The sequence below is a fragment of the Nicotiana tabacum genome, chromosome 18 (genome assembly GCF_000715075.1).
Source record: "Nicotiana tabacum cultivar K326 chromosome 18, ASM71507v2, whole genome shotgun sequence".
Lineage (NCBI taxonomy): Eukaryota > Viridiplantae > Streptophyta > Magnoliopsida > Solanales > Solanaceae > Nicotiana > Nicotiana tabacum.
Window position 1 is genome coordinate 44,740,741 of NC_134097.1, and position 72,089 is coordinate 44,812,829.

General features: G+C 39.1%; 1 protein-coding gene across 1 annotated transcript; it reads left to right on the plus strand.

The window, feature by feature from the left end:
- The first annotated feature begins 28,874 nt into the window (after nt 1–28,874).
- Nucleotides 28,875–47,662, plus strand: LOC107769769 (homogentisate phytyltransferase 1, chloroplastic-like). The gene is made up of 12 exons (XM_016589025.2): nt 28,875–29,265; nt 30,273–30,559; nt 30,966–31,049; nt 31,129–31,203; nt 31,785–31,868; nt 32,811–32,900; nt 39,147–39,248; nt 39,692–39,787; nt 44,777–44,848; nt 44,944–45,039; nt 46,115–46,219; nt 47,430–47,662. The coding sequence occupies exons 1-12, from the start codon at nt 29,190–29,192 to the stop codon at nt 47,469–47,471; spliced, it is 1,209 nt and encodes a 402-aa protein (XP_016444511.1). The 5' UTR covers nt 28,875–29,189; the 3' UTR covers nt 47,472–47,662.
- The last annotated feature ends 24,427 nt before the right edge of the window (nt 47,663–72,089 follow it).

Here is a 72,089-nt window from a genome sequence, read left to right on the forward strand (position 1 = left end):
TGGTGGAGAAACCTCCCATCGAGCAACCAAATCAACGAATGGAAAGAGAGAGTCACCAAGACTAGTGAGAAGCTAGAATACCTAGAGTATAGCCTGCTGGAATTGGAAGGAAAAGTGAGGAAAAGAGTCATCGACTGTCAAAATGCTGAGGAAGGCAAAGGAGAACGTCTGGCAATAGCATTTTTACTGGAAAATCTGCACGAGCTGGAGGACTTGATCAACGAGAACATTTAACCTGAAGAAGGTCCTTCTGGGACCAAGTAGTTAGGAGTCTTTCTTTTCGCTTTTAAGCCGATGGCCACTAGTGACATTTTACTTTCCGTTATTTAGTGTCATTTTGGATTCGTCTTATTTTTTATCAATAAAATGAGGAATTTAGCCTTATAAGTTCTCTAAATTAATTTGTCGTTAGGCCTACCTCGGGCGCAACGAGGTACCCAAATCAGGACACGATTTATATCCTTGCACAATGTGTTTAAATACTGCAACATTTTTTCTCATAATCCGCGCTAACTTGTTACCTTTTTGTTTTTATTTTATTTTTATTCCCCTCCCCAAAGGTTAGTTCGTGCATTCTGGCACCATCATCATACAGTACGAGATCCAAGGGCCCTCCTCCTCCGAGTCCTATCCGGAATAAGAACAAAAGTAGAATGGAAGATTCAAGTGCCAGAAAGGAAAGATCTGAGATTCCTCAAGGTACCCCGATTGCTAAGGAAACTGCTGCCCAACTTGAGCAGAAACTATTGAAGTTTCGAGAAGAACTAGATCAAGTTCGGAACTTGGCAAATTTATCATTCACTCTCACCGCTCCTGATGTCAACTTTCCAAATGCTCAAAATCCCGCACCTCCACAGAACACCCCAACATACAGATGCAACCCACTCATGCTCAACACTGCAACACATGCCATACTCCAAATAGCACTCCACTACTCATTCCTGAACCACTAAACACCACAAACGACCACCTCCAGAACACTCCCATCTACATAGATATTGTACCCCACTACACTCGACCAATCTCAAGTGCACCTGAGTCTGATGACAAGGACTCTCTTATTAGAAACTTGGCAGCAGAACTCAAGAAGTTAACCAGCCGAGTCCAGGGCATGGAAGGAAACAGAGGTATAGAGGGGCTGAATTATGAGGACCTCTGCATTCAGCCAGATGTTGAACTTCTGGAGGGGTACAAACCTCCCAAGTTCGAAATGTTCGATGGCACGGGAGATCCTAGAGTCCATTTGAGGACATATTATGATAAGCTAGTTGGAGTCGGAAGGGATGAGAAAATCCGTATGAAACTCTTCATGAGAAGTCTGAAGGGAGATGATTTATCCTGGTACATCAGCCATGAACCCAAGAAATGGACAAGCTGGGTAGGTATGGAATCAAATTTCATAGATAGGTTCTGATTCAATACAGAGAATGCACCGGATGTATTCTACATCTAGAATTTGAAGAAGAAGCCTACCAAGACATTCCGCAAGTATGCTACTCATTGGAGATCAGAGGTTGTTAAGGTCAGGCCAACCTTAGAAGAGGAACAAATGAACAGATTCTTCGTCCGAGCTCAGGATCGACAATATTATGATTATTCATGGCGATGGTAGCAACCCCATATACAGTCGCCAGACCATCCCAATGGTTGGAGGCAGAAGGAAAATAGGTGGAGAAACATACCACCACATTGAAAGGGTCAACGCTGTAGACAAGGATAAATGGTAGGATAACAAGATTGAAAGTATCTTGAATTGGTGTGGGTACGAACCTGGAAAGGGACTCGGCAAAAACCTCCAGGGAATCACCAAACCCATCAAGCTGAAGAAACATGGTACTACATTTGGTTTGGGTATGAATACACTTGGAAGGAGTTCAATGACGGGTCGCCACCATGGCGCGGTCCCTACTATCCACTAGAGAATCTGATACCTCGCCTGGAGCAGACTTTCCAGCCGGCAGATATCATATATGGATCAGAGGAAGATGAAGCATTAGCAGCCATGAAGAATATGTTCCTGGAGGACGATGATATGGACTGCTGTGTTATTTTTGAGGAGGAAGGGGAGGAAGGCCCTTCTATACAAGCTGTGAACCGAGGAGAACACCTCAGTAATTGTTCAATCAAAACCACCAGGGCCCGGAAAGCTTCGGGGTAGCAAGGCTAAACAAAAGCATCATGCATCACATTTTTACTTTTTACTAGCTGATTTTATTTCTGCATTGTCTTTAATTTTGAAAAGAGCTTTGATGTTCAAAACAATTATGAATTCAATCGAAGCATTTCAGTTTATTATATATCTCGCTCTTATTATTTTTTTTTCTATCATTCACTTTATTTTACACAGCATTACTATTACTTGCCTTGGCGATGAACCAACGATTGTGACTTGCAACGAGAGAACGCAACAAACGGATATGGATTCAGAAGAGGATGATATACCAAAAGAGGTCGTCAAAGAGGTTGAGAATTTTGAGAATAGACCTAAGTCTAACTTGGACGAAACTGAGGTTGTTAATCTGGGAGATACAGAGAATGTCAAAGAAACGTGCATCAGTGTTCACCTGTCACCATCAGAAAAGAAAGAGTACACGGAGTTCCTAAAGGAATATGAAGACATATTCGCCTGGTCATATGATGATATGACTGGTCTCAGCATATCCATTGTAGCTCACAAACTGCCAACAGATCCAACATGTCCGTCGGTAAAGCAGAAGCTTAGGAAATTTAAACCCGACATGAGTTTGAAAATCAAAGAAGAGGTTACCAAGCAAGTCAAAGACAAGGTTCTCAGGGTAGTAGAGTATCCGACATGGTTAGCCAACATCGTGCCAATGCCAAAAAAGGATGGGAAAGTTAGAGTTTGTGTTGACTACCGGGATATTAACTAGGCAAGTCCTAAAGACGACTTCCTCTTACCTAACATACACATTCTTATCGACAACTGCGCCAAGCATGAGTTGCAGTCTTTTATTGATTGTTTCGCTGGGTATCATTAGATATGGATGGATGAGGAAGATGCAGAGAAAACGGCTTTCATCACGCCATTGGGAATGTACTATTACAAAATGATGTCATTCGGTTTGAAGAATGATGGTGCCACCTATATGAGAGCCATGACTACCATCTTTCATGACATGATACACAAAGAGATCGAGGTATATGTGGATGACGTCATCATCAAATCCAAGAAATCCAGGGATCACATGGAAGGCCTAAGAAAGTTCTTCAACAGACTGAGGAGGTACAATCTGAAACTGAATCCCGCCAAGTGTGCATTCGGGGTTCCTGCTGGAAAATTATTGGGTTTCATCGTGAGTCGTCGAGGAATAGAATTGGATCTATCAAAGGTCAAAGATATCCAAGAATTTCCGCCACCAAAGAACAAGAAGGATGTGATGAGTTTCCTGGGAAGACTCAACTATATCAGCCGGTTCATAGCTCAATCCACGGTCATTTGTGAACCTATCTTCAAAATGTTGTAAAAGGATGTTGCTACCAAGTGGACTGAGGATTGTCAGAAAGCCTTCGACAGAATCAAGGAATACCTGTCAACGCCACCAGTCTTGGTTCCGCCTGAGCCAGGAAGACCCCTATTGCTTTACCTTGCGGTATTAGATGGAGCATTCGGTTGTGTTCTAGGACAACACGATGAAACAGGGAGAAAGGAGCAAGCCATCTACTATCTCAGTAAGAAGTTCACACCATACGAGGCCTGATATTCTCTTTTAGAATGCACTTGTTTTGCTCTTACTTGGGTCGCACAGAAGTTGAGGCATTACTTCTGTGCTTACACTACTTATCTCATATCCAGAATGGACCCTCTGAAGTATATCTTCCAGAAACCCATTCCCACTGGCAAGCTCACCAAGTGGCAAATCCTGCTAAGTGAATTCGACATTGTTTACGTGACCCAGAAAGCAATCAAAGGGCAAGCCTTGGCGGATCATCTCGACGAGAATCCGGTGGACTGAGAATACGAGCCCGTAAAAACATATTTTCCCCATGAAGAGGTATCTTTCATAGGAGAAGATATTGCAGAATCCTATGATGGTTGGAGGTTGTTTTTCGATGGAGCTGCAAATTTTAAGGGAGTTGGCATAGGAGCAGTCCTAGTATTAGAAACCGGTCAGCACTACCCGGTATGCGCCAAGCTCAGGTTCCCTTACACCAATAATATGGTCGAATGTGAAGCCTGCATCTTAGGGCTCAAAATGGCCAATGACATGAACGTTCAGGAGTTGCTAGTGATCGGGGATTCAGACTTGCTCATACATCAGGTTCGAGAAGAGTGGCCAACCAAGAACTCTAAGATACTTCCCTACTTGCATCACATACAGGAGTTGAGGAAAAGGTTCACAAAGACAGAATTTCAGCACGTCCCTAGAGTCCAGAACGAGTTTGCTGATGCATTAGCTACTTTATCGTCCATGATCCAGCATTCAGATACAAATTTCATCGATCCCATCCCAGCAAAGATTCATGATCAGCCAGCTTATTGTGCCCACATTGAGGAAGAAGCGGATGGAAAGCCATGGTTCCATGACATCAAGGAGTACTTGACAATAGGGGAATATCCAAAACTTGCCAATGCTACTCAGAAGCGCACACTTCGTAGGTTATCCAGCAACTTCTTTCATAGTGGAGGAATCCTGTACAGGAGGACTCCCGATTTGGGTTTACTAAGGTGTGTCGAAGCAAAAGAAGTATCCAGGCTATTAGACGAAGTGCATGCAAGGACCTGCGGGCCGCACATGAATGGCTTTGTCTTAGCAAAGAAGATACTTTGGGCAGGGTATTTTTGGATAACTATGAAAACAGACTGTATCTAGTATGTTCGCAAATGCCATCGCTGTCAGATACATGCAGATATGATAAAGGTGCCTCCAAACGAGCTTACTGCAACAAGCTCACCATGGCCATTCGCCGGTTGGGGAATGGATGTTATTGGACCTATTAAGCCTGCCCCATCAAATGGGCTCAGGTTCATCTTAGTGGCAATCGATTATTTTACCAAATGGGTCGAAGCATCATTATACAAGGCGATCACTAAGAAGGTTGTGGCAGATTTCGTCCGCGACCGCATTGTTTGTCGGTTCGGAATTCCGGAATCAATCATCACCGATAATGGTTCCAATCTCAACAGTGACTTGATGAAAGCAATGTGTGAAACATTCAAGATCAAACACAAGAACTCTACAGCCTACAGGCCTTAGATGAATGGAGTTGTGGAGGCAGCCAACAAGAATATCAAGAAGATACTAAGGAAGATGGTCGAAATGCACAAACAATGGCATGAGAAATTATCATTCGCCTTATTAGGATATCGCACCACAGTCGGCACATCGACCGGAGCAACTCCCTACATGCTGGTTTATGGTACAGAGGCGGTCATCCCCGCCAAAGTAGAAATTCACTCCTTAAGGATCATACAAGAAGCAGAGTTGGATGATGCAGAATGGGTAAAAGGTCGCTACGAGCAGTTAGCCCTTATAGATGGGAAAATGATGAATGTAGTTTGCCACGGTCAGTTGTATTAGAACAGAATGTCCAGAGCCTTCAATAAAAGAGCTAAGCCAAGGAAGTTTACACTAGGGCAGCTGGTGTTGAAGAAAATATTCCCACATCAAGATTAAGCCAAGGGGAAGTTCTCTCCCAATTGGCAGGGTCCGTACATGGTTCACCGGGTTCTGACCGGAGGAGCCCTTATTCTTGCAGAAATGGATGGAGAATTCTGGCCAAAGACGATCAATTCAGATGTAGTAAAATGATATTATATGTAACCACTTATGATTCCCTCTATGATGTAATTTGAACTACGCCTGACCTGATTCCCGTTTAAAAGGGGATACGTAGGCAGCCCTATGGGTTCGGTCACAATTTAATTAAAAATTCCATTTTTCCCCGCTATTGGAACTGGGGCAAAATTTTGAGGAGGACCCTCAAAATTCCAAAGTTGATTTTAGTCCATGCATCGCCAGAAGCGCCAGCCCAGTAAACTGGGGCAGAATTTTTGAGGAGGACCCTCAAAATTCCGAAGATGATTTTTTAGTCATTCAGCACAGCCGTCAGAAATGTCCGCTCAGCAAACTGGGGCAGAATTTTGAGGAGGACCCTCAAAATTCCGGAGCAAAAGAGGTTGCAATGTCTTGAACCACGTAGCAGTCGTTGGTTCATCTAAAGAAAACTATTTTCGATTATATACTTACGTTATATTTACTAAATCATGCATAACTATTATCTGAATTGCTGTTGTTCAGTGACGCTACCCCAATGACACACAACATCAAGAGGCCCGGGGAGGACGAACTAACCTTTTCCCCTTACAGAACTCACGATTTTTCTTTGGATGCAGGCACTCGACTTGCAGTATTGTTAAGTATATTTATGTATGCATACTTTCCCAAGAATGCAACTTCTCAGAATCATCACTTGCCCGCAATTGCTATCCGTACACAATCTCCCCAGCAGTCATATTGTCGTAATCGGCTATCAGCTAAGAGATCTTACTACTAATCGTCCTTTTACATTCTTGCACTGCATAAGGCTACTCTTCTGCCTTTTGAGATTAAGCTCTGTCTCCATCTGCATTTTGCTTAAGGCTACTTTTCTGCCTTCCGAGGTTAAGCTCTACATCCATCATCATTTGCATAAGGCTACTTATCTGCCTTTCGAGACTAAGCTCTGTTTCTCTGCATTGCATAAGGCCACTTTTCTGCCTTTCGAGGTTAAGCTCTACCTCCATCTACATTTTTGCATTGCATAAGGCTACCTTACCTACCTTTCGAGACTAAGCTCTATCTCCATCTGCATTTTGCATAAGGCTACTTTTCTGCCTTCCGAGGTTAAGCTCTACCTCCATCATCATCTGCATAAGGCTACTTATCTGCCTTTCGAGACTAAGCTCTGTCTCCATCTGCATTTTGCATAAGGCTACTTTTCTGCCTTCCGAGGTTAAGCTCTACCTCCATCATCATCTGCATAAGGCTACTTTTCTGCCTTTCGAGACTAAGCTCTGTCTCCCTCTGCATTTTGCATAAGGCTACTTTTCTGCCTTCCGAGGTTAAGCTCTACCTCCATCATTATCTGCATAAGGCTACTTTTCCGCCTTTTGAGACTAAGCCCTGTCTCCATTTTGCATAAGGCTACTTTTCTGCCTTCCGAGGTTATGCTCTACCTCCATCATCATCTGCATAAGGCTACTTATCTGCCTTTCGAGACTAAGCTCTGTCTCCATCTGCATTTTTGCATAAGGCTACTTTTCTGCCTTCCGAGGTTAAACTCTACCTCCATCATCATCTGCATAAGGCTACTTTTCTGCCTTTCGAGACTAAGTCATGTCTCCCTCTGCATAAGGCTACTCTATCTGCCTTCCGAGACTAAGCATTGTCTCCATCCTGCATGGCTGAAATATTGCCTCTTTACTTTTCTCGCACGGCTGCAACATCGCCACCTTCACTTAAATTCTGTACCGGCTGAAAGATCGTCACCTTTTGCATTTCATGGGCAGAAAGATCGCCATCATATTCAAAGGCATCATAGTTCGAAGGAACCATCTACATGGCCCGAGAACATCATTTCCTGGCCTGCGAATTTTTATTTACGCTCTTCATAGCCCGGGACGTCATGGTCCAAGGACGTCATCCTAACCGTCCAAAGACAGCATTCATGGTCTGATGGGAACTTGCATCACATTTAAATTTACGCACGATATACGCTCTTATTGCTTACTTGCAGGTACACCACCTGGCAACGGCCGTCTTAGCAGGAGCGATGCCGCTCCGGTTCCCGCAGTCTATTAGATTTCAACCACCTTTCGCAACATAAACATCATATCCGTTCCTTTCGAAAATCTTCATCGGCATATTCCGTCGATGGATCCAGAACTACATATGGCCTGATTCCTGTAAAACCAGAGATATGTAGGCAGCTCAGGAGCCAGAGCTCGGTCAAAACTTTTCAAATTGTTTCTCTCGGTCAAAATTGACCATCATATCTTTACCCGACAACTCTTCCATCCTTCCCGGGTAAAGAGGGGCAGCTGTTGATACCCAATTTTTCCCCTAAATATTTTTTATACTCAAAATAATTTCAAAATAGCATGTGTATGCATATATAAGCATGCCCAAGAGTTTTGGTATTTTTCCCTAATTTTTAAGATTTTTAAAATCAATTTATTGTCTATTTTAGCAGCGCAAAATCCAATAATTATTCCCAAAATTATCATTTTGGTGAATAATTTATTTCCATTCTCATAGTTACAGCAAAATATGATTAAGTAGATTTTTTGCACATTTTTACAAATTTATTTGGTATTTTTCAAAGTTGAATTGCATATAATTGCAATTATAGCCTATCTTACGATTAACAGCATTTACAATTGTAAAATCATTTCCAGCATTTTTCGATTAATATTTATATATTATTAATTAGTTCAGTACTTTTAATTTATTTTTAAAATCATTTTAGCTATTTTTTATAAAATAAAAAGTGGGAAATCGGCTATTTAACACATAGCCCATTATTATTTCAATTTTAGCCTCAAATTGATCCCCAATTCCGCCCAAATTGAAACAAACCAATCTCAATTTTTACCCGACCCCTTGACCTATTTTCATACCCGTCCGGCTTCCCCTTTATTCCTGGTCGTTGATCATTTTGATCAACGGTCATGATTCGTTCTTTCCTTTTTTAATTCCCTAACCCCTCTAACCCTAACCCCATTTGCACAATGACGCCGCCTCTGAATACCCTCATCTCTCTCAAACGCTATCGAATATTCCTGAAACCCTAATCGCCTCCACCATCTTCAATCTCCGACTCACCTAAATCCATGGTCTCTCAGAACATGGACGACCTATACTCACCTCCCCTTGCTCTTACATACCTGATACCTGAAGAATCGAGGCCAGACCTCGAAGGTTTGTACCCAGACCTCTGCCGATTCAAGGTTCCAGAGTCATCGCCGGCCTTGCCCCGACATACCATGGTGTTTTGAGCCTGGTTCTGACCTTTGCGACTCACATCGGTGACCTTTTCAAAGCTTTTTCTAGGGTCCTTCTGAAACCCTAACCCTTCGAGGTTTTCTCCAATTTTCTTTTAGATCTGTTGTGTATCTATTCTCTACTTGAGTGTTCAAACAATTTTCCTAACTTTTCTTTCAAAAATTACTTTCCAAAGCCTTTCTTTTACCATCTAGGGTTTTCTGAAAATGCTTAAGTGTTTATCTAACTTTCTTCTCCTTTTCTTTTGTGTGTATTTGCCTCTACTGTATTCTTATGTTTTCCTTCTACCACGTATGTTCCTATAACATGCTTTCTATATTCCGTTCTTGTATGTTCTGCTATTGTGTTTTCTACACTATGTTCTTGTATGATTTTCTACTATGTTCTACTATTTTCTTCTACCATGTTCTGGTATGTTTCACCTACTGTATTCTTCTATCGTGTTCTTAAGTGCTCTTACTATTTTTTCCTTCTACTGAACTTTGTTTAAGCCTCTTCTAAAAGGATGTTCTCAAGCATGCTTCCTTCTACTGTTCTTATCAGTCTTTTCTCTCTTTCATTACATCCTGCTTCTAGTATGAATCCACATACCCCACTCCCCTATGTGTGCTGAGTTAAGGTATAGCCTGGCAGCATCCAAATTGTTGTCCAGTGCTGAACCTGACCTTCAATAGGTCCTAACTCTCCAATTTTAAAGCTGACAGGCTGGTCAGGGGTGTGCCAGAATCCCAATTGTTGGGCATGACCACCAACCTGCCATGGCCTTCCCTAATTCCCCTCCATTGCACTTACACTTACTCCTAGCCTCTAAGTTCTGCCCCCTCCTATGAGCCTTGCTTTGGGATCTTGAGTTCCCTCTGAACTTGGACATTTGAGGGATGGCCCTTCCACACTGCACTATGATCCTGTAAATGATATTTGGGGTGTAAGCATTTCCTGGAGATCTTGAAGCTCCAAAGAACTTTGACATATCCCAAATAAAAGAAAGGCTTTGGAAATCTAATCTTTGGAAGTTGGTTTATTCCACATGTCACACTAGAGGTCTGAATTAGGTTCTCCGTAGTTGGAATTTTGATTTCTGATGTAATTTACTTTTATCTATTCTGGTTTGTATTAATCTTGTAATAAACATTTGGGGCCGGCTAGTGGAAAAGGGTGTGGAACTATGCATGCAAGGGGTAGATATCATGCCTATAGGGGTTATCATTTATAAAATTTTGCATCTCATCTAGAGATCATGCATATAGGGATTACTATTTTCTAAAGTTCTGCATTTTATAAATAAATGAAACTCTGCATTCTCGTATAGATACCATGCCCATAAGATTTTCTACATTCTCACATAGATGCCATGTCCATAAGATTTTCTACATTCTCATATAGATACCATGTTTATAGGATTTTCTGCATTCTCATATAGATACTATGTCTATAGGGTTTTCTGCAATTTCATAATAGATGCCATGCCTATAAGTCGATTCTAAAATTCTGCATCTTCATATAGACACCATGCCTATAGGACTTTCTGCATTCTGCATCCGTCATTAGGCAAACCTATTATAGGATTTAAATAACTAATCAATTGCATGTAGACAACCTGCCTATAGGATCCCTACATAAGCAATAACAGTGCTCAAATCAGTAACACCTAGAAAGCATGTCTATAGGAGTTGTTAACTAAACTTGAATCGCCAATTCGTCTAAAATCAGTAGCAATAACGCGTAAACACCTGCAGAACTTATGCTTTTGTAACTAACAAATCTTTTCTGCAATCAGGTTACTCTCTTTGTTTTTTCCTGAAATTGATAGATATAATGCCTATAGGTTTTGTTTAACGCCTAGGCAAGCCTTAGGGTAAAATTCTATAATTGCATCAGTCTTTGATAATTACAACCAGCAGGCAGGCCTAATTCGGACTTCTTATCTGAAAATATGTGATAAATCAGCCTGCCTTAATGTTTAAGTTTAATTCAGACCTAATTAGTACATGTAAGACATGCTAAACTATAGGATTTTCTCTGATTTAAGGAGGTTTATTTGAGCCATATCTGCTTACTTGCTTTCCCAATACTTGCTGTATATGTTTTGAATGTCGCCTTAGAATTTTGTCCTTTTTAGCAAAAGACCTAACTCCCTCCCCTTTAGGATTGGTAGTCCCATATGCCTCGGGGACTGATAGGATTGGGACGGGTAATAGCATGCAATAAGTAACGATACTATTCCGCGCTTTAATACCTTAACGGGGTGGGAAGGGTAGATATGGAGATGATGACCGATGCGCTAATATCACGTGCGACCCCTCTTTTGAGGAGTGATTGCTGGGTATTGCATTGAAGTGATCCATATTAATCATAAACCTAGGACCCCTTTCCCTTTACTTGCTTTATCTCTTTTGTAAAATTCTTTAAATCTTTTTAAATTGTGCCTTCTCTACTTACCTTCAAAAGTTTTCAACCTAATTGCAATGTTATATGCGAGTCCTTATTTGAGCCTTGATTGTTTACTTGTAAAGTCACAATTGTAACATGGTCGGGACCACACTAGTGGATCTTGAGGGGTGCCTAACACCTTCCCCTCGAGATAATTTCTAGCCCTTACCCGAACTCTGGTTTTCCAACTCAAACCTTTTTTAAAGTGTCCTAATGCACTATAATCATTAGGTGGCGACTCTCCAATTCCAAAGACCCAATTCTCGAAAGGGAATAGAGTTGTCCTCCCAATGTAGTATACCCGATTTCGACCCATTAGAAAAAGGGGGCATTGACAATTCAAATAAGTGCTATGATGACCAAAGCAAAGAGGTCCAATATGCCAACAACTATCAAGGGAATAGAGGTAACTCTTCAAATCAACAATGGTGTCCTCAAGGTAACTGGGGCAATCAACAACAAGGCAGAGGTAATTGGAATAACAACAACCAAAACAACAATTGGGGTAATCAAGGCAACCAAGGAAATTGGAATGGTAGTAACAATAATTGGGGCAACAACAACAATCAAGGAAGGTGGAACAATAGCAGGAACCAAGGCAACCGGGGGCAAGGTTTTCAAAGGCCCCCTATGTACCAACAAACGAATAATCCACCCCCCCTTTCCTTCTCAAGGTCCGAGTTCGTCTCGAAGTGATATGGGGAGAATTGAAAGCATGTTCGAGCAAATGATGAAAAAGAACCAAGATTTTGAGGCCCAATTAGCCTCGCATAACACATTTATCCAGAACTTGGAGGTGCAATTAGTTCAAATCTCTCAAGCATTGAACACTCGTCCCAAGGGTGCGCTACCAAGTGATACGGTGGTGAATCCAAAGGGTGGGAATAATAATCATGTGATGGCAGTTACAACAAGAAGTGGGAGAGGCAGTGATGTGAATGCCTCGATACAAAAGCAAGTTATGGATGAAGATGTTGAATTGCGGGATAATGATGTACCTTTGAGTGTTGATGATGTGGTTAATCAAAAATGTGAACAATGATGTGCGGATTGATATTAATGATGAGGCCGAGGTAGAGACTCAAGATGTCGTAAACCCGTCTAGGAAACACGTGATCGACATGCCCAAGCCGGTTGTACAATGAGCCAAGGCACCTTTGCCTAGGCCACCTCCACCTTATCCTCAGCGGTTAGCAAAGCAAAAGAGTGACAATCAATACAAAAAATTCATTGATATGATGAAGAGCCTCACAATCAATGTCCCTTTGGTTGAGGCACTTGAGCAAATGCCAGGGTATGCGAAGTTCATGAAAGATTTGGTTACAAAGAAGAGGTCGATGGAGTGTGAAACAATTAAGATGACTCATCAAGTGAGTGTCATAGTACATTCAATGGCACCCAAGCTTGAGGATCCCAGAGCTTTTACTATCCCTTGCACCATCGGAAGTGCGGATTTTGCAAAGGCCCTTTATGACTTGGGGGCTAGTATTAATTTGATGTCGTACTCGGTCTTCAAGACTTTGGGAATTGGGCAACCTCGACCTACCTCAATGAGACTTCAAATGGCGGATCGATCGATGAAGTGACCCTTGGGCATAATCGATGATGTTCTTATCCGTGTTGATAAATTCATATTGCTGGCTGACTTTGTCATATTAGATTGTGAGGTGGATTTTGAAGTGCCGATTATTCTTGGAAGACCTTTCCTATCTACGGGGAAGGCATTGGTTGATGTTGAAGCGGGTGAATTGACATTCCGAGTGGGAGATGAGAAGGTGGTGTTCCATGTTTGCAAATCGATGAGACAACCCAATAGCACGGAAGGTGTGTTCTTTTGTGGACATTGTCACAGCCGTGATAGTGGATGACACAAGTTCCATGATCAATGTTGAAGATCCTCTTGAGGTCGTGCTTCTTAACATGGATGTCAATGATGATTCTAGTATAGTGGAGTGCGTGAATGCATTACATGGCATGGGGTCATATTCTTATGAGCCTAGAAGGTTATCGTTATATCTTGAAAATCGCAAAACTCCACCAACAAAGCCATCGATTTAGGAGCCACCGGTGTTAGAGTTGAAGCCACTTCCTCCACACCTCAGGTATGAATTCTTAGGTTCAAATGCTACTTTACCTGTTATTCTTTCTTCTTGCCTTACTAACATGTAGGTTGAGGCCACCTTAGCGATTCTTTAAAAGAGAAAAAGGGCAATCGGATGGACTCTAGCTGATATTCGGGGTATAAGCCTCGCCTTTTGCATGCATAAAATCATATTGGAGGAGGATGCGAGGCCTTCACTTGAGCATCAAAGGAGACTAAATGAGGCTATGCAAGAAGAGGTAAAGAAAGAGGTTATCAAGTGGCTTGACGCAGGTGTGGTTTATCCTATTTCTGACAGTTCATGGACTTCTCCGGTGCAATGCGTACTGAAAAAGGGTGGAATGACTGTGGTGACCAACGACAACAATGAGCTTATTCTGACTCGGACAGTGACGGGTTGGAGAGTTTGCATGGATTACCGGAAGCTGAACAAGGTGACTAGAAAAGATCATTTTCCATTGTCATTCCTTGACCAAATGCTTGATCGTCTTGCGGGACGGGCTTTCTATTGTTTTTTGGATGGTTACTCGGGGTACAATCAAATCCTTATTGCCCCGGAGGACTAAGAGAAGACGACATTCACATGTCCAACTGGCATGATGGCTATTTTCACCGACATGGTGGAAGATATCTTGGAGGTCTTCATGGATGATTTTAGCGTGGTTGGGGATTCTTTTTAGGAGTGCTTGGTAAATTTAGATAGAGTGTTGGCTCGGTGTGAAGATACCAACCTTGTTCTAAACTGGGAAAAGTGTCATTTTATGGTAGAAGAAGGTATAGTGTTGGGTCACAAGATCTCGAAGAGAGGAATTGAAGTGGATAAGGCCAAGATCGAGGTTATTTCAAGGCTTCCTCCCCCTACTTCTGTCAAAGGGGTGAGGAGTTTTCTTGGGCATGCGGGATTCTAGCGGAGGTTCATCAAAGATTTTTATAAGGTAGTTAACCCGCTGTGCAAGTTGCTAGAGAAAGATGTCAAGTTTATTTTGATGAGAAATGCATGGAGGCTTTTGAGCTCCTTAAACAAAAATTGACAACTACCCCCATCATCACCGCACCAAATTGGAGCTTGCCATTCGAGCTCATGTGCGACGCGAGTGACATTGTGTTGGGGGCAGTTTTAGGCCAAAGGATCAACAAGATGTTCCATCCGGTGTACTACTCAAGCAAGACCATGAATGAGGCTCAAAGGAACTACACAGTCACCAAAAAGGAGTTGTTGGCTATTGTTTTTGCTATGGAAAAGTTCCATCCTTACCTTATGGGGGCCAAAGTTATTGTGCACACCGATCATACCGCCCTTAGGTATTTGATGACCAAGAAAGATTCAAAGGCAAGATTGATGAGATGGGTCCTTCTTCTTCAAGAGTTTGATTTAGAAATTGTTGACCGAAAGGGTAGTGAGAATCAAGTGGCGGACCATTTGTCCCGTTTGGAGGAGGAGGGGAGGCCTTGTGATGGCCTTGAGATCAATGATACATTTCCCAACGAGCAACTCCTTACGGTGTCAATGAGTGGAATGTCATGGTTCACCGATGTCGCAAATTATCTTGTTACCGGAATCATCCCGTGTGAGCTCTCTTCTAACCAAAGGAAGAAGCTCAAGTGGGATAGTTTGGATTATTATTGGGACGAGCCTTATTTGTTTAAGATTTGCACCGATGGTGTGATTCGACGATGTGTCCCGGAGGAGGAGCAATTAGATATTTTGGAAGCTTGCCATTCCTCACCCTATGGTGGCCATCATGGCGGGGCGAGGACGGCTTCTAAAGTGCTTAGTTGCGGATTTTAGTGGCCTACCTTGTTTAAAGATGCCGGTGAAGTGGTCAAAAGATGTGATAAGTTCCAACGAGCCGGTGGAATTTCAAAAAGGGATGAAATGCCCCTCAATACAATTCTAGAGGTAGATATTTTTTATGTTTGGGGCATCGACTTCATGGGGCCTTTCGTGTGCTCTTATGGAAACACTTACATCCTGGTGGCGGTAGATTATGTCTCTAAGTGGGTTGAACCCGTGGTTTTGCCCAACAATGAATCCCAGAGTGTTGTGGCATTTCTTAAAAAGAGTATCTTCACGAGGTTTGGCACTCCCCGTGCTATCATTAGTGACGGGGGATCTCACTTTTGCAACAAAGCTTTTGATTCATTGCTAGCCAAATATGGAGTTAATCACAAAGTAACCACCCCCTATCATCCTCAAGCTAGCGGTCAAGTGGAAGTCACCAACCGAGAAATTAAGAGTATCTTGTCTAAAACGGTCAATACAAATAGGACTGATTGGTCAAAAAAATTGGATGATGCTCTTTGGGCCTATCGGACAGCTTACAAGACTCTGATTGGTATGTCTCCGTACCGGTTGGTGTTTGGGAAAGCTTGCCATCTTTCGGTAGAATTGGAGCACAAGGCTATGTGGGCCTTGAGGAAGTTGAACTTAGAATGGGATATTGCTGCAAATCTGAGGGTTAAACAACTTAATGAGCTCGATGAGTTTAGATTCCATGCCTACTCCAGCTCGTCCTTGTACAAGGACAAAATGAAGTACCTTCATGATAAATATGCTCGGGGCAAGGAGTTCAAAATTGGAGATTTGGTTCTCTTGTTCAATTCCCGGTTATGTCTGTTTCCGGGTGAGCTCAAGTCAAAGTGGAGTGGGCCATTTGAAGTTGTGTTCGTAACCCCGTTTGGTGCTCTTGATCTAAAAAATAAAAATGGTAAAGTCTTCAGAGTCAATGGTCATCGGGTCAAGCATTATCTTGGAAGGTTCGATGGCAGCCACGTGGTGGTGATTCTCCATTTGAAGTGATTGGTGGTAATATGCGTCGTGCCGCGACATTAAATCAAGCGCTTCTTGGGAGGCAACCCATGTCTTTTATTTTTGTAGCTTAGGATTTTTGAGCTAACTGTTTATGAGATATTGCAGGGATTGTGTTGAAGCAGTGCAAAACAAAGTTTGAAAATAGCATAGTCTTTGAAGGCTCCAGCGCGGCCGCGGTGCACTTTGTGCGGTCCGTGCTGGCATAAGGAAAAGGGGGACTCTCTGAAGTTTCTTCACCGCGGCCGCAGTCAAGTTAATGTGGTCCGCGGTGGTCTAACGCAGCCGCGGTCCACGTTTGTGTGGTTCGCGTAGATTTCATGCTGAGGGGTCACACAATTAAACCCAGCGCGGTTCGCGGTCACATTTGTGCGGCCGCGCTGGTAGGTAAGTATGGGGCCTACTGGGATTTTATAAATAGAGACCAGGGGTCTCATTTTACACTTTTTGCAAATTGTTAGCCCAAACCCCTAATACTACTGTTCATTCCCCGTCCAAGACCGAGATTCTTGCTTGTGTGGATAGATTGCTTTCATTCTTCACAATCCTGGTACCATTTCATGCATTTGTGATTAATTACTCTCTTAGTTTTGTTCTAATTGCTTGCCAGTAGTCTATAATTTCTTTTTCTTCAAAATTTTCTTTGAATTGTTAGTCTAGGGTAGCTTCCATGTTAGTTTAACATAACTAAGGATTGGGTATCTGACTAGGGAAAAGTAGGGGTAAAAATTTGAGCAAAAATAGAACAAAGCATGCAACCCTAGCTTAGTCCCTGAACCTAACCCAATGTGGCCCGTGGTCGCCTTAGCGCGGCTTGCGGTGCCCTAACGCGGTCCGCGCTGCACTTCGATGCGGTCCGCGATGTTCGTATGTCTGAGGATCCTCTTGTGTCCAGCGCGGCCGCGGTAACTTTTGTGTGGTCTGCGTTGGACCACCGCGTCCGCGAACACATTTAGTGCGGACCGCGGTGTGAGATTCAGAGAAGACTACCTTCTGAGATTTTGGTCAAAGTGGCCCGCGGTCACCATAGCGCGGTCCGCGGTGCCTCCAACGCGGCCGCACTCCTGATAGTGCGGACCACGGTGCCTGGTTCTACGTAGTGTCTGCAACTTTCAGTTTACTGTCTGAAATTTCAAATCAATCACTTATTTCACTGCCTGTGCTTCAACTAACAATGTTAGATGTGTTTGCATGCAGACAATGGTAAAGCAGCGAGGAAGAGGTACTAAACAGCCCGACCGAGGTGACTCCTCCCGGGGAGGAAAAGGGAAACAAGTTCAACTCACTTCCCGACCTAAACTGAAAACAAGGAGACAAATTGTTATAGACGACCAATCGGGAAGTGAGTATGCACCCTCTCAGGACCTCTCTTCTGATTCAGGGCCAGCTATTGCAGTCCCAGCTTCACACACTGCCTAAGCCCCATAACGTATACCTTCTGAGTCGTCTGATGGCTCAGTAACAGGTAGTGGTGAATACTCCACCTCCCCCACAGCTTCAGTATCTGGGGAGAGTGTAGAAGGTGGGACTCACAGTGATAATGAGGTACCGGACAGTGGTGTGCCCCAGGTTGGGGGTGTTAAGAGAACTAGAAAACCTGAAGCTTGGGAGGATCGATTTGTCAGCCAGGTGGCGTTCCACAAATTTACGGAATGGTGGTCGTCACGGAAGTTGATTCTTGAGCGGAGCTTTATTGACAAAGACCTTCTTCCCCTAAACCCCAATGTGCATAGACAGTTTCAGGCTCCAGTGGGTTGGGAGTTCTTTAAAGATAATTGCTTAAAGGCGAATGAGCATATGGTCAAGGAGTTTTACAGCAATGTGGCTCATATCTTGAAAGGCACTAAAGTGACGAAAGTGAGAAACAAAAATGTGGTTTTCACTGGGAAGGCACTGAATGAGTATTTGGGGTTCAATGATGAAGATGAGTCCCTTTACAATGAGAAGTTAGCAATGGGCGAAGAGGTTCGTCCATGGTTAGCTTCATACCTGGCAATCCCGGGTACGGTTCTAGAATGGATACAAGCAGGGGCTAAAATACTTCGGAGAACTTTCAACTTCGAGTCTAGAGGGTGGTTGACCTTTGTATGCAGTCGGCTCGACCCGACTACTCATGATCAGATTATTCCACTTGCTCGGGCGGTGCTTGTTGCTTCTATTATGGCAGGTTATCCGATCAATGTGGGAAATGTGATGTCCCGTACCATTTCTGCAGTAGGGGTCGAGCATGATCGAAACTACCCTTTCCCTAGCACCCTCACTATGTATTTCCGGGACTTGGAAGTAGAGAAGAGACCGTTTGATGTCAAGGTCAAACCTATGGCCCCGTTCTCCTGGTACAGTTTCAAGAGGCCAGACAACCCCAAAGGCAAAAGTTACAAACCGCCTGCCTCTACCCCAGCTGGCCAGTCTGAGGAGCCAGTTGCGGTTGTATCGTCTGTTGAGCCACCCACAGAGCCTTCCACCATGCCTGATGTCACTACTGATGATGAGTTGCCTCCACGACCTTCCTCTTCTGCTGGCCCTAGTACTTCAACTGACACGGGGGTCCCTTCTTCCCGAACTCACCCTTTCACGGCCCAGTAGTTGAGCCGGACTCTAGCCAGTTTGAACAACTGGATGTCAGCTGCGATATCCAAGTTGTCAACATTGTCTGCTACAGTTGAGGCACATTCAGTACCTTCCACTACTCAGATTCCCCAGTCTATTGAGGATACACTGAAAAAGCTCCTGGAAAATTAGGAGAAGATTCTGAGGACACAGGACGCCTTGACTATGGCGGTGGATTCACATGGCAAGGCTCTGAGGGAGCTTGCCAAAGAGCACAAGAAGATGAGGAAGTCAAGGGCATCCAAGGAGTCGGTGAGAGTGCTACGGACTGATGTGGACAAGCTATTGGCAGAAAAGATGCCTTTAAACTTGTTATTCGGGGATCCAGCCCCAGCAGCAGCACCAGTGCCACAGTAGGAGCAGGAGCAGACATCCAGGCCCCCAAGAAAGAAGAGGAAGCTCCCGAGTTCAGTTGGTGCAGTTATTGAGCTAGCAGACCCACAGGAGATCCACTCCAGTGATGCATCTATCAGTCAGCCGGTTCAGGAGCAGGCCCCAGTCCCAGCAACAGGAGATCGGGAACCAGTCTGAGGTTCCCATACATACAGAGGACTTGGGGACCACTGGTGATCCCATGCAGATGGACCAGGCTTAGGGAGCTCCTATATCCTTTCTTGTGCTTTGATATTTATTTTGATAGTTGGCATTGAGGACAATGCCAACTTTTATTCGTGCGGGTGCGCCCTACTTTTATTTGGATGACTGTATATATAGATTCTTAGTTTACTTTTATTGATTTTGTTTCTTTTTCACTTTGGGCTGTATATAACTTTACATTTCTATATATATTCATCCTCTATTGTATATTCTACTCCCCTATTGTACATATTCATTCTATTTTTATTTTCGCAAAATTTTAGTTTTTAGCTTTGTAGTTAGGCTCATAGCCTCTTGTTTTGATTTTGGCATTTTTAATAAGCCCTTGGTTTTCTTAATGCCACGGTTCTTTCCAAGGGTGGAGTATTGTGCGAACCGGGTCGCTCTTCCCAATGATAGATGGCGTGACAATCTTCTTAAGGATTTGAGTTCATTTCTTTGATTTTGCTTTTGTTTTGATAATGTAGTTAAAGACACCTCAAGCAAAGCTTCACTTGGGCCTAGCATATTTTCCTTTGATCCCATGGTCAAAGATATAATGTTATGTTCAAGATGGTGAAAGTCATGGCTTTGAGACTCTTGCATTGACCAAACAATCATCATGTGGTCTTTTCGGACCATTGTGTGCTCGAATCATAACTAAGGTCGTTGTGGGCCCTCGACTCGATGTCTTTAGCAATCCCCTAGCGTGTGTGGTGAGGAATCGAAATATGAGTCCAAGTCCCGAGCCAATGGTCTAGAACTTGCCCTGAATGTTTGTTGAGGCGAAATCCTAGGTGAAATTTGACTTGAGAAGTAATTATAGGCTCTTCTTGATCCAAATGTTAAGTTGAACAATTCCATAGCCTACCAATGAGATGGTCCCTAGTTAACCCTTTTGAGCCTTAAACCTTTTTCTTTCAAGAACTAATACTACAAGCCTATACCCGTTCTAAATGATTACCCTCTCTTGGTACCCAAATCTTCCCTTGAGTAATGACAAATGTCTAAGTTTGGGGGGGAGACAAGAAAGGAATCAAAGTGGTACAAAATCAAAAGAAAAGAAAGGCAATGAAAAATCAAGAAAGTCCAATATGAACAAGAATAAAAAGGGATTCAAGGAAAACAAAAGTGAAAAAGGTATGGAAAAAGTAGAAAAAGGAGAAATGTTTTGAATTGCATAAGAAAGAGTGACAATGTGTCTCTCTAACCCCTTGTAAAGAAGTAAAATACTAAAAAGAGTCAAGAGAGTTGTGCCAAAATGAATCAAAAGAAGTGCTTAAGGGAAGATTGAACCCACTTGAATAAAAATATGTCCTACCCTTACCCAAAAGCCTTCACAATGACTCCACAAAAACCCTATTTGATCTTGAGTTGAAGGGAGCCTACATTAGTGGATACTTACATAAGGGGCAAGCATATGGTACTTAGAGCCGGACTTGTGACCTTCTTCTTGAGAGAGATGAGTGAAATTCCATTAACCACGGTTTGTGTGTCAATACTTAAAAGGTGAGGTTCGCTTAGGGAGAGTTGAGGATGTGGGAGTTTGGGTTCCACAATGACCAAAGTAAGTGAGAAAAGCTATTTGATGAAATGTGTCAACTCTTGATGCTTTTATGTCACACTTGATCCATAGTTTTCAAAGTTCTAACTGTGTTAATGATGCATTCGTATTGAGGGCAATTGTTAGTCCCAATTGATGCTTGTTGAGGCTATTTTAGGATAGCTGGAATTACTTGGATGTTCTTTTAAGGGGTGAGTCTTATTTTGTTTGCTTGAGGACAAGCAAAGGTTTATGTTTGGGGGAGTTGATAAGTTAGGATTTTAACGTGTTTATGCACCTACTTGCCTATGCTTTGAGTATAAATTGATACAAAAATAGTCCTAAAATGCTCACAAGTTGTGCTTGATTGCAGGTTTGATCGACAAAGTGACGAAATGTCAACGATCGGCTCAAAAAGGAGTGAAACCTGCTCAAGTGTCAAAGACCAAGAGAAGTGAAGAAAAAGGGGCCTAGTGCGGACCGTGTAACAATGACCACGGCCGCACTAGGAGGTTCCGAGACACAACATTTTTAGGCTTAAGGTCACGCGGCCGCGGTCACACAAACGCGGTCCGCGGTAAAGCTCCGCGGCCGCACTCCTGCTTTGTGTGGTCCGCGCTCATAAGATTCAGAGAAGGGTACACTTAAGGTCCCGCGGCCGCGATCACACACACGCGGTCCGCGGTAAGGCTCCGCGGCTGCACTCATGCTTTGTGCAGTTCGCGTTCACAAGATTCAGAGGAGGGTTCATTTGATCACGCGGTCCGCGGTCACGTCTGTGTGGACCGCGCCAGTTACCAGTGCGGCCCGGGTCCATTTTGTGCGGCCAGCACTGACCCCATAGGGGTATATTTGTCCAGTTTTTTCAGCTTAGTATAAATAGAATATTTTACTATTCCTGGGCAAACGGTCAGACCTGAGAACGAGAGAATAGCTGCGCTTGGTATTGTAGCCATTTTTGGCATTTATTGTTTTTCATTAACAATAGATTATTGTAGTTTTTTCTTAGTAATTAATTAATATGTATAGTTCTTCATCTATTTCTTTAGTTTCTTCTTTAATTATGTGTAGCTAAACTCACTAGCTAGGGTTGTGGCTCAACCCTAGTGTGGGTAATTGATGGGTGTTGTCATCTAGGGTTAGATTGATATTGGGTGTTTGCTTTATGGGTTGATTTTATGTTTTCATTCAAGAATTAGTGGTTGCAAACACTATTCAAGCTTAGTGGGTTTAACTCTTCTTGAGAAAGAAAGTCTAAGACCCCAAAAATTGACCCAACAAGGAATTGGGATGGACCCATGAGAAAGGGTAGTCCTAATTAACGGGTTAAATCTCGAGAGAGTAATCACCCTACTTGAACCCTAGTTGCTTGGTTTCATTAGCCTACCCATTTGATCTTGATAGAGTCAATGGGGCAAAATCACTCTCTCTACCGAGAGGTGTGAGAGTGGGTGCAATTGTACAATGGTTATAGAATAATTCCCCAAATATGTCAATCTATCCTTAGCAACATCTACCCGTCCGTTAGCCACCTAGGTGACGCTACAACCCTAGTGTTTTTCTTCCCATTAATTACAAATTAGCAATATTCTCCTAGCATAATCTAGCTTTAATCTGTAGTTTTATAATAGTAGTTATAAATATAAAAACATAAAAAATGTTTGAAGTGACATTAGAAGCACAACCACAACTCTAGGCTAGACAGAAAATACAACTCCACTACTAGCTCCCTATGGAAATTCGATCCCGGACCTTCATTCGGGTAAAAGCTATTGCGACCCGCTCTTCCTACCATAGTGTAGTGTCGAGTCGGCAGCGATCAGTGTTACATTCCAATGATTGCATTTTTATGTGCGTTTGAGCTCAAATGATAGTGAATTACACTTAGTACGTGTTTTATGCCTTGCAGGAAGCGATCCGGAGCTCAAAAGTTAATTTGGAGCTAAATTGATCGATTTGGAGCTTTGAAGTCTGAGTAAAAGCCCAATGCATTAAGCCGGGATCGTGTTTGGAGGTCGTGTACCAAGTCTGGATGTTAAAAGAGGACGAAAAAAGTTCACTCTGAGAAAATTGCACTGCTGCGCCACATGGGGCGCCGCAAGGTGCGGCGCAGCAGTGTAAAGTTGAGCTTGAATTGAAAATATGAGGCTGCAGATGAAATGCACTACCGTGCCGCATGGTGCGGCGCAGCCTGCGGCGCGGCTGTTCAAATTTTACAGAGCTAGGCCTAGTTCGCGCACGAAAGGGTTTTTTCGTCTGGGTCCTACCTTACTTGGAATAAATACATGTAAAAATGCCATTTTGAAGACTTTTGACATATCTTAGACCTAGGGAGGCTATTGCGGAAGGGAAAAAACATTTGGAGCAATTTTCGGAGGAGATTGGCATCAAATTCTTCATTCCATTATCTTTGCTTTGTAATTTAATTATGCAATTTCTTTGGAAAATTATGAACACGATTATGAGTAGCTAAATATTTAGTCTAGGGTTTTGATGGAACCTATTGAAGGATGAACTTCTTGTTATATTAATATAGTTTGCCTGGTTTAATCTCTATTTGTTCAACTATGTTCTTGTTGTAGTTAATTGATAGGATCCTCAATTAGCTATGCCTATTTAGTGTGCATAACTCGAGAGAGAGTGCATATTTAGGTAGTTTTTGAACAACATCACTCCTAAAGTATAAGAGGGATCTATAACTGCGGGTTTAAAGGTGGGATTAGGGATAACGAAGCCTTGGGTGCAATCTAAAGTGAGCTGTAACAAACTAAGCCAGCTAGCGTATCTCGGGAGAGTGCGTCTAGTAAATTATCGTGATTACTCGGGAGAGATTTACGGTAACAAGAGTGCTCATGATTGATAGAGACGATTAGGTGAATCTATGTGAAACATAACCGGAAGGGATTCCGTCAATAGGGAAAATCACTATCTTAGATCCTTCTCTTAATTGTTTACAACTTAACCATAGTTAGTATTTATTTACATCATTGCAGTCTGTCATAGTTAGTAAAAATATCCTCAATTGTTATTCAAAATGTTTGGAAAGTTGATTATGTAGAATTTAGTGAGTCTGATAAGAGTAATTGGTAGGTTAATTCCTTGTGGGTTTCGACTCTGGGCGAAATACTCAGATTATATTTGCAACGTCCGCGTGTCCTTTTTATAAGGCATAGTTGGGCGTGATCAGTATTCCATGTGGGTTGGTGTTTGGATTGGGTCACGCATCACAGTAGAGTTATGTTGGAATATGATCATTTGTGCTTATTTCATGTGTTTTGTTTCTCTTTTATGTGATGGATTTATAGCATTGTGCTTTGTGGTGGTATTTGTTGAGCTTGCCGGACGGTTCTCTTATTTAATTTTCTTTACCTTATTGCGTACATTCGAACTCAGGTTTTAACTATATTACCAAAGTGAAAATTTTAATTGATATCATCTTAGCACATGTTGACAGTTCAACTAATCTTTAAATTCATATTTGACCAAAACAAGTTTATTCTACGTGGTTCAATTAAGACAAAATTTATTTTGTATAGGCCAAAATCGAAACCATCAAATTTGGTAAAAAATTTCCTTAAACCTATTCCATGTAGGACAAGGTTAGTTAGTTTTCCTTTAGTTCAAAGAAATTCCTCAAACGTTGGTCTTTCTAATTTAGCAGCACCCCAAAACTTCTATATAAGACTTCCTTGGTCAACTAGGATTGCTCTTTTCCTTTAAAAAAAATTCATGCACAACAAGCCATAAACAACCCCTTAATAACTCAGTATAAGAAACAAGTTATACAACCATGTTCATCACATATTCTTGGAACTTCTTAGCTCTTGGCTTCCTTCGAAGGTCTTGCTGTAGAAGTCCCTTGACAGCCTTTATCCCTTTTATTATGCTCTCTTTTACCCCCTTCTTTTCTTTTCCCTTATTTAATCACTACCTTTGAAACCTGCTCTCGAGTCATCCCTTTTTATGTGACTAACTTTTTTTTCCTTTGTTGCAGAAGCTGCTAGGAATTATCAGCTTTGCATATTCTATAAAAAACATACATATCTCTTTGTAGGAATCTCGAAAATACAAGCTGCTGGATTCTTTTTAAACTAACCTCATAGTGGTGCAATATATTAAAAATATTAAGCTAAATTCACTTTGTACCATCCCAAGTAAATTTCTTAAACTTGCTTCATATTTTGTTGTGCTCGGCTTTTCATCTTTATGAGACTTCAACAAAATATTTATATTTTAATATAGGAATACCGAAATCACGAGCAATTTACGGTACCGGAAACTAAACATCCTGAGCTAAAATATATATATAATTCATAATCCAAATATTCCTAAATCTTTCCGGATATTTTCTTGAAGTTATGCAAGAAATTTTGACATGCCGGCCCTTTCAATTTTGCCTATTTTTATTGAATCCTTTTTGTTTGCAGACTCTCGAAGCAGCATATAGGATATGAATTCCATCAACAAAGATACATTTTATTGACAATGATATGCCATCCCTATACGTTGAGATTGCTAGGCAACAAACAGAATCGGAGTGCCCAAGCTTTAAAAGTTTATCCTCCGGTGATAGGCGTTTTTCCCTTATTATAAAGACGCTTGACGCCTCTCTTGATCTTGCATAATAGTCGACTAAAGAGACTAAGGATACATTGGACGAATTTTGGGTAAAGCGGCCAGTATAAAGGTCCTACTTTTGAAGTCCTCAATTTATCACAAGGCCGCGTCTACTAGTCCTCCTCATCATGATCATGATGGACGTCTCAATAAGTGTTCCTCCTTCAGATTTGGTGAAGTTCACTATAGCCCAAATATTAGGAGTGAGTAGAAGTTGTTCTTGCCCGCGACAAGGAGACTTTGGATTTTATCAAGGTGTATGATGCCATATTTACTTCATTGTTCACATACAACTATAATGAGAATGTCCTTCATGCCTTTTGCAAGCTTTGGCGTCCATCTAACAACATAGTTTCTACCTCTATTGGTAAACTATCCATCTCTTTGTGGTACTTGCGATCAATAAGAGGCTTTCCAGTGCATGGATCCTTCCACAACAAAGTTATCCCCTCAACGAAGTAATAGACTCAAGTAGACAATCAAGGAAAACCCTTTCTCCTAAGAAGCTGCATGTACTTATTTTCGGCGTTCTACAAACTCATGAAGGATGATGTTCACGAGGTCTACATTCATGATTGGGTAGAGTTTTGATTTCAAGGTTCAGGTAGGTATGCCAAGCCTCTGCGAAAATCATCAAGGAATCGAACTACAAGGCCAAAGTTGAATCATAATCATTTCGAAAATATTGATGTGAGCTTCCTGCCATGAACCACCAAGGAGAATACCCCCTTTGTCGAGCTTGACGTGGAGGAGTCACTTAGAGCTGAGACTTATCTAACGGCTTTCCTTGTATGTTAGTTTTGCAAATTTGTGTTGCCCAACAAGAAGATCAATTGCATTTGTGCTAGTGTCTTTAAAATTGCGAGTTTGATGGCTCATGGAGAGAAGTTTTTCTTGGCAGTTCCAGTCCTTGCAAGTATCTGTCATGGCTTGAGAGAGATCTCCACTTCTCAAGATTTGGACAATTGCAAAGTACTTATTCCTATTCATTATGTAAGGAATATCATAATGAATTTCATGACCAAGAAAGAGTGATATTAAATCTCTCTAGTTCCCCTAGGAAAAAAGAAAATGCCTCAAATAGTCGGCTAAGCATGAGCCAAAAAGAGAAAATTAAGTGCTTAAGGAAAGATGAAGCCGTTCTATTCCAACATTTCCTACCTTAGTCCAGAAGTTTTCATTACATTCCGAAAAAGCCCTACGTGATTTCAAGCCGAGTGAACTTGCATTAGTGGTGATTTATATGAGAGGCAAGCATATGGTACTTGTGACATTCTTTTGAGAGAGATTAGCGAACTTTTCACAAATCCTTGAATTGAGTGCTACATTCTTAAGTGAGATATGCTAACGGAGAGGAGAGGAGGAGGAGTTTGGGATCCACAATGACCTACATAAAATATCGAGCTTCCTTGATGAATAAAGTCAACTCTTGATGCTCAAGTGCCACTTTAGAACTATTTGTGCATAAAACTTCAAAACAATGTCTTGTTGATAATTCACGAGTGTTGTGGGTAATTGTTGGTCCCAGTTAATGTGTGATTGATGCACCTTAGGCTAGCTGGAATAGCTCTTAACTTGTGGAGGTGGAAATTGTTTTAGTTGCTTGAGGACAAGATAAAGCTTATGTTGGGGGAGTTGATAAGTGGAGATTTTGACTACTTATTAGCGCCTTTGTACTTTGGTTTTAGTCCAAAAGTATTTAATTATATTCCCAAAAACTGATGAAATATGCTTAATTGTATGAGTATTGGAAAATGAGCCACAAAGATGAAATCCGACTCAAAGAGTAATGTGAACTCAAGGACGAAAAGCAGGAAAAAGCATAATGTGAGTTTATCCTCCAGTGATAGGTGCTATTTCCCTTATTAGAAAGACGTTTGACGCCTCTCTTGATCTTGCAAAATAGTTGACTAAAGAGACGAAAGATATATTGGACAAATTTCCGATAAAGCCACCAGTATGAAGGTCCTACTTTTCAAGTCCTCAATTTATCAGAAGGTCGTGTCTGCTAGTCCTCCTCATCATGATCATGATGGACGTCTCAACACTTAGAGTGTTCCTCCTCCAGCTTTGGTGGAGTTAGCTATAGTCCAAATATTAGGAGTGGGTAGAAGATGTTCTCGCCTGCGACAAGGATATTTTGGATTTTATCAAGGTGTATGACGTCATCTTTGCTTCATTGTTCACATACGACTATAATGAGAATGTCCTTCATGCCTTTTGCGAGCTTTGGTGTCCATCTAACAACATAGTTTCTACCTCTATTGGTGAACTATCCATCTCTTTGTGGGACTTGCAATTAATAAGAGGCATTCCAGTGCATGGATCCTTCCACGACAAAGTTATCCCCTCAACTAAGCAATAGATACAAGCAAATAATCAAGGAAAACCCTTCCTCCTAAGAAGCTGCATGTACTTGTTTTCAGCGTTCTACAACTCACGAAGGATGATGTTCACGTGGTCTACATTTATGATTGGGTAGAGTTTTGATTTCAAGGTCCAGGTAGGTATGCCAAGCCTCCTCGAAAATCATCAAGGAATCGAACTACAAGGCCAAAGTTGAATCATAATCCTTTCGAAAATATTGACGTGAGCTTCCTGCCATGAACCAACAAAGGAGAATACCCCCTTTGTCGAGCTTGACGTGGAGGAATCACTTAGAGCTGAGACTTATCTGACGTCTTTCCTTGTATGTTGGTTTTGCAAATTTGTGTTGCCCAACAATAAGATCGATTGTAGTTGTGCTAGTGTTTTTAAAATTGCTACTTTGATGGCTCATGAAGAAAAGTTTTTCTTGACAGTTCCAGTCCTTGCAAGTATCTTTCATGGCTTAAGAGAGATCTCCACTTCTTAAGATTTGGGCGGCTCCTGCAAAGTACTTATTCCCGTTCATTATGTATATGGATGGATATTTTGAGACCTACTACCATGTTAAGGGTCTACAACAAGGTCCACATATATGCAAGATTTTTGACAAGAAGATGGCCAAGAATTTGACCTTGGGCCAAAATATAAAGAATTGCACAAAATGAGGTCCGTTAGTCCAAAATTGTAATTTTGAGCCACTTTTGTAACAACACAGAAACCATGCCACTTTTTAATGGAGGGTAAAATGGTAATGGTTCAATTTTGTAATAGTTCAGGTCAATTTTAACCAATTAGGATTGAGCTCCAAGTCATTTTGAGTCCTAAAAAATGTAATTTACCTCCTAATAATACCAAACCGACAAGATTCTCTTTTTTATTTTTTGGTTTCATCACTTATTTTTGAACTGACAAAACAGGGATGGCTACCAGCATCACATTTTCAGAAGCTTATATTGAGGCACCCACCTGAGAAAATTAGGTGTACCGAACTAAACTAGCAGAATACATGCATTAACTTCACTAGAGAGAACGTGGTGGCTAGGTTCTAGTTCAAATTAATTTGATTTCTAATAAGCTAAAGATAGTTACGATTAGGTAGTTAAAGTTAGGGTACCTTTGAGAAATCAAAAAATGGAGTCTTTGCTTATTAGGTCGTTTCAGAGACCATCCGTTCCACTTGCAGCAGAGTTCTCTCCACTCAAAACCAGTATGCACATTATTAAAACTTGAATCCTTTTGCTGGGGTTTTAGCTAATTTTTTTATTTATGTCTCCATTCTCATTTCTTACTGGGTTCATGAATTTCTGGACTTTTTGAGTGTTTCAGCTTTGCATGATGTAGTTTTCTTGTATATTTTGCTTCTTAATTGTAAAATATGTTCAATCTTGAGTTTGTTTCTAAGTGCTGGACTCTAAGCTCTGGAAGTTCTTAGTTCCACATTGGGTGTTGAATTTCTTTTAATGTCTTTTAGTCTTCTTGATGATTTTGTGTGGTTGGAAATCTGTATTTTCTTGAAGCATGTAAAATTTGAATCTCTTTCCTGGCTCAATAGCTAATTAATTTGTCTATGTCCTCATTGCAATTTCTAATTAAGGACCTGCTCTTTGTGTGTTCATTAGTTCCAGTAATTTTTTGAGTGTTGCAACTTTAGATGGTGGTGGGTTTCTTGCAGTTTTCCTTTTATTTTTTTAATGATGGTGGTGTCTGGGCTAGCTTTTGCGCGCGCCTCGACTATTCCACCGGTACCTGCTAGCACAGGTACCAGCTAACTCTGCACCTCAAGGTTAGGCAGATGAGAAGAATTTACCTAGTGTTTTTGGCTTCCGCCGGGAAGAAATCACCTACTTTTGCTTTTAATTTGAATATATGTTCAATCTTGAGTTCATTCTATGTGCTGAAGTCATAGCTCTGGCAGAAAAAGTGATAGTAAATCAAGAGAAGAATAATATGGTGCTGTTTTTTTGACAAGACAAGCAAATATGATAGTAGTTGCTGGGATGATACTGGGAAAAGACTTATGCTCTTGGATGATGCAATGTGCTTTTGTATATTGTTTCCACTGTATAGTGTTCACTTATGATTTGAAAAAGCTAGAATCTATGAAGTAGGAAATTTCTGTAATGTGTATGCAGTACCAAGTGGAGAAATAGATTGGATTCTGTTAATACCCTGAAATATGTTTCTCTCTATGCCTCCGACATGGCGACATAATAGGTTCACGCACAATATTACGAGTTTTGAAGTGTAAAGCATGGAAGAGACCAGGAAAGCACGATTCCACTTCTATGAAGTTGCAAAGGCAGTATATGACGCAGGAGCTTGTTGGAGGCAGTTATGGAAGCATTATTCCCACTGATCGAAAACTTAAAGAGAGGTTTTTGGTGCATGCATCCTCTGAACATCCTCTTGAATCTCAACCTTCAAAGAGTCCATGGAACTCAGTGCATGATGCAGTGGATGCTTTCTACAGGTTCTCGCGGCCCCATACCGTAATAGGAACAGTTAGGTCCACAACTCCTATATTGTTTCCATGTCATCTGATATGCCATACTATTTCGTTATCTATCTGTGTAAACTCCATCATTCATTTGTGTTTATTTATGTCATTATAAGTCTTAACCACTTTTAATTTATGGAGCCAACAATGCCTTGCCCAGAATTGAATTTTTATTAATGCATATTTGGACTTTGACTACTATGAATTTCATTAGATGTAGCTAGAGGAATAGGTTTTTAATTTCAGAAGGTGTCGAAAGATGTTAATTTCAGAGAATCTGCCTAATGGACAAAGCTTGAAATTTCATGGCATAATTATGCAAACACGCATGCAATCGAATATAGTTGTTTTTGAATTTTGATAGATTAAAAGTATTAGAACAGTGACTTACATTACTTTTCTCTGAGCAGGCATTGAGCATAATTTCAGTTTCTCTCCTTGCAGTTGAGAAGTTCTCTGATTTCTCTCCATTATTTTTTACCGGGATGTTACAGGTGGGTAAAGACCATTCTTAAGTCCAACGGACGATGTGATCTGGGATGACAAATTTTGATATCCACTATATTGTTGCAGGCTATTGTTGCTGCCCTATTCATGAATATTTACATAGTTGGTTTAAACCAGTTGTCTGATATTGAAATAGACAAGGTATTTTTCTATTTAGTTTCCGTGAATTTAATTTCTGAATGCAGAACATGCAGGCTTCGGATATCAGTATGAAGGCTTAATTCGAGAAGCCACATTTCATGTTTGTGTTCTGTCATTTTATATTTGGGCTAGGGAGGGTGCTGGGTACATGGGTTTATATAGGCTAATACTAATTGTAATTCCTGGATTCGTCTTTGGCAGCATATTGATACACGAGAAGTCATTTAGAACTCACTGAATACTGCTCTTTTTACTCAATGTTTATGAAGGTATTTGAGTATCTAGCTTGTCAACCAGTAGATATACACTATCTAACTCTCAAAAGTCTGTAATTGTTTTACTACTGGGAAAAAGGCCCTACAGCAATTCTCTTTTAATCAATTGTCATTTCATTATAATCCTCACGCAGTATAAAATCTTTCCTGAAATCTGTCCGTGATAAGGACGATTGCAGTTTATGTTTTTTTCTCCAAGGAAAAGTTCCTGGGAGTATATTTAGTTTTTCTTTCTTTGTTGATATAAAATTTTCCAGCAACTTTTTCTACTTCTGCATGTGAAATTTTAATATTTTTTTTTCCCAGGTAAACAAGCCATATCTTCCATTGGCATCAGGGGAATACTCTTTGCAGACTGGAGTAATTATCGTGTCGTCTTTCGCCATTCTGGTGAGTTTAAAGATCTGTACTTAACCACCATGGAGAAAATTGTCTTCTCGAACTGCAAATAATACGTATTCTGGCTCTTATTTGCTGTCATTCATATGTTTGGTAAACATTTATCTTCAGGATTGCCCAGCCTAATCTTCATGGAATTAGAAGAAAAGTTAGAAAGTAGTGAGGGTTGGTGAATATTGCAATCCCTATTGTCCCTCAGAATCTTTTGGGGTTCGGGTACGGGATTCGCTGTTAAAGCAGTATCAGAGTTTAAATATCCTGCTTAACACAATGGTCAAGTGTTTGTTTTAGGCATGTAAGCTTCACATTTTGTTCTATTGGTTTTACTTTTAGCTGTATGTTTATGTGCTTTACTGTCATAGAATACTTAAAAGCAGCATTTCTATAATTCTATTTGAAGTTTCTGAGAAGATAAGAAGTAAAATAGATTAAACGCAGAGTACTTTTTTGATGGACCTCATTTCTACCCTTTATTAGAATTGTAAAACTCGGAAAAACATCAGGTTTCTATTGTCATCTTGTGTTCCTCTTTTTCTGTTACGAAATCGTAAGTGATATAATTTTTGAGCCTAAAGGAAGAAGGGGTTCTAAATATGAAGCTTGAAGCTTATTCGTGTATCTGCATTATTAGATATGTATCATCCTTAGTCACTGAGACCAAAATATGGGTTGCAATGTGTGAAAAAATAAAAATTTAAAAAAATATTGGTTGCTCAATTCTTGGGGCTTGGGTAATTATTCTTCATTGGCTGATGTTATGTTACTGCTCTACAATCGTCTTATCTTAATTGCAAGAGTCGTGGCATATCATATGAACTTGCAAGAATTCTATTATTTTTCAAGTTTCTGTTTTCCAAAGCATTAAATTTCATCAATAGATATTCCTGTACACGTATCCTGACTACAGAAATACCTCGTACTCCTCCTTTTCAGAGTTTTTGGCTTGGATGGATCGTTGGTTCCTGGCCTTTATTTTGGGCTCTATTCATCAGTTTTGTACTAGGAACTGCCTACTCAATCAACGTGAGTTGCATCTCATTGTGACAGCTAATTACTGGTTAACAAAATTATGAGTTTATTTATTCTCTCATATAGATTGTTCTTTTTAGAGTAGCTTGACATCATGAATAATCATTTTAATCTAAAAGGGAAAGAAAATATTGTTGCAGCATTTCTTATTCTTCTGTTTCTCTTTCGTTTTTCCTTGTCATGATTTTAGTAGGTAACTTAAGTTAGAAAGACCTTGCAATTATCTATGTTGCAGGTAAATTAAAAAGTTAAGAGTTGTTTTATGGTAGATAAAAGGCTCTAGTATATTCCATCTTGATGGTTAAAAGTTTTTTCCACAGTAGGCAATTTTTTTTAAACTTCCTACCCTGGTTGACATCGAGTTGCGAGGAACATGATTGTATTAAACTATACATAATGTAGCAGATAGGTTGCCCACTTAACACCTTATTACGATCTGGTTCTATTGTATTATCCCACAAATAGGGGAAAAAAAATACTAGGTATGGTGGCATTTCCTATTATGCACGGTAGATATCACGTATTACAATACCTTTCGTAAGTCTTCATATTATTATCCACTTATTATCTTATTGACCTCCCGAACTGCTGATTAACAGTTCTCCTCTTTGAATTTGATTAGCTTGTACTGGTTCCAAGAGCTTGTGTTTTCATGAGGGGTAAAGCTGGGCTTCTGGTATCAGTGACAAAATAAGTTTTCTGCTTGTTCTTAAGTCTTTGGATTTTTTTGCTAGGTAAACTTGTATAGTCCTATAGTTCTGTGATTGACCTTTCTTCCTTCTACGTTTTCGAAGGGTCAATTTGACTGCCTTTGAAGTTTCATTTCACAGTAGTAATTTGGTCCTCACAGGCAGACTTGTATAACTGATAAATTCTCTACCTCTTAGTGATTCTTTAGCAGGTAAATTTGAAACCAGATAACTTGTCGAGAATTCTATAACTTCCACAAAGCTTTGGATAATGATCAGCTAACTATGCTTCTTATCAAAGAAATGATCAGCTATGTTGTGGCCCTGATTGTGTAGGAAATAGTGCATCTCTATTATCTTGTTTATAGTCAAATAGAGAATATCTTTTCTCTCTAATTTGCTTCCAAAGCCTGAACACGTAATATGTATCTTTACTTCACATCCATTACTATTTTTTGTGAATGCATTTGATGAAATATACAAGTGACTGGGTCATCAGGCATCTCTTATTCTTTTAAGTATTTCTTCCGAGTCTCTGTCTTTTCCAGTAGAAATAGTATCTTCTAGTTTATACTCCCTCTATTCCATTTTATAAAACAGTACTTGACTGGACATGAAGTTTAAATGGTTATATAACTTCTACTATATTAGTAGTTGTTAGATAATTATGTAAATATTATGAATTAGTCCTAGTCCCATATAGAATAGGAGTATGATATGAATTGTATAAATAGGGCACATTGTATTATAATTAAATTGAAGATCAATAAGATTTTTCTCTCGTGCATTTTTACATGGTATCAGAGCATTAGTGAGAAAAGATCGCTGTGCGTCATTCTAGCGTAACCGGGAAGAAAGAACTTAGTCATCGTGCAATTTTTCCGGTGACCTAAGGCCTATCTAATTGAAAGTCACTTTCTATCGGTGTTGTGCAAAAACCAACACCACCATGAGGTAGATCATCCTCCGGCGACCAACCCCTTAAATTTTCTCTGGCAGAAAAGCTGCCACGTGCCTCCACGTGCCGGCAACAGAAACTTTTACGGCGAGGGTTCCGACCCATGCGCCGGCGCGTGGGCTACTTTCCGCTCATGTTTTTCATGAAGCTTCTTCAGGACAGTTTGCTCTCCTCACAATTCCGAGCCTACCCATCTAATTTAAATCAAATTCTGACCACTTTTATATTTTTCGGCGTGAACAGTAATTCCCAGAAAATTTTTGCTCTTTCCGGCATAAACATTATAATGGCATTCGTATCAGAAGCCTTTGACTCACAATCCGTTGGATCCAATGCAATCCAGATGGTTTCTTTACCGGATTATATTGAGTTCCTTTAGTACAAAACATGTAAACAGACATCTTTAGGGATAGCTTCCGTTGTTCAAACAGATAGTAGCGTGACTTGTGTCTCCCAATCTTCAACCTCCGAGTCTTGGGTCATTGATTCAGGTGCATCTGATCATATTTCGTGTAACAAATCTCTTTTCACTACTATTTCATGCTCTCAATCTCTCCCAACAGCCATAATGGCCATCGGGTCTCAAACCATGGGAACTGGAATAGGTGAAGCAAGTCCACTTCCTTCCTTACCTTTAGATTCAGTTCTTTATGTTACCGGTAGTCCTTTTAATCTCATAGCCGTTAGTCGCTTAGCTAAATCACTTAAATGCTCGGTTTTATTTCTTGATGACCTTGTTTTTATACTGGAACGCAGTACAGAGCGGATCATTGGTACCGGGCGTGAATCATATGAACTTTATTACCTTATCCTTGCAAAATAACATGGACTCACATCTTGTCTTCCTTCAACAACTTGTCTTGTTACTGATTCACCAAATTTATTACATAAACGGTTGGGACATCCCAGTTTGTCAAAACTTCAGAAAATGGTACCTCACTTATCTCACTTGTTCACTCTAGAGTGTGAGTCATGTCAGCTCGGTAAGCATACCCGCTTTCATTTCCCTCGGCGTCTTGATAATCGAGCAGAGTCACCTTTTACTTTAGTCCATTCAGATGTTTGGGGTCCTAGTCAGATTAGTTCTCCCTTGGAATTACGCTACTTTGTCAGTTTCATTGATGATTATTCCAGGTGCACTTGGATATTTTTGATGAAAAATCGATCTGAGTTATTTTCTACTTTCCAGACCTTCCACGCTGGAATTCAAAATCAATTTGGGGTTTCTATCCGCACATTTTGTAGTGATAATGTCCTAGAGTATTTGTCTTCCCCATTTCAGCAATTTATGAACTCTCGTGGGATTATTTATCAAACATCTTATTTGTACACATGCCAACAAAATGGGTAGCTGAAAGAAAGAATAGACATCTTATTGAAACAGCTCGTACCCTACTCATACAATCTCATGTTCCATTGCGTTTTTGGGGGGATGCAGTTCTTGTTCCATTGTGTTTTTGGAGGATGCAGTTCTTACATCTTGTTATCTTATTAATCGTATACCATCTTCAGCTATCCAAAATCAAGTTCCATTCTCTGTCTTGTTTCCCCACTTACCTTTGTTCATTCCTCCACCCCGTGTCTTTGGGAGCACGTGTTTTGTTCATAAACTTATTCCAGGAAAAGATAAGTTAGCTCCTCGTGCTCTTAAGTGCGTATTTTTGGGTTACTCGAGAACACAAAAGAGATATCGATGCTATTCTCCTGACCTCCGGCGATATCTTATGTCTGCTGATGTTACCTTCTTTGAAACGCAATCATACTTCACAAGTCCAGGTAATCACTTAGATATTTTTAAGGTGCTACCAGTTTCATCTTTTGGAGATTCAGTCATTGTCTCCCATTCATCTTTCTCTATTACTGCAGCTTCACCACCTACAGCTCCAGTTGGCAGTTCCACCACCTATATCTCCAGTTCCACCACCTATAGCTCCAATTCCACCACCTATAGCTCCAGTTCCACCACCTAGTCCAGTTCAACCTTCTCCAGTGCCACTACTCCCGACTTATCATCGTCGTCCGCGCCCAGCATCAGGCCCAGCTGATTCACGGCATGCACCTGACCCTGCTAATACTACGGACTTGTCTACTCTTAGTCAACCGATTGCACTACGGAGAGGTATATGGTCCACACTTAATCCTAATCCTCATTATGTCTGTTTAAGTTACCATCGTCTGTCATCAGCCCATTGTGCATTTGTATCATCTTTGTCCTTTGTTTCCGTCCCTCAGTTTACAAGTGAAGCACTGTCTCATCCAGGGTGGCAACAAGATATGATTGACGAGATGTCTGCTTTACAAACGAGTGGTACTTGGGAGCTTGTTCCTCTTCCTTCGGGTAAATCGATTGCTGGTTGTCGTTGGGTGTATGCAGTCAAAGTTGGTCCAGATGGCCAGGTTGATCGACTTAAGGCTCATCTTGTTGCCAAAGGGTATACTCAAATATTTGGGCTCGATTACAGTGATACTTTCTCTCCCGTGGCTAAAATAGCATCAGTCCGCCTTTTTCTATCCATGGCTGCTGTTCGCCATGGGCATCTCTATCAGTTGGACATTAAGAATGCTTTTCTTCACAGTGACCTTGAGGATGGGGTTTATATGGAGCAACCACCTGGTTTTGTTGCTCAGGGGGAGTCTAGTGGCATTGTATGTCGGATTGCGCAAGTCACTATATGGTTTGAAACAGTCCCCTCGAGCCTGATTTGGTAAGTTCAGCACAATTATTCAGGAGTTTGGCATGACTCGTAGTGAAGCTGATCACTCTGTGTTTTAGCTGGTGGTTTAAATTGATGATATTGTTATTACTGACAATAACCAGGATGATATTACTAAGTTGAAGAAGCATCTCTTTCAGCACTTTCAGGCTAAAGATCTGGGCAGATTAAAGTGTTTTCTAGGTATCGAGGTTGATTAGTCTAGCTCAAGTATTGTAATCTCACAACGGAAGTATGCCTTAGACATTCTTGATGAGACAGGAATGATAGGTTGTAGGCCTGTTGACACTCCTATGGATCCGAATTCTAAACTTCTACCAGGGCAGGGGGAGCCGCTTAGCGATCCTGCAAGGTATAGGCGGCTGGTTGGTAAATTAAATTACCTAATAGTGACTAGACCTGACATTTCCTTTCCTGTGAGTGTGGTAAGTCAGTTCCTGGATTCTCCCTGTGATAGTCATTGGGATGCAGTTGTCCGTATTCTTTAATATATAAAATCAGCTCCAGGCAAAGGATTATTGTTTGAAGATCGAGGTCATGAGCAAATTATTGGGTAATCAGATGCTGACTGGGCAAGATCACCTTCTGATAGACGTTCTACGTCTGGATATTGTGTTTTAGTAGGAGGTAATTTGGTGTCTTGGAAGAGCAAGAAACAGAATGTGGTTGCTCGGTCTAGTGCGAAAGTAGAATATTGAGCAATGACTGTGGCAACATGTGAGCTAGTTTGGATCAGACTTTTGCTTAATAAGTTGAAATTTGGTAAGATAAAAAAGATGGAACTTGTGTGTGATAATCAAGCTGCCCTTCATATTGCATCAAATCCGGTGTTCCATGAGAGAACTAAACACATTGAGATTGACTGTCACTTCGTCAAAGAAAAGATACTCTCAGGAGATATTGCTACAGAGTTTGTGAAGTCGAATGATCAGCTTGCAGATATTTTCACCAAGTCCGTTATTGGTCCTCGTATTAGTTACATATGTAACAAGCTCGATAAATATGATTTGTATGCACCGGCTTGAGGGGGAGTGCTAGATAATTATGTAAATAATATGAATTAGTCCTAGTTCCACATAGAATAGGAGTATGATATGTATTGTATAAATAGGACACATTGTATTATAATTAAATTGAAGATCAATAAGATTTTTCTACCGTGCATTCTCACAGTAGTAGTGGAAGAAGCTAATAAAATAGTGGTTGAGAAGTTAGTCCGATAGAGGAAACATCACATTGAAGTTTAAAATTTGAATCGTTTCAAGTATTGTTGAGTATTGTAAAGCTATTAAAGTAGTGTATGGTGTCAAATTATTTGGGTCATTTCAAAACGGAAAGAATGTTATATAATCTTGGACAAAGGAGTCCAAGTTACAGCATAATGTCTAATGCAACCAGTTTATAGCAAAATTATTGCAGATTTTACCATCATATTTTACCTTCAAAGAGTGTTAGAAGATTCCTCCTGCAAATTGTTGCTTAGACTGTATAAGTATAATCCGGTCTCTCCTCTTTAGTTTTGCTTTAAATTATTATATCAGATCTGTATTTTTGTCACTTGTTTCATTAGCTGTTGCTGTATTGTTACAATCTGGTAAAAAGGGGAAAGCAATAATAAGGGAGAATATTCATCACCTCATCACCACATTTAATTATAATTGCTTTCCCAGAGTGCATGACAGTAAGTGGGTTGCAATAAATGTTATATGTAAGAAATGAAGCTTAGGAGAGGGTGGTGAATTAGATGCTGTCCAGAGAGTTCTCTAACTTGGATAATTTCACTTCCATGGTATGAATGGCTGTAAGATCAGTAAATTGTGTATGATATCTCAGGAAGTGTTTCTGATTGTTGCTTTTCAAAATGCTGCTACATTTTCAGCTGCCACTTTTGAGATGGAAGAGATTTCCCTTGGTTGCTGCAATGTGCATCTTTGCTGTACGAGCAGTGATAGTTCAGATAGCCTTTTATTTGCATATTCAGGTCTTTACTATTTCTACAATTTACAGTTATCTTTTTGTTTTGTCTTCAAAGAGAATGCATAGTTAAAGTGCTTACTGTACCATATGAAGACCTAAAATTTCAACTAGTATGGCTGTCAGAACATGTTTGATGTTATTGGTAAGGACCGAACACCTTGCATCTGTTATGTAATTGTTCGACTTCATTTAATTAAAAATAGAGGAGGAAAAGAAAAGGATCCAGTTCATGTGAAAACTCATATCTTTGTCGTTGGGTATTGTTCTTAATCGTCAGATTTTTAGCTGCTCAATATTAACAATTAATAGTTGTTAGTCTGTTGTAGATATATATTTGCGTCAACTAATAACTAGATCAAATATGCTTAAGTCATAGACTACCAGGATCAACTTTAACTTTATAGTGCTCTTCTCTCATTTCTTGATAAAAGTAATTTCAATTTTCAGACTTATGTGTACAGAAGACCAGCTGTCCTTTCAAGACCTTTGATATTTGCAACAGCATTCATGAGCTTTTTCTCAGTTGTTATAGCATTATTCAAGGTAAATATATGCTCTCTAATCCTGATTAGTTGTTTTAATATCTACGAGAAAGAGACTTATTTTATATGACATAAGAAGAAAATAGCTGCTATGGATGACTAGATGTTCTTTGAGAAGAAGAAACAAAGTGAGTCAAATTTGTTACTTTGCTTTCACAGTAAAAACTACACGGACAAATTCACTTCTCTATCATGTATCTAACTAGTGTATAGCCAACTATATAGTACGAACCATGTAAAATGATTTGTTTTAAAACTGCTGTTTTCAAAGAGTCGGGTAAAACTGTTAGGTACCTCACCCCATCTAAAACTCAAACAACACTAACCACCCTAGCATGAAGTTCTTGACACAAGTAAGAAACCAAAGTGAATGTATGTCTAGAACAGAGTTCTGGAATGGGAGCGTCATGTATAGCAAGATATGATACAAGCGATAGTGATTGACATCTATCACAAATCCTAAGAAAATGAATGTGACACCTTGATCCACTCTTAAGACACAGCTGGAAGATAAAAGATTAATCCAAAGGGTTAAAAGTTATGATGGCCTTGAACAAGTAACAATTTTATGTGATCTTAGATGTACATCCATACATTTTGATAAATGCCACTTTCAGTAAATTTTGGCTAAAAGCTATGCAATCGTTGCTCAGAATTATACATTAAGTTTGTAAGAACTAAGAACTACTAGCCATAAATGATTTTCGTCTTCATCCTGAAGCTTAATGCTAAGCTGCCAACTGTTGATCTGTCCAAGCCTGGAAAACACTGACGTAAGTACATGTCAATCTGGAGCAGGAGTATTACTCCTGCTAAAGTCATGACAACTTTGTCAGGTCACTGATCTTGAAGTCATGTCAAGCTATATTCTGGAGGTGATTTTACTGTGCATGATAATGTCAAACATGTTTTATGACAACAATATCTATAATACCAACTTAGTATTTTCCAACACTAGGAGGTTTTTACTCACAAATGCCTTTCCAAGCTATTTATAGTTCTATGCAATACAATTGTTAATGCCCAAGTAAGAATCTCCGTATTCCTAGTTTGGTTCTATTAATTGAGATGAGATTAATTCCTTAATCCACCCAATTCTTTGCTAATTGCTTTATACCTAAACTCGGTTCCACTTCTCCAAGTTAGAACTGAGTGTGATAGGCGTTAATTTAGTGTTTGCAACCACCAAATCATGCAAGAAATTATGGAGCAATTAGATAACACAATATTTAATCAAAGACGAATCTATATTAATAACCCATAGTCATAACACCACTCTGGATTCACAAACCTAGCTAATGAATTTAGCTCGAAGAAATAATCAAATTATCTTGAAATCCTATCATTGATGGTAATGGAGAAGATGATTGAGAAACTGTGATGTCACTTGTTAACCCTCAGGAAAACTCACAACCGCTCATACAATAGTCCTCTTTGTCAAAGTTACTCAGAAAAGACCTAAAAAGTACCATTTATTCTCGTTCGAAAAGTTGGACAAATTTATCCTCGTCGGGTCCGGCGTGGCCAAGTTGCGTGGCCCATGCAAGATGCGCGGCTCAATGCTCTATTCTTCATCTCTCAGTGTGTGGCTAAGCTGTGTGGCCCATGCAGGATGCGTGACCAAGCTGCGTGGTCCACGCAGGATGCGTGGCCACTTCCAGAACTCTAACTTTTAGCCTCCAAGTTCTCCAAATGCGTGGGTGACTTGCGTGGCCCACGTTGGATGGACTTTTATTCCTTTAGCTTTCTTCTTCAGTTTTGGCCTGAATTTGATGGTTATCTTGCAAGTATTTGATGACTTTCAATATCTTAATTCTCACCCAACTCCATGGCCTGCAATTATATCATTCAAAACATAATTAGTCCATTAATCACATCAACTGGGGCATAACTCTATTAAAAGGCATAAGAGAAGTTGGAAAAAATACCAACTTATCACAAGTTAATAAGAAAACCGAAGTAATAAAAACAATTGGTAGTAATAAAAATCTAAGAATAAGAATATACGAGAATGATACTATAATTACAACAACAACCCATTATAATCCCACTTAGTGGAGTCTGGGGAGGGTAGTGTATACGCAGACCTTACCCCTACCCTGGGGTAGAGAGGCTGGTTCCAAATAGACCCTCGGCGAATGATACTATAATTACAAGATTGAAAAGTGGTGACAATCGCAAGATGATAGAAAGTCGTACGCTCGACTACCTCTTTATGTCCTAATCCTCGACCTCCACGCCCTTCTATCAAGGGTCATTGTCCTCATCAAGCTAAATATGTGTCATGTCCTGTCTAATCACCTCTCTCTAATACTTCTTCATCCTGCCTCTACCTCTCCTCAGCCCTACTATTGCCAGCCTCTCACACCTCCTTAATGGTGCATCTATGCTTTTCCTCTTCACATGTCCAACCCATCTCAGCCTTGCTTCCCGCATCTTATCCATCACGAAGGCCATTCCTACCTTGTCCCAAATATCCTCATTCCGAATCAAATCTCTTCTTGTATGCCCACACATCCATCTCAGTCTCCTCATCTCTACTACTTTCATCTTCTGAACATGAAAGTTCTTGACTGGCCAATATTCCGCCCCATACAACATAGTCAGTCTAACGACCACTCCATAGAACTTACCCTTAAGTCTTGGTGGTACATTAAATATACCATCAAATGTTCCCCAATAAAAGGGGAAAGAGAAAAAAGTATATCATATGGAACCATCACATAGCAAAAGGTATTTCACAAGATCAGAAAAGATAAGATAGAGATATAAAGCAAAATTCAAACAAAAGCATGGCGAAGAGTGGTGGATTGAAGGACATTACAACCTTAAGCCATTTGAACCTCACCAAAATTATCCATTAAAATCCTATTTTTTCCCACTAAAATCCAAAGTACTTATAAGACCACTATCTCTTGTCTTGCCATGTCTTGACAAAAACTTCCCACTATTCCATGTTTTTCCCCTCTCTTGGTTTTCTTTTCCATAAAAATCCCAGTATCCCATGCCTTGTCCACTAGCTCTTTCCATAAAAAACATCTATCCCATGTCTTGTTCTCTAGCTCATGAAAAGATTTCACACTCTATCCTATGTCTTGTCCATTACCTAATATATCTCTATAATATAAGAGATTCCTCACTACTATTCTATCATTAAGTTTTTATGTGAAAATGTCCTTTATGTGTGATCTCCTCCACTTGGATTGTGGAAAACAACTTGTCATGTATTTTCATTCCACTGTTATGTAAATTTACTAGTGTAAGTTGTAGGAGTTTTTCATTCCCTATATAACGGAGCCTCTATAATAGTTGGAAGAGCATCTAGTAACTCTTGTAAAACTTGTGTTGTATTGTAATGTGTTCTAGCTAAAATCTTTATTGTTTTTTCCTTCAAAATATTGGAGGCTGATCCTTATACGAGTGTAGAGTGTTAATATTTATAGTAGATGTATTTATTATAGTGTATAAGTTTTTCGAGTTAATGTTAAGCCCAACAAATTGTTGGCAAGAGTGCCTTTGTGAGCTACGCAAGCCAATTCTTTGTAGTAGGACTTTTGCATCTATAATTTAAATTTAGTACAGCTACATAATTCCTTATCATTCAACAATTCCAGGTACTAAACTCACCCAGGAAGGATTTACCAATTCCAAAAGTCAAAATATAGCTTTTGCATAGGAGTTATGTGGGGAAGTTTAAATCTTTGCTAATCAAAGAAAAGGGGAAGAAAACTGTTAAATACAAGGAGTGACTCCTAATACCTATCATAATCAGGAGTTTGTAAACTCCACTATCATGGCATGGGTTTTGTGTACAGCTTCAGATCAGCACTGCAGCGGCTATATCCTCTACCAACTTATTAACAATTTGGGTAAAAATCAAGAATCTACCTCCTCCAACAAAAGTAATCTGAGCTCAAGTTATTTAAAACTGGAAGAATCTCAAGGACAGGGCATCCTTGTATCAGGTTAATGGGATGCCAACTTATTAACAAACTGGGTAAAAATCAAGAATCTACCTCCTCCAACAAAAGTAATCTGAGCTCAAGTTATTTAAAACTGGCAGAATCTCAAGGACAGGGCATCCTTGTATCAGGTTAATGGGATGAAAGTTGAAACCTATGTTGTTCGCATTCTCCGAAAATGTGGCCGGATACGTATCGGATCCTCCAAAAGTAGAGCATTTTTGAAGGATCTGACACGGGTGCGGCTACATTTTGGAGAGTCCGCGCAACATAGGCTGAAACTAATTAAAATTGTGGGAGGAAGTCTTCCTTCGAACTACCTAGTATCTGGCGGTTAACTTGAAAACGATTTGTATTGCGTCGCTGTATATATTCAGACATGATCACAAGTTGAGTCATCTGGTAATGCATGTAACGCTTGAGAGCTGGCTAGAACACTGCATTAATGATATGCAGACATCAGCTACTTTCTTGGTTGAACTTATTATCCTTATTGGATACTCCCCTTTTGACAAAAGAGAGCTGCTTCCATCACTAAAGAACAGATTTCTGTCATGATGCTGAATATTATGGCTTTTTTCTTTTTTTTCTTTTTTTCTTTTTTTGCTTTGGTTGTCTTGTTACTGCTTCTTCTTACATGGCTTCTCCATTGATTTATTTCTTTCCAATTATATTGTGTCTATGATTTTTCTAAACCAAGGGTCTTTCGGAAATAGTCTCTCTACCTTCACAAGGTAGGGGTAAGGTCTGCGTGCACACTACCCTCCCCAGAACCCACTTGTGAGATTACACTGACATTGTTGTTGTTGTTGTTGTTGAATAACACGGTGTTACTCAAAGAGATCATAAATGGAAAACTGAAATTTTGTTTTATAAGTATAGATCGACGTAAGACAAAAATGTAAAACACATAACAAATTTACGAAACTAATTTCTCTCTAGCTTCATAGCCTGAAATGTGATCATTTGTTATCTACAAAACATCGAAGCTACAGAAAGTCATATCCAATTTTCACATGATACTGTAGGATATACCTGATATTGTTGGTGACAAGATTTTCGGAATTCAATCTTTTACTGTGCGCTTGGGTCAAGAGAAGGTAAGTACCAAAAGTATAGCCAAGGTCTTAAGGAATTTATTTTATTTTATTCTGTCGTCTTTTTTACCTGACTATACTTATTACACTTTTGGCAGGTCTTTTGGATTTGTATATCTCTTCTCGAAATGGCTTATCTTGTTGCCATTGTAGTGGGTGCAACTTCTTCCAACATCTGGAGCAAATATTTTACTGTAATGCACCTTGAACTCGTATAATTGCTTTATAGAGAGATTGTTAGTTATCGAAAAAGAAATTTTGTAAGTAGGCAAATCGCTAAAGACAAGCTGTTACTGAAACAGTAATGACTCAATATACATAAAGACTTCCTCCCTACCCAGCAAGATGGTACATCTGATCTGCCTTCTGTGGCTTATATTTCACAAAAGTCCAAATAAAAGGGTTAGCATACCCAAATTAGAAGTCATTTCATTCATCTGTCTGCATTTTCAATTCAGTATCACGAATTTTCAGCTTTTGGATTTTTAACTTTCAGAAAAAGCAGGGGAAAATGGATTATTAGTTGGGTTGAAAAGGAAAAGTTTCTCTCATTCTCAGCACGTAGTTATCGGCAATGGCTGAAGTCTGTTATTTCATTTGTTTACTTGAAAAAGAAATAAGGGTGCATGCTGTAGCAATTAATGAGGATTATTTCTACATTTCTTCATTAAAAAAAAAGACGATTATTGCCAGATCCTTCCAACAGAATATAGTGAAATTTCACCCTTCTGTTCTTATTGCATCATACCTTTCTATTTCTCTTTTTCCATCTCACCCCTTTCCAATATCCTGTGGGGGCATCTTCCTTTTTTGCTCTCCTGTCTTAGTGGAGTGTGGGTTGTAAATTGGAGAAGCAACCTCGACACCATTTTCAAGGAGAGCAAAGAAAAGGTAGATCTTGTCTTTTCTCTGTTATAGCTTTTCTTCCATTTTTTCCTCCATACTGCTATTATTCCTAATTTCCACTTTATTTCGTACTTTACTTGCTTTCATTTTCTTAGCTCTGAATTTACATCTTCCAGATAACCTCAATGGGGCAGTGGATTGGGGCTTCAGTTCCTTGCTCCTGTTTTTGTTTGAGATATCAGAGTATAAGTTATCACCACAAATAATTTAATCAAAATAGGAAAATCAGAAAGTTTTTCAAAATTACTGAAGCAATAGTGAGATTTACCAACGTTTGATTACAGTTTTATAGGTTGGTCTTGTTTAACATTTGAGTTTCCAAATGACCTGCACTGACATTCATGCTTATTTTGCAATGATCAGGTTGTTGGTCATGCTGCTTTGGCTCTTTTACTTTGGACTCGAGCCAAATCAATTGATTTCAGTAGAAAAGCGGCAATAACATCTTTTTACATGTTCATATGGAAGGTAAGATCTCTTCTAGCTTTGTGGATAATGCAACCAAGTCATGCAAAATGCACATTAGCTCGAAACTGTGGCCCATTCAGCATGTAAAGCAAGTCAATATAATCTTATCTAGCTGTATTGTTGCATATCATGTGACCAGGAGGTCACGGGTTCGAGCCGTGGAAACAGCCTCTTGCAGAAATGCAGGGTAAGGCTGCGTACGATAGACCCTTGTGGTTCGGCCCTTCCCTGGACCCCCGCGCATTGCGGGAGCTTAGTGCATCGGGCTGTATTGTTGCATATGCCATATGTTTGGTTGTAAAACCAGTTTACCTTTGATTTGCCTGCACTTGCTCGAGTTTAATAAAATTATCAAATGCTAATCTCTCATTGCAACATGCTTAGACACATGTGACAAGTACAAATATGTATGCACTTATGTAGTCGCTTGACTTGGTGTTTCACATGACATCCACCAGAGGATCCTGTGGTTGAACTTCATATTGGTTCTTTTTCAATTTTAAATATGATAATTATATTCTTGTAATATTTCTTTTACATTAAATTGAAGCTCGATATTCTGTCATGTTGAGTTTTTGTAATTGCCCTAAATCGAAAGTGATTTGGCGTTAATTACTAGTGTCATTAGTGTAGCCGGCTGTCAATTACCGACCTGCAGAGCCTTTCATATGACGTCTTATCCAAACTTGGTCTTGGGAAGTAATGTTAATTAGAACCATCTGATGCTGTTAGCCAAATAAAAATTTGGAGCAACATGAGGTGGTTAAATTGTATAGTATTGGATATTGACCAGCCTTATTCTCAAGATCAAGTCTCGGTAATAAGTACTGTTCCGTAACTCGACTGAGGAAAGAGAAGAACATTTGCATTGATGGGGGAAAAGAAATTTGCTGCGGCAGCAAATATTTGTTTGTTTTAAATTTTCAAAGAGTTGTAACGTGTATAGAGGAGGAGACACTAGCGATTGATAATGTCAAAGTAATTGTCATCATGCATAAAGCAAGTGGCACATACTGTAGCATCAATAACGAATATTTTGCACTAAAATGGTGAAGAGTACTTTGTCAATATCACTACAAGTTTAGGCTTGAGTCTGCCTTTAGAGTTTTGCACCTTAATTTTAATCCTCAATGTGGCTTACCTTGCTCATTTAGTTCATCCTCGTTTGTGTATATTCGATACATTTAAATTTTTCTTTTTGGGCTGGCAGCTTTTCTATGCAGAGTATTTGCTCATACCACTTGTGAGGTGAATAACAAAGAACATGAGTAATGCAGTCTTGTTCTGATGATGGATGGAAGTGTTCTGGCAGCTTGTCAATTCTCTTAAATTTTCGAAATTATTCTAATTCTGGTTAATGTAACTCTAAGTGGAGATCTAGCAACTAATTCTGCGAAATACCATTAAAACAAGCGTTTTATTGCATTTTTATATTTCTTTTAAGAATCATATTTGGATGTTTACTACCAAACCAAGTAATTAAAGAATAAATGAGAAAAAAAAATGGAGAATAAGACAGTGGAAGTTGCACCCACACTTGGAACACCAATTTCCTGAAACTCTCTAATGTGATCGGCTACGTACACATACTCTTCCTGAAACTCTATCTAGATCTATGAATCTCATTTTCCAGAATCAAAGCGAGATATATAAAACATGATGACGGTTTCTGTACTCCCACATCTCCACAGGTTATAAAATTTTGTAAAAAGAATGTACATTAATCATTTACCCTCTAGGCAATTTTTGTTGGGACAGTTACAGTAATTAGTCTATAATAAACTTTACTTACCAACGGTAAAAAAATAATTAGTCAATTTTTAAGAAAAATTTTCAGAGTCCTAGCAGGAATAAGTAATTAACAAAAGTGGCAGCTAATTATCTACATTTCTAACAGAAACATAATCAATTAATTAATGGACCTCTCAATCCCTCCCATGTTCCGTTGCTTATTTTTAGTGAAAGTTCTAAAATTGCCAAAAAATAATTAATGTGATAAGTTACTCCATTTAGCTGATTTATAGGGAACAAGATTGTACAACTATTAGACCATATTACTGTTCATTTTCTATTTCCTTTTTGGTTTTTCCCTTTTAATTTATCTTTTTTTAATGAAGAAAAGCGATGATTTTCAAATATGGGAACATGATGGGAGGTTTTCTTTACATGTTTATTTTCTTTTGTATTTGATTCCTTTTATACTCCTAAAAATAATAAGTATATATATATAGTATAGAATATATTATAGTTGTATAAATATTATTTATATAGTATACTACTTGTATATTACTATTATATTATATACATCGTATATAACTAATATATACATATAGATAATTATTTGGATATTCGTAGTGATATATGATGTATTTTGGGCATATAATAATTTTATGATTTAGTCTGCCGTATATTTATCGTATAAATATTACATTATACAAAATATATTATTGTTGTATAACTATTATATATAAAATATATACTTGTATATTACTATTGTAATACATCGTATATAAATGATATATCTATATTATATTTAATAAACCCTGAAAAAATTAAAAAAGAAAACTGAATATACAAAGTATCTTCTTATACTTGCGGCTTATGTTCGTCCATTCTAGTTGCTATTGCAAATATTAATACAACAAGATAAAAATGGGAAAAGATGAATGAATTAATCTTTTAATATATATGAACTTTTTCTTATGCACTAAATCATCTATAAGTATGATTAGAATATATTTAGAATACATTTTAGAATGGAATCAGTCCAAGTAGTATACTATATAAATAATATTTATACAACTATATATCTATATTATATTTCATAAACCCTGAAAAAATTAAAAAAGAAAACTGAATATACAAAGTATCTTCTTATACTTGTGGCTTATGTTCGTCCATTCTAGTTGCTATTGCAAATATTAATACAAAAAGATAAAAATGGGAAAAGATGAATGCATTAATCTTTTAATATATATGAACTTTTTCTTATGCACTAAATCATCTGTAAATATGATTAGAATATATTTAGAATACATTTTAGAATGGAATCAGTCCAAGTAGTATACTATATAAATAATATTTATACAACTATATATCTATATTATATTTCATAAACCCTGAAAAAATTAAAAAAGAAAACTGAATATACAAAGTATCTTCTTATACTTGTGGCTTATTTTCGTCCATTCTAGTTGCTATTGCAAATATTAATACAAAAAGATAAAAATGGGAAAAGATGAATGCATTAATCTTTTAATATATATGAACTTTTTCTTATGCACTAAATCATCTGTAAATATGATTAGAATATATTTAGAATACATTTTAGAATGGAATCAGTCCAAGTAATATACTATATAAATACTATTTATACACCTATAATATATATATATATATATATATATATATATATATATATATATATATATATATATATATATATAAATGTGTGTGTGTGTGTGTGTGTGTGAGATTAGAATATATTTCAAGTGAAATGAAGAAAACAAGAGGAGATAGCCGACGGAATTTATGATATAACATAAGAGGAAATAGTGTAACTGATTCCATAATTTGTGCCTCATTAATTGTGTGCATAATTTATACCATATGCTAATATTGTAAAAAAATCTGCCATTTTTGGAATAAACAACAAATGATATTATTTTCTTAAATATTTTTAAAAAAATGCTTAGGCGTGTAACTTTCTCTTTAAACAATAAGTCTTAATACATATGTGTGTTGAATCTCCTTTTGGAAAAGGGATGAAAAATGGTGATGAAATTGGACGGATGGGGGAGGGGTTTGGGAAATAGAAAGAGAGAATTGCAAGAGGAAGGGTTTATAACTCTTCTTTTTTGGTACTAGCTTTTTGGTAAATTAGGTAACTGATCCTTAATTTGTGCTTTAGTATTTATTGTGAAAATCATATTTAAATTTTAAATATGCTATAAAAGTAAATAAATCTGATACTTTTGAAATAAACCAATAATCATGTTATTTATATAAAAAGGTTTTGAAACTTGATTTCCCATGTCTACCGATCCAAAAGTTTGTGAATGACCAATTATTAATGTTGCTTAGTTTGCATGTGTAAGCTTATGTTTGCTTAAAACAAATCAAGTTTGCCTTTAGATATATCTTCATCAATACATAAGTTTAACCAATTATACAAAAATCAGGATCTTAAATAATCAGAGGTAGTTTACGTGAAACCGAATAGACTGTAATTCGCTTTAATACTTTATAATCTTAGATTTAAAAGGATCTTTTATTTTATTTAATAGTTACATATTCCAATTTTATTCCCAAGGGGTATTCCCATAATGGTTAAAAATCTAAGGGGTCGTTTGGTTAGGGAACAAGCTATACTGGAACTATAGCGACGATATTATAATATGAGAACTAAATCGTAATGAGATTATTTAGCGAATGTATTTTTATTGATAGATGTTTCATTCACTAGACTAAAAAGGGATATACATGTATAATATAAAACATATACTTGGTTTACATTAGATAAGTTGCGTTAAACTTTTATTTTCAATTTGAACCTTGTATTTTTAAAGGAATTTGGAAGAAGAGCCTTAGAGAAGGGTGTTTGACCTAAAATTTGGTTTTGGAAAAAATAATTAAATTTGTATTTAAGGGCCGTAAGTAATCAGTTCGATCTAGATTTCGAGCTAGAAAACTGATAATGAATGAAATTAAATAAATGCAATAATAAGAAAAATCTTATTATGGACGAGCTTTAATAGGTCGTATCAGCTACAATGTGATTGAACTTTGCAATGGTTGAGCAAAGCTTGACGACAACGTTAAATAAAGAAGATTGTTGATAATTTTCTAATGAATATTTTTTTCTCTTTGTTATTCGATGATCCCTTCTCGAAGAAGGAGGATGTCTTTATAGTAGTGGGGGGAGAACATTGCCGCTTCGAGTTTTGGGACATCACACCAAGAAATTAGGTAGTGAGTAGTGAAATCCTCGATAGTGGTAATCACATCAGTCTAACGCCCAATATCCACGATCTCCGACCGCGGTTGACTGAGTCTTCGAGTGCGCACATTCATTCTTCGAATGCACATTCATCCAATAGTCAAAGGTTCTGAAACAGAAAGGGTTATCGAACTCGGTAACATTTTCTGCCATCCATATCCATTCTTGGGTCCCTTTTGTCACGTGAAAAGGATAAATTTTACCAATACTAATAGTCTCCCCACTTGTCAGGCAATTCGACGATGAATGCTCGATAAGTGTTAGTCTTTTTATGGGAGTTAGTCTTACTTAGAATCCTTCTCTAGCAAGAAAAAAATTTCAATAGGACTTTGTCATTAAGATTGATGTAACCCATGCTCAGGCCATATTTAATGTATTAAGACACGTGGATGCCTCTCATTGACTCCTTCATCTCTTATAGTTCCCAGGGTCATGATGATCACCTATGATAGGAACTCTTTTTGATTTTAGCGATTATGAAAGGAAAAGTTTTTCGCCTATATATACCTAGCTATGGTCCTCCTAATTAACTTAAAATTCCTCTGAAAATCCTCTTCTTCATTGCCTTCTTGTATCACTAACTTTCCCCTTGACCCTTCATTTCTCATCTTCTATTCTACTAATCTCATGGATTCTCAAGATTTTGACCCTTCTTCAGCGCTGACCAACCTTTAATGCCTATAGCTAGAGGTGCTTCGTAATCATTTCAATAAAACCCCATACTTTGATTCATGCTATTTCTGTAAGAGCTTCATCTTCTACCACTTCTGAGAAGAAAGCTTCCAAACCTGACGAAGACAGGAAGGGGAAGCAACGCTCTAAGTTTTTGATCCTAGAGGTTCTTCCCAAAAGTTTAGATTATGAGGGGGTTTGAGGCATGGAATAAGGTGTTGGGATAATTTTGGAGTTCTCATGTCGACAACATATACTCCCTTGTTTGTGAAGAATATATTTCCCTAATCCTTTGTGATTGTCATTGGGATGGCCAAGTCACCTTTCACGTTCCTTCGGAGAACGAAAGAATTTCTAGCCACAGGCCTTGTTTCTCTTTTATCTACACTTACTCATTCACCTATGGGCTTGAACCTCCGATAGACCTCGTGATTTTTGACATGTGTTACCATTTTAGCATGTGCTTAGGCCAAGTTGGGCCGAATGTATGGAGGCTTATGGCGTTCTTTTGTTTCCTAGTGAGTGTGACTAACGTCCAGTTCTCTCTTTCGCATTTCTTTTCCATCATGCCGTTCATGGGAAACATTATTTTGATGGTTAGTTGGGATAACCGAACTCTCATAGACTCGAAGGATAAAATGATAAGGATTGGTTCGACTAATTCATCGAACTCCCCACTCACGAGTTGATTTTGTCCAAGGACAAGCCTATCTCGGGGCGTGGAATGACAAACGTTAGGATACATCCTTCTGATCAGATTGCATCCACATTGGTAACTACGGAGAGCATCCCGAATATCGAGGAGTAGGTTTGAAAAATCCTGGCGACCTCTCCGATAATGGGGAGATCTTGGAGGTTTATGTTAGAAGTTTTGGGTGGCGAGCTAAGGATCATAGAAAGTATTTGAACCGGTTGCTCCTTGACTATTGGGCTCGTAGAATTTTTCTTTCTGACGTGGTTTTGCTTATTTCCTTAAGAAGGCGGCTCCAGAAGTGCTAATCAAGCTCCTAGTTTCTATTGACTCTGCCAGGAAAAGAGTCAAGCAATTGTCTGCTTTGAAAAGAAGAGAAGACTCATTAGTTTCCACTCTGACGGGCCTTCCAAAGAAAAGAACAAGTTGAATTTTTTTATTTGACTTGACGGTATCCAATACTTTTCCCAAGCTACCCCTTGAACTGAGCATCTCCGAATCACCAATCCACATTGTGTTGGAGTATGAGGGCTCAGAGTCCCTTAGTTATTAGCCGGTGAGAGGAGTTGGTGAGGACTAGGGTTTGGATTCCCTAGGTTTAGAGCCAGTTAGAAGTGAAATCCCTTACATGGATTGGGAAAAGGTGTTTCCATGGACGAGCCTATCGAAGGACCTGTTCGCCCACACATACTACATCCTTCTGTTCCGCGCCCCCTCCCCTTACTAGTTCTTCAATGAGCGTTGGCACCTGTCTGATTTGGATCAACATACTGATGGTTGTTAATTTTCTGGACCGCTCAGGAGAGGGGACGATATGGCTGGAAGGATTGATAGGATCCTTGGAGAGGTAGGAGTTATCTGCCCAATTCGGAACCACACTGGCAAATGATGTGCTTCATTGCACCCTTTGGATAATGTATTCAATATTTTATCCTTTTGCTCTCTTTGTTTAACTTGTATTTAAGGTCAAATTACTTTTGCACAAGCAAAGTTGATCTCGATTCAGATATTAAAAAGGTTCTCGTTTTATGAAAGAACCATATAAGAGTTGAAACAGAATGCCAAGTTCTGGGAAACTCGCTGTTTTGATGCACTTTGGAACAAAGAGACTTACCAACTATTAGCCTATTTGGCTAATAATGAGTTAAATGAGCTAAATAGGGAGATCAAGATGATTGGAACCATGCACAACAGTTCAGGCAAGTTGCGTGCATCGTCCCTTGAGCAAACTCTTGGGTTGTAGAAGGATGCCAGCGATGCTCAACAGGCTGAAGTGACGAAGCTACAAAGAGAAAGAGATAACATTGCCCGAGAGCTTGATAGGCTGAAGCTTCAATTGGATTGGCGCAAAATATCATTTTCCTTGAGTTCAAGTTCTCTACATTATAGGGTGTTTGTGCAGGGATCCCTGACCTGGGGGAAGAAATAGTGAAAACAAGGCGGGCCATGGATGAGCTAAACTTATTCTCAATGCGGTCTCCCTCGAAGGAGGACTCTTGGGGAATGAAAAACTTGCCTACTATTGATACCCAATTTTACCCTCATATTTTTTCAAAATATATATACTTTTAAAACATCAATTTTTGCATCATTATGTAGTTTACAAATCCATACAAGCATTTTCTATAATTTTCCATATTTTTAGAGTTTTTAAATTGATTTTCCTGCATTTAAATTACTTGAATAATTATCTATTACTCTTTTAAATTATTTTTGTGATGACTTAGTTACCTAAAATTATTATTTGCACCTATAATATATGTTTCAAATATTTTATTTTATTTCATATAATTAAATTAATATTTTAAAGCTATTTGCACAATTTTGATAAAAAAATAGCCTATATTCATACACAAATGCTTTTTATTTATATTATTTGTGTCAAAATAGTATTTTATATTTTTATAATATTAAATTATTATTTTTAATCATTTCAGCGCATAATAATATTTTTATTTACTTACTAATCATTTTTATAAATATGTTTTTGATAAATTATGTGTATTTAAAAGGCTGGCCCAAACTTTGAGCCAATTTTCAAACCAAAATCAGCCCAATAACCCCTAAGACCACTCCAAATTACCCAATTCCCCAATCCAATGCGAAAATAAATCGACCCTAGCTTGATAAAATCCTCACCCCACTCTCTTTATATCCCCTCACCCAAACCCTAATCCCCATTTCTTTACACCAGTCGCCCTCAAACACTCTCCAATTTATTTTCTTTCTTGAACCCTAGCCGATTTATCTTTCAAAATCCGGCTCTAAAATAGAATCAATCATTGATTCACTTACCTTATTGCTCTCCTTTCGCTGCTGGTTGTCCATTTGTTGTGTTACTTAGGTGCTTGCCTATGTTTGGCAAGCGATATCTTCTGAGATGGAATTAAAGTGGTTTGAACCTTTTGATTTTGAGCATTAACTCGTCTATATACACTCAATCCCATGCTATGTGATTCCGATTTCAGTGAGATCTCTGTCGATTTGTGTTTTCCCTCTTCAACTAGGGTTTACCCGTTTCTCTCCTAAATTGATTCTGAATTGATTTTTGCACGCTTTCTTTCCTTATTTTAAGTTTGATTTATTTTGTTTCCTTGTTTGTCCAATTTTACTGCTATATAAACCCCTCCTCATTCCCCTTTGAGATAGACTTTAGTCACTATATTTTCACTTAAAATTGGAGCATTGTTCTGTGATTCCCTCATTTTCTTGTTCTATACTTTATTTTTGGCCGGCTGAAAGCTAAGGCCACTGAGACTTTATTGTTCGAACTTTCTCTTGGTGGAGCATTGCCCGGGGTTCTTTTTTTGCTCTTGGGAACTTTGAAGCATTGAGGTTTTGGCTTCTTGTGTATCTTTTGTTCTTTATTGTTGTCCGTTTAACTGGTAAGTTTCTTGACCTTTTGCAATTTCATTTTTTATGTGTCTCTGATTTGCATATAATCTCACTTTCGAAATCTATGGCTTAATGTGTTTCTGGATTATTTTTATGCACAATTTTGTTAGCTTCACACTTGTCTCTTTGGCATTTATTTTTTCTTAATGTGCTAACTGGGATAATCTGAACCCTCCTAAGCTCGATTAGCTAAATGTATTGGTGCCTGTATATTCATGAATATGCTTACCTGCTTTGTCTTGAATCTCTGTAATGAATGCCTCACATCTGTAATAACCTGACCTTTATTGTTAACTATGACTTGTTTCCCTGCTATTGTGTCACTCAACATGTTTACTTGATCTCATACCCCTTTAGTGATTACTTAAATTTTTAGAACATATATCTCAACTTGTGTTTCCCCTACCATGATTGAACTGTTTCATGATGAATCCCTGGCATAACTTGGACCTTCCTTAGCTAATTAGTCTACTGGTCAATGCTTTAATGCCTACCTTTGCTATTTGATATGAGTTTACTTTCCCACTCTGTTCCGAATCTCCATAATGATTGTCTTGCATATGTAATGTGTTCTAATCTGTGTTAAGACCTTTTTTTTATTTATTTATATATTATCTTGCTTCCCTGCTAATATGTCCCTCAGCATGTCTTTGGCTCATTTGATTCCCTGCTCCTTCTGTGATTACTTGATTGGTCACAATGTGTGTTCCCCTATCATGTCTAAATGTTGTTTTGTTCCTAATGAGAATTAATATGTCTGTGTTATGATTTTGGGATATATTCTTAGCACAAATTAGACTTTTTAGGTTTCAACTTGTTTAGTATTATGCATCTGTGCATGATAATCTTTGTCTATCCTGCAAACTTGTTTTCCCCCCAACTCTTTCAATACGTTGTTGTCTATGTGTTATTTTACTAAGTGTTGACCCTGCTTCTAAACCCCTGCTTAACCTACTTTTAAGTCTTGTTACCTGTTTGATTAGTTTTCTTTGTGTTCTCAACCTTGCTATGTCTACTTTAAGTTATAAGATTATCCCCTCAACTTCTGTCTCTCAACCATTGTCCACTCTCCCTCATTTGTTACCTATGCCATACTGAACCTCTCATTCTTGGTCGGCTGAAATCCAAGGCCACTAAGGCTCGTACTATTGACCTCCCTAGTGTGAGCACTGCTGGGGTCCATTTGAGACCCTTGTGAACTCTGAGACACTAGGATTTGGGGTCCTTTAGTCACTCCCCCTACTATTGAGATCTGAACTATTCTTGACACTCAATTCTTTCTCCCTATTATCTACTGAATATGTAAGCTGGTTGGTTTAAGTGATTCAACACTTGGCAATATGGTTAATTTGTGGTTGTGTGATTTGGATTTGATCTCTTCTATGGATTCTGGGTGGTGTTGATGAATATGTCTCCTTGTTGGAAATCTGGGTGTGTTACGTGAGAATTGTTGAAGGCCCAGACAGTACTGGGTATTTCTTTTGGGCCTGCTATTGGCCTACTGTCATTATCTATACAATATTTGTAATTAGTTTGTCATTGGTTCTGTAATAATTTTGTAATGAATAATTGGGTGTTAATAAAAATGGGGAATGGGTAGGTTCTTAATGTTTGCATGAAAAAGGGTAGACAATATGCCTATATGACTCAATGATTTATTTGCTATATCTGCCGTTCGATCTATATGTGCATTGTAGAAATGATGTCATTAAGAGAAGCACACACTCGCACTACTTGTCGGAACATGAATTCAAATGCCCCAATTATTCTTACTGCTATGTGTTACTAGAAAACTTGCCTATAGAAAATAAATATCACAAAATTTTCTTTCAATTCGCATCAGCATATTCACTAGAAATCATGCCTACAAGATTCTGATTACTTCATTTGCTTCTGTATCGCACTGTTCACGATAAATCATGTCTATAGGATTTTTATCACTTCATTTGCTGTTGTATCGCACTATTCACCTAGAAAACATGCCTATAAGGAAAAGTATAACAATAAAATTGGTTCCAAGTATTGATCGTTAGAGATCTTGTCTATAGGATATCACTATTCGCCTTAATAATTGTTAATGTTGAACCTCTCAAACATTGTTCACTGCTTGTTTATGCCGCTGGCAGCAAGCATAAGTAATTCTGGGTTTCTCCCAATAGTTTCCATTATTCCTTGTTGCGCAAGTCATCTAGACGCAACATGTTTAATAACTGAAAATCTGTAATCCCAATAATCAGCGTGTATAATCCTGTCTATGAGCAGCGCCTAGCCTCAGAAACTGCTTGTATATTTTAATGCATTGTCACATAAAAATCATTTCTACAGGGCTTAAGGTTCTTAAATCTGAACTGCCTAATATGAAAACCTGCCTCGCGTGCATTTGTTGCTTAAGTATAGAGGCAAACTTGAGCCTTTAACTGCCCATATTTGAAGTCCAATATGTGTTTTGTATGTCGTCTAGTATTGACATTTTTGAGCAGCCTAAGTAACGTTTAGAACCATCTAAGTAGATGTCCAATACCTCCAGGACCATAGGAATGGGACTGATAGTGCACGCATAGAGCACGACTTAGAATTGAATTAGCGCGCTTTAGGTAAATAACTTTAACTAGTAATCGGGTAGCAGGAAATGATAGTCTGTTCATGCTGAATAATATGACTAACTCCCTATCTCAAGGGAGTTGCGAAGTATTGTTTATGTTTAACGGGGGTGATCCTTTAGGCTAAAAGACTTAGCCCCCCTATGTTGCTATTAGATCTAAATGGCTGTATCCCTATATTCATATCAAGGTCTGTACCAATCGTGTTGCAATAAAATTCTTTGACCTTTATATTCCCTTTGTTTAATTGATAACTTAGCCTAATTATAATCCTCATGATCTTAGGTTCGGCCGGGACCCACATTTTTGGACCTCGAAGAGTGCCTAAAACCTTCTCTTTGAGGTAATTTGAGCCCTTACCCAATCTTTGGTGACGTTGACTAGTCAAATAGAGTTATCTGCATAATAGATGCCCTAAAGCACCTTGAAAATGTTAGATGACGACTCTTATCTTTTAATACTCTATATCCCATTCTAAAAGGAGTTGTCATGACGTCGAAACCCGCTTTTGCGAGAAAATAGGGCGCGACAGCATGGCGACCCTACTGGGGAATACTTAGGCTCTTACCATAATAAACATGGCTTATGTGAATTAATTTTCTTTGTTATAAAACGCACCTTCCTTTTCCATCTTTATTTCTTAAATTTTGCTATTACATGCACATCCCTCTCCCGTTCACCTTTACTTATTTAAACCCATTATAACATGCACATCCCTTCCTTTCTCCATTTCTATTGCTTAAAATTGTTATAACCTGCACATCCTTTTCCATGTTCGCCCTTATTTGCTCTAACTGCTCTTCATTTATTTAAAGACTGCTATATCATGCCTCTCCCATCCCTATTCCCTTGCTTGCTTTATTAAATTCTCATATATTTCACGAACTAACTTCTTCCCTTGTCTTTCTCTTATGCCTTTCATGTTTTACCTTAATATTATGTTTTCCGCTTTTACATATTTACCATGCAAATACTTGACAATGTGTTATTATCTCTTCATAAAAGCATGCTCTACATCATACTCCACTAGTGCCAATTATCAACATAACAGCACTTGATGAGTGTCCGCGCTCTTTCAAAATTACCCTTTTTAAATTGGAAAGGCTTATTTGCGGTAGACTAGTCAATCAACAGTGTAGTCGACGGTTCCGTGTCTTTCCATCTCAAGTTGCCCACTTGAGAGTACCGGTCTAGGCCATTCTAAAACCTTACTCCAATATCAAATGTACATGCATCATATCAAACCTAGTACGGGTTAGAACGTTGTTAATGTGATAGCCCGCTAAGATAAGCCTTGTCCAATGTCCGATGAGATTTCTACAATCCCAATGGACACCATCATGTTATGTGCATTACTTGGAGAAACTATGCCAATATGTTGATCAGTAGTGTGTAAATAGTCAAATCTAGAGGGGGAGAGGGCTAACCTTATTTGTTTGCATAAAATGAAGCACGAAGTCCCCAGGTTCGGCATGGTCCAAAACATCCCACCTATGCTACTTGATTGGTGAAAAAATCTCGCGCCTAGAGACAAGAATCACGTGAGAATGGTCCTTGGTAATTTACCGCCCTTGCTAGACATCCAGATGAATAGAGCATCGTTTGATGCTGCCATTATGTTTTGGGATGAGAAAAGGGCCGTCTTCCGCTTTGGTGACATAGAAATTACTCCTCTCCTAGAAGAAATAGGAAGCTTCACTAAGCTGCAATGGGATAGTCCAGGTTTATTAGTGCTAGAGAATCGCACCCCTCACGATTTTCTGAAAATGCTAGGTTTCAAGAAAAATGATGAGTTGCTTTGTTTGAAGAAGTCATACATCCCATTTTAATTCCTTTAAGAGCGTTATGGGCACAACAAGTCATATCGCCTTCATCATGATTTACTTGCCATTACTTCCTTGGATTGGACGCACTGTCGAGTTTATTTGTTCATTGTCTGCTTCTTGGGGTTGCTGATATTTCCGATGAAAGGGGTAAGGATCCACACTCATATAACCATGGTCGCCAGGACCCTAATGGAAGGCATCGAGGGACAAACCTATACTATCATCCCCATGATCTTGGCTGGAATGTACCGCGCTCTAGATCGGTGCAAGTAGGGATTCGGGCACTTCGAAGGTTGTAATCTGTTACTGCAAGTTTGGTTATTGGAACATTTTTAGAGGGGAGAATATTGCCAAGAACTTCTACGACGACCATTAAACGATTACATAGCTTACCATCATCCAAGGAGAATGACATTTATCCCAGACAAGTTTGCACAACCGGGAAATGCTGTGAGTTGGGTGCATTTCTTCAGCAATCTGATAGGCGAGCGGGTGCATTGGACATTTGAATGGTTTCCTAGCACTGAGTTCATCATCAGGTCAAGAGAAACTACTCATTTAGTACGGATCGGGTTGAGGGAAATCTATCCTTATGCTCCTATAAGGGTAATGAGACAAGCGGGAAGAAAACATTTTATACCTCCGGTTTCCAACATGGTCCAGTACAAAGTAGATTTTAAAGGGAACGTTATTTCATTCAAGTTCGAGGCACATCATATGTGGAATAAACAGATCATTGTGGAAAAGGATACTATTGAGCCAGACAGGTATCATGCCGGCCATATGTACTTCTATCCATCATGGTTGGTAGACAATATAGTAGGAGATGTCAAGCCGAGAATTAATCTAAAAAACAAGATCATAGATGACGCTGCTAAAGTACAGGTCAAGGATAGAAGGTTACGCAAAAGGGTCTTCTAGTCTGAAGCAAGGCATCTGGAACAACACAAAGTGGATATGGAAGCAATCAACGAATGGAGGGAAATTGCCACCAAGTTAATAGAGAGATTGGAATATCTGGAGCAAATATTGATGGAGCTTGAGAGAAAAATGAGAAAGAGGATTTCAGACTGTCAAAACACGGATGACAATGATGGAGGGAACCTAGCAAAGGCTTACCTATTGTTGGATATGCGCGACCTGGGGAACCTGATTGATGGAGTCGAAAGAGCCAAGCACGGGGAAGGTCCTTCTGGGACCAAGTAGATTAGGGAAATGATGTTTTACTGATTTTTAGATTATTCTTAGATTTTGATTGTAATAAGGCAAATGCCATTAGTAACTTTCTTATTCTGGTCATTTTAGTAAGGGTTTGATTCATTTTCGCATTAATGAAATGACACAGTTATTGGCACCAATTTTTTCCAAGTCTATATGTCGCTTATCCCTACCTCGGGCACAGCGAGGTCCCCAAATTAGGATGCGAATTATTACATGATTTTGCAAAACATGTTCAATATTGCAAGCATTCTTTCAATATCTCTTACCGACTTGGTTACCTTTTGTTTTTCTTTCTTTTGATTATTCCCATTCCCTAAGGTTGGTTTGTGCATACTGACATCATCCGCATATCACACTATATCTAGAGGTCCTCCACCTCCTCTTTCACCAAGTGATCCTAAAGGCATAAGTAAAGGGAAAGAAAGATGGACGATTTAAGGACAATCCACCGCCAAAGCCTCCTGAACACATAACCAAAATCCACCGGCAAAGCCTCCTGCACCACATCAATACACCATGCCTCCTCAGAACCAAAACCCTCCACCAGTATTTACTCCTCCACAACACTATCACCATCCAACTCAGTACCCACAAACTACCACTTACCATACTCTTCAGAATGCACCACAACCTACTCCTAATCCCCAAAACTAAACCAATGACCACTAGTATGTCCAGATTCCCGGAGTTCACCAAAGCAATCCTATATATGTGAAAACATTTACCCCACACCCTACAACAAACCCTATATATACTGAAATCCATTGAGAAGCACCTGCTCATCAAGAACATGGCGGAAGAACTCATGAAGCTCACTAGTAGAGTTCAGAGTGTTGAAGGTGGCAAGGGCAAGGGCATCAGGGGTTTAAATTATGAGGACGTGCATTCAACCAGATGTGGAACTTATGGAGGGTTACAAACCTCCAAGTTCGGAATCTTCAATGGAACCAGTGATCCAAAAGTGCATCTAAGAACATATTTTGACAAACTTGTAAGGGTTGGTAAAGATGAACGAATTCGTATGAAGCTATTTATGAGGAGCCTCACTGGAGATGCTTTGTCTTGGTACATCAGTCAGAACCCAAAGAAGTGGGTTAATTAGGTGAGCGCGGTGTTACATTTCATGGATCGATTTAGGTTCAACACAGAAAAGGCACCAGACATTTTTTACATTCAAAATCTTAAGAAGAAACCAACAGAAACCTTCTACGATTATGCTACTCGCTGGAGATCTGAAGCTGCGAAAGTAAGGCCAGCAGTTGAAGAAGAATAGATGAATAAGTTCTTTACCAGATCTCAAGACCCACAATACTATGAAAGGTTGATGGTTATTGAAAACCATAAATTCTCTGACATCATCAAATTGGGAGAGAGAATAGAAGAAGGGATCAAGAGCGGAATGCTAAAAAATTTCGAAGCACTCCAGACCACAAATAAAGCTTTGTAGTCAGGAGGTATCTCCAAGAAGAAAGAAGTGGGTGCAGTAATGGTAGCCCAAGGTCCGAATTCTCCTCTCACATACCAAACACCTCCGCCCACACACCAGCCTTCACCCTCCAGATACCAACAACCTACTGCCACCTACCATACTTATCATACCCAATCCGCATATTACCATTAGCCACCACCAACCCACCAAAATTACAAAAAACGGAGACCAAGTTTCTACCACAGACCACCCAGACAATTCACTCCGATTGCTGAACCCATAGACCAACTAATCGAGAGACTGAAGGTTGCCGATTACATCACTCACATTCCCGTTGTTGTTATAGAAAGCTCTTCTAAGTGGATTAACCCAAACAAGACATGTGCCTATCACTCAGGCATGAAGGGTCATACCATTGATGAGTGTCGCACTCTGAAGGACAAGATTCAGATATTAATCAACACTAAAGCCATACAGGCAAAGGAGGCTGCACCCAATGTTTGTAAGAATCCTCTTCTCGATCATAGAGGTAAGGGAGTGAATGTGATAGTGACTGATGAAGAATAGGATCCGAAAGGGTTAATTGGACTTATTTGGGAGGGTGATAATCCTAAAACATCTCCAGTCACTCTCACGCCTATCGTGGTACAAACCCAGGCATCAATTGAGATTGAGGTAGCCGCACCAGCGTTGTTTGAAGTTGATGTGACCACACCCTTCATCGTGATGGTAGCACCTATGCCGTCTTATAAGTCTAATGGTATACCATGGGATTATGTTGCAGAAGCAAAAAGGAAAGGAAAAGCGAAAATGGAAGAAACAGGTGCAGCACAACACATGACTAGAACTGGTAGGGTTTATACACCCGAGCATTTAAGAGGAACAAGCAAGGAAGCTGCATCTAAGCTGCCTGTCATTGAAACTGTCCCTAACGACCTTTGGAGAAAAGTGCAAGTGAGAGAATACTCTGAAGTTGACCATTTGAACGAAACTCCTGCTCAGATATCAATTTCATCATTGCTGCAAAACTCCGAGACACATAGGAATGCCTTTAAAAAGGTGCTGAGCGAAGCCTATGTACGGACCAATATCACTAGTGGGAAAATGGCCAACCTGGTCGGGAAAAAATTGGAAAGGCACAAAATCACTTTTCATGAAGATGAGCTACCACCGGAAGGACTAAGTCACAATAGGACACTACATATCATAGTGCAATTTGAGGACAAATTCATCACCAGGGTCCTGATAGATGAGGGTGCGAGTTTCGACATAAGTCCACTAACTACTTTGAAGAGACTAGGTAAAGGCCTGCACGAGATACGAGCAGGAAACATGTTTGATGGATCTCAGAGGGCCACAATCGGGAAGGTCAATCCGAGCCTACAGATTGGCCTGACCTGGTTTGATGTTGAGTGCTGGATATATCTGCTACCTACAATCTATTGTTGGGACGACCCTGGATACATGCTGCTGGGGCCTTAGCTTCCATTCTACATCAGGCTATGATGTTTGAGTGGAACCATCTGGAGGTGATCATCCATGGAGATGGGAGTAATCACATTTATACCAATCAGATTGTTTCAGTCATCGAGAATAGGAGGAAGCTGGGTGGAGAAACATACCATCATATTGAGCGCGTCAATGCAATTGAAAGGACAAATGGTGGAGCAAAAAGATAGAAAGCATATTGCTATGGATAAGGGTACGAGCCTGGCAAGGGTCTTGGCAAGAATCTCCAAGGGATAACTAAAACGGTACAACTAAAGCGTCATGGTACAACTTTTGGGCTTGGGTATGAATACACTTGGAAAGAGTTCCAGGATTGGTCTCCGCCATGGCGTGGTCCTTAGTATCCACTGGAATAACCAGTACCACATTTGTACCAGACATTTCATCAAGTGACATGATGTGGGTGCCTGAAGAAGATGAAGCTTTAGCTGGCATAAGGAAGTTGTTTCTGGATGATGAAGACATGGATTGCAGTGCGATAGTTGAGGAGGAGGAGGAGGAGGAGGAAGACCTTACTATTCAGACTGTGGAGAAAGGAGTTGTTCTCAAGAACTGAATTGCCTCACCATCGCGGGCCCGTCGAGTTCCTGGGTAGCCTGGAAATTAGCATCAATTATTTTTAAAACAATTTTATGAGCATTAAAGATATATTCAATATTTTGTTTTTAATGTATTTTGTTTTGAAATAATTGCTCGAGTCATCGAGCCGTACTTGTTTGACGTTTTCAAGATTTATTTAATGCATTGTTATTTTTAGTATTTCTTATTATTCTTTACATTTTCTATACAACATTATTTTTACCTATCCCGATGAACCTACGACTGTGACATGTAATGAGACAATGCAACATAAAGATAATGATTCAGAGGATCTAGAAGATCATATAATACTTGAGGTAATTGCCAGAGAAGTGGAAAACTTTGAAAACAAGCCTAAGTCTAATTTAGACGAGACTGAGACGGTTAACTTAGGAGACTCTGAAACAGCCAAGGAAACACATATAAGCATTCATCTATCACCGTCAGAGAAGGAAGAATACATCCGGTTACTCAAAGAGTATGCAGATATTTTTGCATGGTCCTATGATGATATGACTGGTTTGAGCATATCCATAGTGGCTCACAAGTTACCTACCGATCCCATATGTCCACCGATAAAATAGAAGCTCAGAAAATTCAAGCCAGATATGAGTTTGAAAATAAAAGAGGAAGTCACTAAGCAAATCAAAGCCAAGGTTCTCAGAGTGGTTAAGTATCCAACTTGGTTGGCCAACACTATCCGGCATCTGCAAAACTCAAGGTTCCATGCACCAACAATATGGCAGAATATGAGGCTTGCACCTTGGGACTCATGTTTTCCATTGACATGAATGTTCATGAATTGCTGGTAATTGGAGATGCCAACCTTTTGGTGCATCAGGTTTTAGGAGAATGGGCTACAAAGAACACCAAGATATTACCATATCTATACTGTGTGCAAGATCTGATCAAGAAGTTCATGAAGAAAGAATTCAAACATGTTCTGAGGATTCAGAATGCGTTCGCAGATGCATTGGCCACTTTATCTTCCATGATACAACAACCAGACAAGAATTTCATCGATCCTATCCCAATAGGAATTCATAAGAACCCAGCTTATTGTGCTCATGTTGAAGAATAAATTGATGGAAATCCATGGTTCCACGACATCAAAGAATACTTGGCAAAAGGAGAGTACTCGGAGCATGCAAATCAAACTCAGAAACGCACACTCCGAAGGTTAGCCAACCACTTCTTTCAAAGCAGAAGAATTTTGTACAGAAGGACTCCCGACCTGGGGTTCCTACGCTGTGTCGATGCCAAGGAAGCATCCATATTACTCGAGGAAGTACATGCCAGAACTTGTGGGCCACACATGAATGGTTTTGTCTTGGCCAAGAAAAGACTAAGAATTGGGTATTTCTAGAGGACTATGGAAACAGACTGCATCAAGTATGTCTAGAAGTGTCACCAATTCCAAATACATGCCGATATGCTACGTTCCACCCAATGAACTCAATACAACAAGTGCACCCTGGCCTTTCTCCGCTTGGGGCATCGATGTCATCGGTCCAATCAAACATGCTGCTTCAAACGGGCATAGGTTCATGTTACGCCCCCCAATATTATGTCACGTAGTATTATATTACGATGATGTTACGTCCTGCAGTATTATATTACGATGATATTATGCCTTGCAGTATTACATTACGATGATGTTACACTTCGCAGTATTAAGTTACGACGATGTTGCACCCTGTTGTATTGTACGTTGAATTTGTCGTAAGGTAATGAACATCAGTCCAAGGAAAAGATTATTTGGAGATTATAAGGATTATGCTATTTCAAATAAGTGATGATTAAATTCGTGAAGGTGAAATGGGAAGCAAGTCAAAGAAAATAAATTTTTGTCCAAGTTTGGCGTGTTGGAATAAAATACAGGCCGAGCATTAATACCCGATATTTATGGACTAATGCATACAAGGTACCACATAGCCATGATAGTAAGGTGTATAAGGTATGTTAAAAGTGAGTAGTATTTTAAATAAGTGGAGATAATTCTCAATTATGTGGGTAATTGGTTAATTATTAGTTAGTGAGAGATTAATAAATTATTAATTAATTAAAAAAATTGGATAAGTTTGAGGATCCTTACCTTTAACGTGGAAGCAAGCCAATTCCTAACCAAATGACTCTTAGTCATTTTGGTTAGGTGGAAAAATACTACAAAACGCTTCATTTTTATATATATCTTGAATACAAGACCTTATAAACAAAATCCCTACAATTTCATATGATTAAAAGTGAATTCTTATAAGTTTTCAACAAAGTTCATTCTCAAAAACGCTACAATCTTAGCAATTCTCATAAGTTTCAACAAAAACTTCTAACCACCAATTCCTACAAAAAATCCAACGAGAATTATTAGAATCTTAACAACGTAAAACTTTTGCGGTTCTAAAGGAGAATGATGCAACTTTTTCCAAGAATAACATACAGATTTTTTCCTACTCCGGGTATGTTAAGGCTACAAATGAAATGAGCAAAATACGCAACTTCCATAAATGACTCTATTCATAGAAATACTAGGGGTGTCTATATTCTTAATTCCCCATGTGGATTATTATTATATCTTCTGTTCACGGGTCTCAGAAAAATACGTATTTGATAAAGTTTATCCGAAAGGCATATTGATTTTATGGTATACCGAGAGAATCTTATTAACGTATTTCTTATGCATTTCATGTATTTATACATGTACATTGACCCATGACCAAATGGCGTTATATATGCGTATATATGTATATGGGATATGTGAAAAGGTTACAGTGTTATATACGCACCACCACGTGATCAGCTGGTATACGTTGATGATTTGCCCACAGTGGACGAGATGATATGATGGGATGCCCTCGGAGGCTTGATATTGTTATGAACACATGTACCTATGCACGACATGACATTCATACGCATATGCATGACACTATAAGTATTTCATGATTTACAGAGTTATCCAAACTTACAGGTTGAGTCATTTACTCTATATTTCTTCCATGTCTGTTATGTACTTATTTATGTGCCTTACATACTCGGTACATTATTCATACTGACATCTTTTTTGCCTGGGGATGCTGCGTTTCATTCCCGCAAGTCTTGATAGATAGGTCGAGAGTCCTCCAAGTAGGCGATCAGCTCAGCGGAAGATGTTGGTGCACTCCATTTACTCCGGAGTTGCTTGTTTGGTCAGTATGATTTAGATATGTATTGTTTGGTAAGGAGGGGCTCTGTCTCGACCTTTATGGCAATTATGTATCCTTAGAGGCTTGTAGACAGATGTCATGTACGTAAAAAATTATATGGCCTTATCGACCTATGTTCAATATACGAGTGGTTATTTTGGTCTTAGAGGCCCATATGTCTTATGTATAAGTTGGTATTACATGTTGTATTCTACCTATTTAACGACATCCTCTTTGGCTCAGTTATCTACGATAGTATGATACGAAAAGATACGTTATGTTGGTGCTCGGTTGAGTAAGGTACGCGGTGCCCGTCACGGCCCATCGGCTTAGGTCGTGACAGAAGTGGTATCAGAGCTGTTCTATCCTAGGGAGTCTACAAGCCGTGTCTAGTAGAGTCTTGTTTATGGGTGTGTCGTACACCACACTTATAAGTAGGAGGCTACAGGGCATTTAGGACTGTCACTCTTTCTTCTTACTCTAGATCGTGTGGTAGAGCTCAGTTAGAAGAATTCAAATTCCAAACTTCTATTTTATTCGTAATAAGACGATGCCTACGTTCAGAAAGATGATCGATAAGAGATATAGCTGTGGAAGTGTTGAATTAGAGGAACTCGATTTTGCATCTTGCTTATTATGAGTAAATGCAAGGTCTTAAGTAGATCATGCATGTACTAAAAGGTACACAGTTCTTGATAAGGAGCTTTTAGGAAAGAATACTTATCCACTCTTACGGTAAAAAGAAATAACGGAATCGGAAGTGAGACACAAGTTGCAGCAAGTAAAAGAAGCAAGGTGAAGAAGGGTACAAGGTACACAATTAATAAAGATTATCATTATTTACCATTCAGGAAGGGAGATATAAGCATTTTGAATTACCTTCAACAGTAATAGATGTACGTACAATCGGCCACACCTATCTCAATCATGCCCTTTGGGAGCTAACAAATATGTTTTAAGAAAATGACAGGTTATCAGGATCCGGCTGGGTTTAGAGTAACCCAAAATGAAGAATGGATGATTTGCGTTAGTTGAAATTTCCGAAGGATATTACAAAGGTGCTAATAGATCTCCTTATGAGACACCTAGGTGGTGCACTCTAGAATATTCCAATAAGATGAGAATACTAGCGTGATAAAAAAAATTCCGAAGATAGGCACTGAAAGACTAGAAGGGATAAATATTACGTTAGTATGGCTCACGTCCCTAGTAGAGCGAGAACATTAAACAACCCAAAGAGCCATTGGATGGATCAAAAGGGAGCTAACAGAAAAAATATGTCTTGTTCGAGTTTTCACAATAAAGTTATATGCATAAATATTAGCGGGAAATAAGAAAAGAGTTAATGAAGCATTATGAGTAAGATATGATACGTGGATGACAACGGTAGATCAAAATATGACAAGTAGTACAGAATCTATAGTTAAATGAAGAAAGAGACGAGGGCTGATGGGCCTTAAGACAAAAAAAGGATGTAGGCCATACAGTCACATCCTCATTTTGAGAAATAAGTTCGCGACTCTAACGCGATTAACAGAAGAGAGAATTAGACCCTAGAGTAATGGAAATCAATATGGACTGGTGAACATGATAAACTAAACATGAATTAGGAACTGAGTGATTTGATAATAGTCAGCATCATGAGAATTTCAAATTGTGTTTCGGCAGTAACAGAATGGACAACAGAAGAAGATCCATGACGAATTCAGAGGATGGTCATTCAGGAAAACGCTTTCCTAAAGTAAGCAATGTGAGCAAAGTTAAGCTTAAGGGACTTTATGTGCCAGTTACACTAAGTGCCACCATTGCGAGTGAGGAATTTTGTTATCCTTGGTACATAAGGATTGTCGCAAGGTGAGTAAGGGTCATTGATGATGCGAAAGGACACCAAATATGGAGAGGAAAACATCTATAGGCAGGTCGTCGTAGCTCCAAATCTTAGTATTCGCCTAAAGGGGAGGAATATGGAATGACAAAGGAAGAATGCGATAAAAATAAGAAAGGAATGAGATTGCACTTATCTGAATCCTACAGATATGCTATGATTCCATAACGTTATGCAAGCACGACGTTAGAAAAAGGAAGTAAAGGTTCCTGCCCAGAAGGCTATTGATGAATAAGGAGCTAGTGCAAGAGGTAAGTTAGCCAAAGGAAATAACCCAAGAGAGATTACGCGGAATATGGATATGAGAATGGGTTAACGAGTAGTTAGTAGTTGATTCAGGAATAGCCTAATCATGGCTAGACAAGAAGTTACAGATAAATCAGCAGATCATGCAAGATAAACATAGTGAACCCCAACATGGGAATTGAGTCTCGCAGATATGACATTGTGATCCTTGAGAAATATTCAGATAGGAGTTGGGATAGTAAAAGGTACTATATGAGTATTACGAAAATAAAAGAGAATGTCACTGGGAAGACAGTCGAAATATCAGTTCAGAAGAAACCCTACAAGCACAAGGGCATGGAGGTAAGTAACTACGGATAATTAGAGGCGAGGAAGAACGTCAAAAATTCTATCGGGTATACGATGTAATAAGCTCACATCTTTACAAGAGTCAGAGGGTCCTCCCTAAGTACTACAACAAAAGACTAGCCGAGGAAATAAGGAAACACACTTCAACCTAAGCACAATGACCTAAGGAGGAAATGGTCGTGTAACCACAGTCTCACAACAATATTGTGAGCAATCCAAAGGAATAGGCTAATGAATGGAAGCAAAACTAAAAGTAATATTCGAGATCATATGAGTTGCGTGAAAACTCTGGCATGTGTGGGCAATAAGATAAGCTAAGTATGGACGCAAGTAGAAAGACCAGGAAATCTTACGTTGAAAGAAAGCTAAGATGGAACAAAAGAAATTATTCGATCAATGATCCAGAGTTGGTTACGTTATGAACACACTTAAGGGTTCAGAGTTTTATACACAAAGTATATACAACCGTAGAAGATTCTGGTATATGTTAAAAGAAAGAATTGAGCCCAAGTCATAAACGAAGTATTAAATTGATTGTATCATGCATATTCCTCAGCGCCCATGAAAGGCTAAACAAAATAACTAATACCACGAACCTCAGATCTGGAGATAATTTAAGCCAACATAAAGGCCGATCAGGAGAATGAGGAAACTAAAGAGTTACGTTAACGAAGTAAATCTGGAATCCGATATTGGACCCAGAAGTTATAGGAATCATGATTGAGAACATAGCAGAATCACTCATGATATTAGAGGTGCAAGAGAGATAGCACAACAACCATATTCTATAACGGCTCTACGATAAATCCAGTTAGAATAGGTACCAGCCTCATAAGAAGTCAGTATGAAGCTCCCACCAAATTGTGTATGCCCCAGAGGTGTAAGTATTATGATAGAACTTCAAGTTGTGAATGTGACTCATACCTATGTGGAAGGGAGGCCATGAAAGATATAAAAGATACGATGCAAGATTTTAAGGTAAGAAGGGCAAAGGTAAACAACGTACGGGATACTTAAATGCAGAAGGTTGTGAATAGTCCATACTGAAGATAAAAGGCTAGAAGCACGGGGATCTAGTATCCAAGAATGATAGCAACATCGTTAGTGGCATACCTTCCAGCCTATGGATTCTTAGTACCGAAAGGTCTAATTAGAGAGTAAAAGAAGAGTTAGAGATGATGTGATGTCTCGCTTAATATTCCAGAATAACCAAGGAAATCTATAGTGCAAGCAAGTTGAGGGAAGGTTGCGAACAAGTATGAATAGATATATGTAGGTCGCAAGCTAAAGTATGGTAGAGCGACATGGTTATTGGAATACAAGAGTAAGGATAAGAAAAAGTGAGTGAAAAGGTGACAAGAATGGATAAGTCCTTGGGATTAAGCTCATGAAAATAAGAGAGATAATGGATTCTCTAAGTTATAGGAGGCTCAGTATAGCCAGAATGAATTCAAAGGAGTCTAAGACTAGTAGCATTTAGAAGGGATGGAATGCTGCCTTGGTAGTGGAATAAAGGCGTAATTGTGATAGATAAAGGATGGCGTTTGGGCCTTCAATTGAGTAATGACTTGAAGAGTATTGCATGAATTGTAAGGGGCTAAAATACCCATATAAGGTGAGCCACATTGGGATGCCATAAAGTACGGTTATGGAAATATAGTATCACCCCCTAGGTGGATTAATCTAATTACTTCGGATGTCCCCGATGAGACACGAGCCCTAGCGGTGGTGTTACATAAGAGATCAAGTTATCGTTTTTAGATGATGGATCAACCTTAAGGTAAATCAACA

Excerpts from the sequence above, each read along its gene's own strand:
- LOC107769769 (XM_016589025.2), top strand. The coding sequence starts at position 29,190 with ATGGAGTCTTTGCTTATTAGGTCGTTTCAGAGACCATCCGTTCCACTT. Across the intron at positions 45,040-46,114 it reads TCTGGAGCAAATATTTTACT|GTTGTTGGTCATGCTGCTTT; the intron begins GTAATGCACCTT and ends TGCAATGATCAG. Across the intron at positions 46,220-47,429 it reads TTTACATGTTCATATGGAAG|CTTTTCTATGCAGAGTATTT; the intron begins GTAAGATCTCTT and ends TTGGGCTGGCAG.